The sequence below is a fragment of the Panulirus ornatus genome, chromosome 20 (assembly GCF_036320965.1).
Source record: "Panulirus ornatus isolate Po-2019 chromosome 20, ASM3632096v1, whole genome shotgun sequence".
NCBI lineage: Eukaryota > Metazoa > Arthropoda > Malacostraca > Decapoda > Palinuridae > Panulirus > Panulirus ornatus.
The window spans coordinates 72469305-72541393 of NC_092243.1; the positions used below are offsets into that span (position 1 = coordinate 72469305).

At 40.2% G+C, this 72089-nt stretch overlaps 3 protein-coding genes across 4 annotated transcripts in view; 2 read left to right on the forward strand and 1 right to left on the reverse strand.

The window, feature by feature from the left end:
• Window positions 1-1284: 1284 nt before the first annotated feature.
• Sgt1 (suppressor of G2 allele of skp1) lies at window positions 1285-52977 on the reverse strand. 2 transcript variants are annotated; one of them, XM_071675233.1, is made up of 10 exons: window positions 52841-52977; window positions 46854-46905; window positions 46365-46455; window positions 42941-43078; window positions 41979-42095; window positions 34660-34814; window positions 32250-32357; window positions 25913-26003; window positions 18659-18855; window positions 1285-3205 (listed from the first exon to the last, which is right to left on the reverse strand). In XM_071675233.1, the coding sequence occupies exons 1-10, from the start codon at window positions 52858-52860 to the stop codon at window positions 3098-3100; spliced, it is 1077 nt and encodes a 358-aa protein (XP_071531334.1). In that variant the 5' UTR covers window positions 52861-52977; the 3' UTR covers window positions 1285-3097. The 2 variants fall into 2 exon arrangements, with proteins under 2 accessions (XP_071531334.1, XP_071531333.1); XM_071675232.1 differs by lacking the exon at window positions 46854-46905 and having other exon boundaries at window positions 52841-52976.
• Window positions 52978-53151: 174 nt separating this feature from the next.
• LOC139756129 (N-terminal Xaa-Pro-Lys N-methyltransferase 1-A-like) lies at window positions 53152-55103 on the forward strand. The gene has a single exon (XM_071675234.1). The coding sequence runs from the start codon at window positions 53519-53521 to the stop codon at window positions 54296-54298; it is 780 nt and encodes a 259-aa protein (XP_071531335.1). The 5' UTR covers window positions 53152-53518; the 3' UTR covers window positions 54299-55103.
• Window positions 55104-62863: 7760 nt separating this feature from the next.
• The window catches only part of LOC139756132 (uncharacterized), a 40361-nt gene continuing 31135 nt past the window's right edge, over window positions 62864-72089 (forward strand). Inside the window, exon 1 of the mRNA XM_071675236.1 lies at window positions 62864-63072. The gene's annotated coding sequence lies outside the window, so the exon portion shown is untranslated. The remainder of the gene's footprint in view (window positions 63073-72089) is intronic.

Consider the following 72089-nt stretch of genomic DNA (forward strand, 5'->3'; position numbering starts at 1 on the left):
GTGTGGCCATGGACATATCAAGGGTGGATCACTTTGATAACTGCTTTTTTCTACATGTCGAAGCTTTGGAATTCTTTTCCTTCTCGTGTTTTTCCTAACAACTATGACCTGACATTTGAAAATAGAGGTTTTTCACTTCCTATAAAATATGTCTTCTCTTTTTCCCTTTCACTATTCTCTCTTATTTATAATTAAGGCCCAGCCTTTATGTGGAATTTTGTCTGTGACTGGAGCCTTGAAGAGAGAGAGAGGATGTGTGTTAGAAGTGGAGGAGACAAGATGGGGGAGACCACATTGGTGATAGTGAAAAAGTTTTCAAAGTGGGCAGGGCCTGAACACGTAAGGTGTGCATGGGACACGAGTGAACTGGAGCAATGTTGTACATGGGGCGACATGCTGTCATGTGTCACTATAACACATAAAGCATGGATTAAGAATATATATGAGTGATGTGGTAGAGGCTACAAGAACCTGATCTCTACAATGGTAATGAAATAAAATATACTGATTTTAAGGATTAGGTATTAATTTTTTCACACTTTATTGCTGTTTCCAAATTAAGCACCAGGAATAGATGAAGCACTAACTTGCTGACATGGGAAACAGCAATTAAGTATGAAAAGAGTATTCATATCTGGAAAACATTTAATCCAAATAAAAATGCATTCAAGCACCATAATCTCATTCTCATCATCAAGGTAAAGTATTCATATCTGGAATACATTTCATCCTTGCAAAAACTACATACAGGCACCATACCCTCGTTACCATTATCGAGAATTTTCATTTTGGAATACATTCAATCCTGACAAGAACTACATGTAGGCACTATACCCTCATTACCATTCAATGAAAGGTGTATAGACCCTCGTTAACCATTTTCGAGAATTTTCATTTTGGAATACATTCAATCCTGACAAGAACTACATGTAGGCACTATACCCTCATTACCATTCAATTAAAGGTGTATAGTTTTACTACATACAAATTGATGAATATAGTGTACCCTGTGAACACAATAAAACAAGGAACAATGTCTGCACGTCAGGTACCCAGCTGAAGAAAATGTCAGTCCAACAGGCATTACATTTCTCATTCCCAAATTCCTACTTCTAAGACTGAAGTTGCTCTACCATTAAACTCTATATATAACAAATACAAAAATACCATCTTTTATGAACTACTCATAAGTAGTTTACAAAAGGAAATGGCACATGAAAATGCTGTCTATGGTAATTATTCAAAATCAGCCTATCAGAAAATAAAGGATAAAAGACACACAAATAATTAATTAATTTTTTGTGAAAAGTGACATCATTGGAAGGCGTCATTTACAAAACCCAACATTTTCAACTAAAAACTAGATATCTGAAGTAGTGTGAACACTGTCAGCTTTAACCAATTGCAATCTACTGGATATTAAAGAGTTTATAAAAAACCGAATGGAATAAAATGTAATAATACATTTTCGCTCCATAATATAAAAGACTGATAAGAAACAATTTCAAGTTTTACTGGTGCAAAATATAAAAGTAACGAAAACATATATGCAAGCGTTCTGTAGTCTGAAAGGAAATACCAGTCATTAGTATATGTACTTTACCAAGTTAGAATAACTGGAATAACTTTGGAAATTATGGTCTTTTTCAGGATCATTCTCCCTAAACTATTGGTACATGGATAATATAAATCTGCTACCTTGCTAAGGCAAGAAAGGCAATTCGGTTTATATATTATTTATATATATAGTCACCATAATTCTCAGAATCATTTGCAGCAATGTTACAGCTCAATGCATAATTAATGTCAAATGTACAAATATACACCCTTATCCTACATAAACCTCAAGATTTGCACCACATACAAAAACATAATCTTGAACAAAGATTGGTTGCAAGGGCACCTACAGTTTTTAATGATTATCAACTTCACATCAATACTTGAACCAATACAATACAGATCACTGTATGACCACTTTTATTACCTGGGTGGTATGTCTGGGTATTCCTTCAATTCTTTTTTTAACTTCATTCAGATGTAAACTGCGTAAGTGAAAATCAAAAAAGGAAAAATCATGATAAAAAAATGCCTACGTAGAAAAACAAGTATGCAACATCAATTTCTTTTTTTAGGGACTAGTGACGAGGTAGAATGGTGGGACAACTGTACAACTTTCCTCATCAGATAAAATCTCTAGAATCAGCTGCTCACACTACTGCAAATAAATTTCATGACTATGCCTTGCAGTGTCTAGCTTTTATAATGGACCTTTAAAACTGACTTATAATTTTAGTTTTGTAGCTTAATCTCTTCTATTTGCTCTTCACACAAACCCAGGTATAACCTAGAATATAAGGGAAAACCAAATCTTTGCTTCCCATGAAGGTACAGAAGTTAAACCTTGGTGATAACAACATTGTAATGGTGCACTGCAGTTTTGTATATATTACTTGGATGTCAGCAATAACTGCAAGAACTGTGTGTAAATGAAAGCTGAGTGAGATTAAGATATGAAAAATTGATATATTATATATTGCCAAATGAAGCAATAGTAACGTTTCCTAGGCTAAGCGTATATACTCAAGTTTGCTTCTATTCTCTGAGCCTATTGCTGTTGGCCAAATTTACTTATTTCTATATATGTAGACGAAAGTATTATAATCCGAAATACAGTTTTCACCTGGATGTTAATATATGAATATTACACCTTGTACAAGCTGTCAAAACAGTGAAATGTCTTGCTGCTCAGCTATCACCTTATAAGCCACTCACTGAGATCCATCTCATCAATGTAATGAATGTACTCAAAACTGTTGACACTGCTATCTGTGAAGTAGAAAGAGTGGCATACCATGAGCATTAAAACAAGCACAAGTTAAATTATTATCTTGTAGTGCATGGCAAGTACATCACAGATTTGAAAGCATATAATGTGCTAGAAAATTGAAACAAAGTTTTCAACAGGACACCTTCCAACCCAACCTGAAAGCAAATGCCTTCAAAGAATTGAATGAAAAATCCTGGAGAGCTGTGTTCCATGAGCCAGAACAAGGATCTTACAAATTCATCATAAGATTTTTTAAAATTAATACAATCTTCACTGTTCCCATTTCTTGAATTCCATGCCATCTGGTGGTTTCACTTCTACCTTCTGATTAGCTACATCTTTCCAATTTGTGCTCAGTACTGTGCCACCTGATTCCATCTGTAAGAAATATAACCAGGATTAAAAAGAAAAAATATGAAAGATGACAAAACATATTAAACTGAAGAATATAAGAAAGGGAAACCAATGTAATAATAACAGATTCTTCAAGGTAATCAAGTAAGTTTATAAGTTGGGAGACATTGTGGTACTTAACCTTTTTGGGGTACAATAATTTTTTCAACCTCCTTCCAATTTATGAAAATGTAAACAAATTTTTTTTTCTTGAGAAATAAGACTTAACCATTCTTAGATTAGAAAAACATTATCTAACCATGCTGACCAATCCTATGAATGAGTTACATTCATTAGGACTCCCCAACTTTTTAATTTCCATGATACCGTGCAAAACTATCAAAACCATTGTTTTCTTCCTTATGAACTACAACTTATGCATCAGTAGTTCATGAAAAACACTTTAAGGTGACTGGGTAAATCTAAGGAAGGGTATCATGGGTATGGCAATGGGAGCTACGAGTGCCAGAGACATAGCAGGTCCCTAGAAAAAATCCACAACTGCCCACCCTGTTCACCAGTGGGTTACTAAGGTCTCCAACTCATGACCAGTGCTGCCAGAATACCAACAGTTGGATTACCGAGTGTGTATGCCTCCACCCTGTGATTGGCAAGGGATTCTTGATGCCATAAATGATTCATGACACCATAAATTCATTTTCTTTCTTGGACGACAACGTAAAACAGTAACTGCAGTAATTTCACCTCTCATTTTTGAAGGTGATACTAAAGGATAAAATTATATCACATGGTAAAGCAATACATTTATTAAAAAAATATATACTATCAAGTAACAGTTTACAATGTCATATGTGAAAATAAACACTATACAAATATATACACATACAGAGTGGCAGATAAAGGGTGTTTGGTCGAGGTGGTGTGCAAAGTGAGAGGGTTAGGGAAAATGATTTGGTAAACATAGAAGAGGTAGTAAAAGCTTTGCGGAAGATGAAAGCCGGCAAGGCAGCGGGTTTGGATGGTATTGCAGTGGAATTTATTAAAAAAGGGGGTGACTGTATTGTTGACTAGTTGGTAAGGTTATTTAATGTATGTATGATTCAAGGCGAGGTGCCTGAGGATTGGCAGAAAGCTTGCATAGTACCATTGTACAAAGGCAAAGGGGACAAAGGTGAGTGCTCAAATAACAGAGGTATAAGTTTGTTGAGTGTTCCTGGGATATTATATGGGAGGGTATTGATTGAGAGGGTGAAGGCATGTACAGAGCATCAGATTGGGGAAGAGCAGTGTGGTTTCGGAAGTGGTAGAGGATGTGTGGATCAGGTGTTTGCTTTGAAGAATGTATGCGAGAAATACTTAGAAAAGCAAATGGATTTGTATGTAGCATTTATGGATCTGGAGAAGGCATATGATAAGAGTTGATAGAGATGCTCTGTGGAAGGTACTAAGAATATATGGTGTGGGAAGCAAGTTGTTAGAAGCAGTGAAAAGTTTTTATCGAGGATGTAAGGCATGTGTACATGTGGGAAGAGAGGAAAGTGATTGGTTCTCAGTGAATGATGGTTTGCGGCAGGGGTGTGTGATGTCTCCATGGTTGTTCAATTTGTCTATGGATGGGGTTGTTAGGGAGGTGAATGCAAGAATTTTGGAAAGAGGGGCAAGTATGCAGTCTTTTGTGGATGAGAGAGCTTGGGAAGTGAGTCAGTTGTTGTTCGCTGATGATACAGCGCTGGTGGCTGATTCATGTGAGAAACTGCAGAAGCTGGTAACTGAGTTTGGTAAAGTGTGTGAAAGAAGAAAGTTGAGAGTAAATGTGAATAAGAGCAAGGTTATTAGGTACAGTAGGGTTGAGGGTCAAGTCAATTGGGAGGTAAGTTTGAATGGAGAAAAACTGGAGGAAGTGAAGTGTTTTAGATATCTGGGAGTGGATTTGGCAGCGGATGGAACCATGGAAGCGGAAGTGAATCATAGGATGGGGGAGGGGACGAAAATTCTGGGAGCGATGAAGAATGTGTGGAAGTCGAGAACATTATCTCGGAATGCAAAACTATGTATGCTTGAAGGAATAGTGGTTCCAACAATGTTGTATGGTTGCGAGGCGTGGGCTATGGATAGAGTTGTGCGCAGGAGGGTGGATGTGCTGGAAATGAGATGTTTGAGGACAATATGTGGTGTGAGGTGGTTTGATCAAGTAAGTAATAATAGGGTAAGAGTGATGTGTGGTAATAAAAAGTGTGTAGTTGAGAGAGCAGAAGAGGGTGTTTTGAAATGGTTTGGTCACATGGAGAGAATGAGTGAGGAAAGATTGACCAAAAGGATATATGTGTCAGAGGTGGAGGGAAGAGAAGTGGGAGACCAAATTGGAGGTGGAAAGACGGAATGAAAAAGATTTTGAGTGATCGAGGCCTGAACATGCTGGAGGGTGAAAGGCGTGCAAGGAATAGAGTGAATTGGAACAATGTGGTATACCAAGGTCGACGTGCTGTCAATGGATTGAACCAGGGCATGTGAAGTGTCTGGGGTAAACCATGGAAAGTTCCGTGGGGCCTGGATGTGGAAAGGGAGCTGTGGTTTCGGTGCATTATTACATGACAGCTAGAGACTGAGTGTGAACGAATGTGGCCTTTGTTGTCTTTTCCTAGCGCTACCTTGCACACATAAGGGGGGAAGGGGTTGTTATTTTATGTGTGACGAGGTGGCGATGGGAATGAATAAAGGCAGACAGTATGAATTATGTATATGTGTATATATGTATATGTCTGTGTGTGTATATATATGTATACGTTGAGATGTATAGGTATGTATATTTGCGTGCGTGGACGTGTATGTATATACATGTGTATGTGGGTGGGTTGGGCCATTTCTTTCGTCTGTTTCCTTGCGCTACATCGCTAACGCAGGAGACAGCGACAAAGCAAAATAAAGAAAAATAACAAAAGAAAAGGTAACTGTCTGCATTTGCAGAGAATTTTGAAGTTTTGTCTTCATTAAATTCAAACGTGAAAAAATCTTTCTGCATCTTCATTTGATTTGGGCAGTGCTAAAATTTCTAAAACAATGTTTGCAAGCATCTCAAACTTCTTATTGCCATGCTGGTCCTCTGCGTCTAATAACCTTTTATAAAAATCTGTGACCTCAAGTTTTTTCACATCTTGATGAAATCTTGCCATGGCAGTTCCTGCCACTCATCACCCAATTTACTGATATCCCTGAGGTAAATGTGAGGCACTTCTTTAACAAGGTCATATAGACTGCATAATTTCTCAACACTTACAGTCGAATCTAGTGCTTGTGGAACACTTAAATATGAATCACGCATTCATAAATTATTATTCAAAGAAAATCTCTCTCACTTCTAATCACAGTTATCAAAAATTCCTTACACCTTTCACGGACATGTTGTATCATGGATGATCTTTCTCTTATGTCTTCCTTTTGAAAATGTACATGCGATTGGTCACCTAAGAACACCTGACGAATGGGCTAAATGATTTCCTGAATCATATGGATCTATCTATATCTTGTAGATTTTGCCAGTGAATGACCTGATCACTACAGAACATTATTACAATACTTCTATACAAATGTGATGCTTTGATGAAGAAGGTGAATGGTGGGAGTCTGTGAAAAAGCAAGTTAAATCAAATCTATCTAAACTGAAATCCAAAAAGAGGTATTGTCTAATTGTTCACTGATGTTTTGCACAGTTAAAAGGCTCTCTTCAATGGCCTTGGTGCTAAAAACACACACAAGAGGCTATCATTACAATCATTCTTGCCACAGCTTGGTGAATGGACAGCCAACATGTCTGTTGGATGTGGAGGCATTTATGATGTTTCATACTGCAAAATTTTTGAAAACTCTAAATCCACTCTTCCTTTTTGCACTATGGGGGAAAAAAAGTACACATTCCTAATCAAAGCTTCACAGTGCATGGGATGGTAGAAATGAATGGAATGACAAATACACTTAAAAACAGTGATACCTGGCAGAGAAACCTTCAATCTAACAGTCAAGGGGTTGTGCTAACCCATAACATTTGATGCTCTGTCAGCCGCAATACCAATGAAATTATCTATGGGAATATCAAGTTCTGTTAGACATAATAATGAATACAAGTTTGCACCAGTCGAACCATCATTATTGATATAAATATCAACCAAGTCAAGCATTCCAGTACTAAAAGCTCTCGTTTCTTTGTCAAAAAAGCAAACAACTATAGCAAGGATTTTATGGTGCTAATGTCTGTCGTGTCATCAATGATTATGGAAAACCTATTCATTTAAAGTCTTCTGAGTAATTCCTCTTTTGCAGTCTTAACTAATACTTTGATGATACCAGTGCATTCTGTTCTACCTAGAGACATTGTCTAAGCAATGCGAGAGTCAGGAAACATCCTCTTGTTCAGGTCAATAAGGTGGTCAGCTAGCGCAAAGGGGAGGCTGTGCTCTGCAATAAAACAACATGAGATAATGGTTGCCAAAGCAACTCCCATTAAAAAAATGGTCCGGTGGCGCAGGAATAACAGCCATTTCCACTTGAGGCTTTATCTCCACCATAGCCCAGCTCTTGTTGACAGTTTGTGTCTAAGCCTTTTCATGCAACCATATGGTTGAAATCTAGGCACCCTATCCTCTCTCGCATGCCTTGCAGAAGGCATTGGTGAAATCCCCTTCAACACAGGATGGTCAGGGATGAAACTCCGGTTTTGCCAGCCAACCTTCTTGGAACCTGGCCTTCGAAACCATGTTGACCAAAAGTTTATTACGTCAATAAGAAGCAAGTTATACTGCAAATTACAAGCTGATTTATCAGTAGTTAATGACATGAAGCTAAAAATGAGGTTTAATGTCTTAAATTATATTGATTAAACATTTATGCATATATTTCCAAACTTTTGGATGAGTTATTTACAAATTCCTGAATATCATGTAGATTCTGTTCAAAGCATAAAACTCAACAGGGCACTATTCCTTATACTACATAGATAAAATCAGAATTGGAACACATGTCATATGTACAAATGAAACTTACCATTGGCAGGATATGGGTCACAGTGCTACCACAATACCAACAGTTGGATTATTAGGTGTGTATGCCTCTGCCCTGTGACTGGCTAAGGATTCTTGACGTCATAAACAATTCATTACACAAATTAATTTTCTTTCTTTGATGACAATGTAAAACAGTAACTACAGTAATTTTACCTTTCATTTTTGAAGATGATACTAAAGGATAGAATTATATCACATGGTAAAGCAATATATTTATTCAAAAATATATATACTATCAAGTAACAGTTTACAACGACATATGTGAAAATAAATAATATACAAGAATAACGTAACTTAAGGGTAAGAGAGATGTGTGGAAATAAAAAGAGCGTGGTTGAGAGAGCAGAAGAGGGTGTTTTGAAATGGTTTGGTCACATGGAGAGAATGAGTGAGGAAAGATTGACCAAGAGGATATATGTGTCGGAGGTGGAGGGAACGAGGAGAAGAGGGAGACCAAATTGGAGGTGGAAAGATGGAGTGAAAAAGATTTTGTGTGATCGGGGCCTGAACATGCAGGAGGGTGAAAGGAGGGCAAAGAATAGAGTGAATTGGAGCGATGTGGTATACCGGGGTTGACGTGCTGTCAGTGGATTGAATCAAGGCATGTGTATGGGGGTGGGTTGGGCCATTTCTTTCGTCTGTTTCCTTGTGCTACCTCGCAAACGCGGGAGACAAAAAAAAAAAAAAGAAAAAAAAAAAAAAAAAAAAGGCAACATAACAATTAACGTTGGATGAAGTCAAACATTGCTCAAGTAGGACGAAAGTAACGATAAGAGACAATTTCAAAGTTTCTTTTCATTAAATTCAAATGCAAAAAACGTCTTTCCACATCTGCATTTCATGTGGGCAGTGCTAAAACTTTTAAAACAACCTTGGCCAGCATTTCAAAGTTCTTATTGCCATGCTGGTCTTTTACCTATAATAACTTTCTATAAAAATCTGTGACCACAAATTTTTCACATCTTTAGTGGAATCATTCTTTGGCACTTGTCACTACTCATCACCCAATTTATTGATATCCCCAAGGTAAATGTGAGGCACTTCTTAAACAAGGTCATATAGACTGCATAATTTGTCAACCCTTACATTTGAATTTAGTTCTTGTGGGACCTTTAAATATGAAGCAAGCATCCATAACTTATCATCTTGAAAATTCCTTACACCTTTCACGGACATGTTGTATCATGGATGTTCTTTCTCTTATAACTTCCCTTTGAAAATGTATATGCAATTGGTCACCTAAGAACACACGATGAATGGCCAAATTATTTCCTCAATCTTGCAGATTTTGCCTGTGGACAACTCAGTCACTTCAGAACATCATTACTTCTATACAAATCTGTGATGCTTTGGTGAAAAGATGAAAGGTAAGTCTGTTCCTGAAAAAAGCAAGTTACATTGATTAAATTTAAGTAAAATCCAAAAATAGGCAATAGAGAAAGACAGGGATCACAGAGGGATCATTTAATTATTCACTGATGTTTTGCACTGTTAAAAGTCTCTCTTCCATGGCCTTGGTACTAAAATACATACAAAGAGGCCATCATTGTGCAATCATTCTTGCCACAGCTTGGTGTAAGGACAGCCAACATGTCTGTGTGACGTGCAAAATTCTTGAAAATCTTGAAATTAAATCTTCCTTTTTTGCACTATGGGGAAAAAGAAGTACACATTCCTAATCATAACTTCACAGTGCCTGGGGAGGGTTTTAGCAACTTCTGATGCACACAAATGAACAGAATGGCAAATGCATTTAAAAATAGCGATACCTGGCAGAGAAACCTTAAATCTACTAGTTGAGGAATTATGCTCACCTATAATATTTGATGCTCTGTCAGCTGCAATACCAATGAAATCATCTAAGGGAGTATCATGGTCTGTTCAATATCAAAAATAAATGAATACACATTTGCACCTCTTAAACATCATTATTAATATAAATATCAACCAAGAGAGAGGCAGGAGGTCAAGAGAAAGGTGCAAGAGGTGAAAAAGAGGGCAAATGTTAGTTGGGGTGAGAGAGCATCATTAAATTTTAGGGAGAATAAAAAGATGTTTTGGAAGGAGGTAAATAAAGTGCATAAGACAAGGGAACAAATGGGAACTTCAGTGTAGGGGGATAATGGGGAGGTGATAACAAGTAGTGGTGATGTGAGAAGGAGATGGAGTGAGTATTTTGAAGGTTTGTTGAATGTGTTTGATGATAGAGTGGCAGATATAGGGTGTTTTGGTCAAGATGGTGTGCAAAGTGAGAGGGTTAGGGAGAATGATTTGGTAACAGAGAAGAGGTAGTAAAAGCTTTGTGGAAGATGAAAGCCGGCAAGGCAGCGGGTTTGGATGGTATTGCAGTGGAATTTATTAAAAAAGGGGGTGACAGTATTGTTGACTGGTAGGTAAGGTTATTTAATGTATGTGTGACTCATGGTGAGGTGCCTGAGGATTGGAGGAATGCTTGCACAGTGCCATTGTACAAAGGCAAAGGGGATAAAAGTGAGTGCTCAAATTACAGAGGTATAAGTTTGTTGAGTATTCCTGGGAAATTATATGGGAGGGTAGTGATTGAGAGAGTGAAGGCATGTACAGAGCAACATATTGGGGAAGAGCAGTGTGGTTTCAGAAGTGGTAGAGGATGTGTGGATCAAGTGTTTGCTTTGAAGAATGTATGAGAAATACTTAGAAAAGCAAATGGATTTGTATGCAGCATTTATGGATCTGGAGAAGGCATATGATAGTTCATAGAGAGATGCTATGTGGAAGGTATTATGAATATATGGTGTGGGGGCAAGTTGTTAGAAGCAGTGAAAAGTTTTTATCGAAGATGTAAGGCATGTGTATGTGTAGGAAGAGAGGAAAGTGACTGGTTCTCAGTGAATGTTGGTTTGCGGCAGGGGTGTGTGATGTCTCCATGATTGTTCAATTTGTTTATGGATGCGGTTGTTAGGGAGGTGAATGCAAGAGTTTTGGAAAGAGGGGCAAGCATGCAGTCTGTTGTGGATGAGAGAGCTTAGGAAGCGAGTAAGTTGTTGTTCGCTGATGATACAGCGCTGGTGGCTGATTCGTGTGAGAAACTGCAGATGCTGGTGACTGAGTTTGGTAAAGTGTGTGAAAAAAGAAAGCTGAGAGTAAATGTGAATAAGAGCAAGGTTATTAGGTACAGTAGGGTTGAGGGAAAAGTCAATTGGGAGGTAAGTTTGAATGGAGAAAAACTGGAGGAAGTGTAGTGTTTTAGATATCTGGGAGTGGATTTGGCAGCGGATGAAACCATGGAAACAGAAGTGAATCATAGGGTGGGGGAGGGGGTGAAAGTTCTGGGAGCATTGAAGAATGTGTGGAAGTCTAAAACGTTATCTCGGAAAGCAAAAATAGGTATGTTTGAAGGAATAGTGGTTCCAACAATGTTGTATGGTTGCGAGGTGTGGGCTATGGATAGAGTTGTGTGGAGGAGGGTGGATGTGCTGGAAACGAGATGTTTGAGGACAATATGAGGTGTGAGGTGGTTTGATCGAGTAAGTAATAACAGGGTAAGAAGAGATGTGTGGTAATCAAAAGAGTGTGGTTGAGAGAGCAGAAGAGGGTGTTTTGAAATGGTTTGGTCACATGGAGAGAATGAGTGAGGAAAGATTGACCAAGAGGATACGTGTGTCAGAGGTGGAGGGAACGAGGATAAGTGGGAGACCAAATTGGAGGTGGAAAGATGGAATGAAAAAGATTTTGAGTGATCGGGGCCTGAACATGCAGGAGGGTGAAAGGCGTGCAAGGAATAGAGTGAATTGGAACGATGTGGTATACCGGGGTCGACGTGCTGTCAATGGATTGAACCAGGGCATGTGAAGCGTCTGGGGTAAACCATGGAAAGTTCTGTGGGGCCTGGATGTGGAAAGGGAGCTGTGGTTTCAGTGCATTATACATGTCAGCTAGAGACTGAGAGTGAACGAATGTGGCCTTTGTTGTCTTTTCCTAGCGCTACCACACACACATGCGGGGGGAGGGGGTTGTTATTTCATGTGTGGCGGGGTGGCGATGGGACTGAATAAAGGCAGACTATGAATTATGTAAACGTGTATATATGTATATGTCTGTGTGTGTATACACATGTATACGTTGAGATGTATAGGTATGTATATTTGCGTGTGTGGACGTGTATGGATATACATGTGTATGTGGGTGGGTTGGGCCATTCTTTCGTCTGTTTCCTTACGCTACCTCGCTAACGCAGGAGACAGTGACAGAGTGAAATAAATAAATAAATAATAAACTAAGCCAAGCATTCCAGAACTAATAACTCTTGTTTCTTTGTTAAAAAAGCAAACTACTATAGCACAGGATTTTGTAGTGCTAATGTGTGATGTTATTATTATCATTATGGAAAATGTGCTCACTTAAAGTTTCCTGATTAGTTCCTCTTTTGCAGTCATACCTAAAACTGACAATATCAGTGCATTCTGTTCTACCAAGGGACATCGACTGAGCAATGCGAGAGCCAGGAAACATCCTCTTGTTTAGGTCAATGAAACGGTCAGCTACTGCAAAGGGGAGGCTGTGCCAAAGCAACTCCATTAACAAAATGGTCTGGTGATGCAGGAATGACAGCCATTTCCACCTCAGGCCTGTATCTCCACCTTAGCCCTGTAGTCAGTGAATATATAAACTGCTGATCAATATACATTATGGTATCATATAATCATTGAGCAGCTGTTTGAACACTTAATGAATAAAAGGTTGATGATTCTAAAATATCACAGTCTGCCTTTATAAAAAAAAAATATTTGTTTTGCTCATGATGATGGATTACTAAAATAAGCATTAATCAACCATAGCTAGATATCTTGTTCACAAGATAACCAATGAAAAGTGATGGACTTACCGAGTGTAGGTGTATAATGGTGTGTAGAGGCTCTGGACAAAAGATCTGCTGTCAAAAACATCTGAAGACTACTGTACTCAACCATGGAAGAGGAGAGAATGCCAATCCATTGTGTTCAGCAGAACCTTCATCATAGTGCACCAAGTTGTTTAAAGTAATTGATGCTATAATAACCTATTCCATAATTAAGGAAATTTCATGAAATGCCTTCATAACATTTTTCTTATTTCAGACTCTTAATCACCCCCCAAATCAAAATCTATGAGATCCAGAAATTTCCAGAGACTCGGATAAGTGATGTCATGGTTTACTGCCTACATCATAGGTGGTTTTCCGGATAGCAGACAAATTTCGGTATTCTGGAAGCACTGATGGGTCAAGGAAACATCTACACACACGTAGAATATTATAAAAAAAGGTGGTTTAAAAACAGGGTCCTGTGAACCATGCTCCAACATAGCCCTACAAGCAGTCAATGAATAAATAAACCATTGCTCAAAATACATTATGGTATCATATAATCATAAGCTGCTTGAACACTAATAAATAAAAGGTCAACAGCTCTAAACTATCATAGTCTGCCTTCATAGATAGAATACAGACTGTTTTGCTCGTCACAATGGATTACTATGATAAATGTTAATCAACCACTGCTAAATATCTTGTTCACAAGATAACCAAAGAATAGTGAAGGACTCACCAAGTGCAGGTGTATAATGGTGTATAGAGAATTCAGACAAAAGATCTGCTGTCAAAAAATCTGAAGACTGCTGTACTCAACCATGGAATAGGAAAGAATGCTGCCCATCCTGTTCAGCAGAATTGTCATCATGTTGTGCCATGTCATTTAAAGTATTTGATGCTATAATACCTATTCCTGGGGATAGGGGAGAAAGAATACTTCCCACGTATTCCCTGCGCGTTGTAGAAGGCGACTAAAAGGGGAGACAGTGGGGGGCTGGAAATCCTGCCCTCTCGTTTTAAATTTTCCAAAAAAGAGGATATTCCCCCTAAGGCTCAGTCCTCTGTTCTTAACGCTACCTAACTAGTACAGGAAATGGTGAATATGTATTATAAAAAAAAAAAATCCATTTTTTAAATCTTTTTTTATACTCAAGTTGGCCTCCCGCATTAGCGAGGTAGTGCAAGGAAACAGATGAAAGAATGGCCCAACCCACCCACATACACATACATAAATGCCCACACATGAACATATACATACCTATACATTTAAATGTATATATACATATACATATACAGATATATACATATATACACATGCACATATTCGTACTTGCTGCCTTCATCCATTCCCATTGCCACCCCACTACACATGAAACAGCACACCCCTCTCCCAGCACGCGCGTGAAGTAGCACTATGAAAAGACAACTAAGGCCACATTCGGTCACACTCAGTCTCCAGCTGTCATGTGTAATGCACCGAAACCACAGCTCCCTTTCCACACCTATTCTATAATTAAGGAAATTACATGAAATGCCCTCTTGACATTTTTCTTATTTCAAAATTTTCATTACACCCAGAAAAAAAACCTGTTAAAATCAATGTTCCAGAAATTAACTGAGCCTCAGACAAGTGATGTCATGTTCTACCACCTATGTCACTGACTTCTGCCAGTTTTCCGGAGAGCATATGAATTTCGGTATTCTGGCAGCACTGGCAGTGACTCATTCTTTGTTTGGGTTGCCATCTATGACTAGAAAAATGGCCTAATAGTACACAAAATTTAACTTGTGGTGAGTAATATTGTATAGTGATGTTCATAGCATTATGCTATGTAACTGTAGATTAAATGTCAATAGCACTAAAAGGTTAGCAGCAAAGAAGAATCGCCAACTCTTATACTGTTCTGCATTACCACATACCCTCAGAGTAACTGGGGGTACTTGACATGCAAAATTCTCTATTAATCCTTAACCCTTACATGGCAAGCATCATCCAGAAATTCCACCGTAGAATGATTACTGCCACACCTCTCTATGACACTTGTCATTTTTCACATGATCCATCTTTCTCACATCATGTATTCCCAGACATTATATTTCCAACATAACCAACCCATATCTTTTCTTTTGCTTTCAAGGCCCAAGACACAGCTAGAAAATAGCGTTAGGACCATTATACCTTTAAACATACCCATCATTGCCCTTTACTAATTGCATCTCCCAATTAGTAAATGATACACAGATGCACAGTAGCAGGTAATGATACACAAAGAGAAAAGGAGAAAGATTTGGTAATACGTGTTATATGGGAAAAGGGAAATATAAAAATAATACCAAAAGAGGTACAACATAACTTTTCCACATAAATGGAAATGGTTGCAGAGCAAATTCAGATTGAAACTGGTAAAAAATCAATGAGAATATCAAAACATTACCTCCTAAATCTTTTATTTATTTATTTATTTGCTTTGTCACTGTCTCCCGCGTTAGCGAGGTAGCGCAAGGAAACAGACGAAAGAATGGCCCAACCCACCCACATACGCATGTATATACATACATGTCCACACACGCACAATATACATACCTATACATCTCAATGTACACATATATATACACACACAGACATATACATATATACACATGTACATAATTCATACTGTCTGCCTTTATTTGTTCCCATCGCCACCTCGCCACACATGGAATAACAACCCTCTCCCCCCTCATGTGTGCGAGGTAGCGCTAGGAAAAACACCAAAGGCCCCATTCGTTCACACTCAGTCTCTAGCTGTCATGTAATAATGCACCGAAACCACAGCTCCCTTTCCACATCCAGGCCCCACACACTTTGCATGGTTTACCCCCAGACGCTTCACATGCCCTGGTTCAATCCATTGACAGCACGTTGACCCCGGTATACCACATCGTTCCAATTCACTCTATTCCTTACACGCCTTTCATCCTCCTGCATGTTCAGGCCCCGATCACTCAAAATCTTTTTCACTCCATCTTTCCACCTCCAATTTGGTCTCCCACTTCTCCTCGTTCCCTCCACCTCTGACACATATATCCTCTTAGTCAATCTTTCCTCACTCATTCTCTCCATGTGACCAAACCATTTCAAAACACCCTCTTCTGCTCTCTCAACCACACTCTTTTTATTTTTTTTTATTTCTTTTTTTTTTTATACTATTCGCCATTTCCCGCAATAGCGAGGTAGCGTTAAGAACAGAGGACTAGGCCTTTGAGGGAATATCCTCACCTGGCCCCTTTCTCTGTTCCTTCTTTTGGAAAATTAAAAAAACGAGAGGGAGGATTTCTAGCCCCCTGCTCCCTATATATATATATATATATATATATATATATATATATATATATATACTATTATTTTTCATTATTTTATATATATATATATATATATATATATATATATATATATATATATATATACTATTATTTTTCATTATTTTATATATATATATATATATATATATATATATATATATATATATATATATATATATATATATATCTTTCTTTCTTTCAAACTATTCGCCATTTCCCGCATTAGCGAGGTAGCGTTAAGAACAGAGGACTGGGCCTTTGAGGGAATACCCTCACCTGGCCCAATTCTCTGTTCCTTCTTTTGGAAAAAAAAAAAAAGAAAAAAAAAAAAAATTTATTTATTTTGCTTTGTCGCTGTCTCCCGCGTTAGCGAGGTAGCGCAAGGAAACAGACGAAAGAATGGCCCAACCCGCCCACATACACATGTATATACATACATGTCCACACACACACAATATACAATATACAATATAAATCTTATGAAAGGTTTTTCCAAATCAGTATTGTAAGAAACTTGAAAGACATATGCTAAAACATAGCAACAGATATATAAATATAAAGAAGGTATACTGATTATTATCTAAATGACTGAATGAACACAATGTAAATTGGCAAAGGCCTGGTTAATCATGCAGTATACATGGAAAATAGGAAACAAATTTGTTTCTAAAATCCATAAACTCCCAAAATCTGTGGTGTGTTTTTCATTCTTACTTAGGTTCATTAATGCTCTTCCATTTTTCCTACTTTTCAGCTTTCTTACCTTTCTCCTGACCCCCTGCTGAGTTCTTTTGTTCACCTTCCAATCACTTGCAATTCTTCCCTGCATATACTATCCATACACCACTTTTTTTCTTCTTTCAACCTCCTCATCCCACCATACACTACCCTTTCTCATGTTCTCATCCCATTTTCTGCATGCCATACAATTTATTTGTATATGTAAGGAAGGCTGACCTAAAACCCTTCCACTCTGCTCCTACTTCCCTTGTTTCATTTACTATCATTCTATAACACTCTTCACTCAACTTCTCTTGACATCTCTCTACACAGGAGTCTCTTCCAAGTGCATGCACTTTCACCTCTTCTTTCACATAAATATTTCATCTTTTCGTGAGACTATATGCTTTAACCCTTGCCTTCAATAAGAAGTGATCAGCCAACCCAACTGCTGCCACTCTAAACATGCTCATATCCAACCTCTCCTTAGCACACCTATCTGTCTGTATCTCTGATGCCTGTTCCCTCCAAGAACTAATCCCATCAAGGGGGGTGGCTGTGGCAAGCGAGTCTCCACGCATCCCTGTCCTTACAAGCCTAAGTTCCACACACACTTGTCACTGAGGAAATCGACCCTACACCCCACTCACCCAAATATACTTATTTAAGCACATTTTTATAAACCAGGTAAACCCAATCACCAATTCTCTTTCAGGACACAACTTATGCTATTTCCCCCCCATTCTACCCAATTATACTTTCACTGCCACATTACCCACTCTTGCATTCAGATCCCCTAGCACCAAGATTCAAACCCTTGCATCTATATTACCAAGATACTTACTTGGCTCCTCTCCAAAAATGCTCCCTTCTTCTTGCTATCAGGTACGGAACAATTAGCAGTCACCTAACTCTGGTTATCTACTTTTATCATAACTAAAATGAAACCTGAATTAATTTTCTTACACTTCTTATAACAGTCCCAAATCTCCTTCAACATAAGTTCTAACCTTCCTTTAAATATGTAGGGCCAATTTTTTTTCATATATTTTTGGCATTTCCCACATAAGCAAGGCAGCATCAAGAACAGATGACCAAACCTTAGGGGGAAAATCCTCATTTGGTTTCCTTCTCTGTTCTTTCTTTTGGGAAATATAACAGGTGGAGAGGATTTCCAGCCCTTGCTCCAACCACTTTTAGTTGCCTTCTATGACATGCAGGGTATATAAGGACAGTATTCTTTCTCCCCTATCCCCAAGGATAACATGACTGAAATAGTTTTCTAAATGATAAGCACATTTTTCTAAAGTATTCAACAGTCAGTGGTCCATTCACAACCTTCTGATATGTTTCAGATACTGACCATCTAAGGCCTTAGACTGCAGAGGACAAAGTGGCAAACCTTAGAATGTGCTTAAATTGTAAGTGATAGTATTCTGAACTTTGCAGAAATAAGAAGGGAAAGGTTACAGTAATCCATTTCACTCATAATTCTAACTGCTCATGTTTAACTTTAACTTGTCAGTGACTTACAAAAGATTTGTTCATGGCTCGCCGTGTCTCATCTGAGCCTTGGCCATATATCTTCTGGAACAGCTGGTTTAGAGCAGCATCACCTTCCAACTTCTCATCCTCCTCTTCTTTCTTTACTTCTGCTTCAATTTTGCTCCAGTCATGCTTTTTGGATGCTGATGATGGATATGATGGGACTTTTTCTGTCATGGTCACCCCTATGGAGAAAAATATTATTTCAATTTACTTGCATGATTCCTTAACCCTAACACTGCTGTAACAGTCAACTGATAATGGAAAGGTTCACTGCTAATATTTCTAATTGACAAAATGATGAGGTTTCCACCCTCATCTGCATTCCTAGCTACAGTCTTACTCCAACACTTGTCCACAGATGTCACTAGAATTCTCCAGCATTGTTTGGAAAAAATGACACATCCTGCAATCCCACATATATCAAAAACAAAGTATATTATGTAAGCTCCCACTCTCCCAAAATAAAATAACACTTGATGGAAATTTTTCTAACTTCAAAATAATGAAACAGTATCAGTTGTATTTTTACTGATATTTCTGGTGATCAGAAAATTATCTGGATCAGTTTTTTTCTTTCATGCTCATTCACCTTTTCCTAAATTAGTGAGTTAGTGCCAGGAACATGCAAAGAAAAGGCTGTCTTGTGTAATGCACAAAAACCAAAGCCCTGCAGTCCTTTTCGTGGTTTACCCTGGCTGCTTCAAAAGTCCTGGTTCAGTCTTTTGACAATTTTGCTCCCTATATACCGCAATGTTCCAACCCACTCTATCCAGCACATGCCTTCCACTCTCTTGCATGTTCAAAATCTTTTTCACTCAATCCTTCCAACCCCAGTTTGGTCTCACTTCTTTTCTTCACAACTTCTGAAACATATATCCTCTCTGTTGACCTCATATCACTCATTTTCTTGATATGTCCAAACTATTTCAGCACACCCTCTTCAGTTTTCTGTCACATTCTTATTACTACACCTCTTACCCTTTTATTACGTATCTGATCACACCACCTGACACTGCACACTGTTCTCACATGTATCACTTCCAATACATTCACCCTTCTCACATTCTCATTTATAGCCCAAGCCTTGGATCCATACATCACTGGGACTACTATACTTTCAAACACCCATTTTTAACCTCACAGACAAAAACCTTTCTTTCCACACATTCCTCATTGCTCTCAGAATATACATCCCCCTCACCTACCCTGTGACTCACTCCACTTCCATGGTTCCATTCAATGCCATGTCCACTCTCAGGTATATAAAACACTCCATTTCTTCCAAATTTTCTCCATTCAAACTCACACTCCAATTAACCTGTCCCTCTACCCTGCTAAACCTAATAACCTTGCTTTTATTCACATCTACTCACAACTTCCTCCTTTCACACATTCTCCCAGACTCAGACACCAACCTCTGCAGCTTCAAACTCAAATCTGCCACCAGTGCCATGTCATAAGCAAACAACAAATGACTCATTAACAGGTTTCACTCATCCCCTACAGACTAAATACTAACCCCTCTCATCAAGACCCTTGCATTTACCTTCCACATCATCCCCATCCGTACACAAATTAAACAACCATTGTGATATGGCACACTCCAACAACATACCCACCTTCACCTGTTTATGTGGTTAGAAAACAATTTCTTAATTCATTCTTAAATTTTTTCTTCACTTATATTCGCCATTTCCCGCATTAGCAAGGTAGTGTTAAGAACAAAGGATTGAGCCTAAGAGGGAAAATCCTCACTTGGCCCTCTTCTCTGTTCCTTCTTTTGGAAAGTAAAAACTGGAGGGAAGTATTTCCAGCCCCCAGCTCCCTCCCCTATTAGTCGCCTTTTATGACATGCAGGGAATACGTGGGAAGTATTCTTTCTCCCATATTTAAGTAAAATAAAGTTGTGTACACATATGTGTAAGAATACATTTGTGTAGTTATCTCTAAACATTTGCACTCTTCAAAAAAAACTGACACTTGCTGTTTAAAATGAAAATTTCAGCAGCCAGGTCTTATCTGTGGAACAAATCATATTACTCGCTTATAATGGGGATACCATATGTTTGGTAGCAGGTAACTGTCCTAGAAGTCAAATAACATGATTTACAGTCTCAGTCATCCTGTGGTACTGAGAGTGGTGGAATGCAACTTCTGCTCATTGTCCTTGTGTTTACTGAAGTTTTTGTTAATTATAACATGGTGAATAGTTTCCCTCTACCAGTAACAAACCACAGGTCCTAAGTAAAAGGTGAGGCAAAGTTTAGGGTGGGCTAGATGAACTGTCTGTTGAAGGATACTAAATGATTTTTTGTTTTTACCAGACCTGGTACTAGTATGTGATCTGAGGGCATTTAGTTCGTCTGTTGCTTTTGTGTTGATGTTTGTATTATGAGAGGTGAGGCATGTGTGTGTAATACATGATGCCCAGAAAAGTTTGAGTTTTGTGGAAAGGGAGCAATTGTTCATTCAAGGTAACAAGAGACTGCAAGTTGCATTTGCGTCTGTCTAGGGTTAAAGGGTGACTGAAGACTTCTGTGGAGATGCATACATTCTGTTCCAGGGGAGCCACTGTTTCAACTGTGCAGTGTACAGCTGCATGTCAATTGTTGCTTATGTTGTTTCAGGGTGCTGGAGGGTACTGTACGATTATCTACATATAAGAGAATTTACAATCCGTGACAGTTTGAGGTATTAAATACATGATTATTTCTATATCAGTCCATACTCTCTTGGGCAGTAATTCTTTGATTTCTAAATGTTTTTCTCATGGGTACTTTCACAAGCATATCTTTTATCTAAAAAAAAGTATCTGAGAATTATTTTCAATTAAGCATATTTTATGTACTTGCTGTGCACTGGCTAAACTTTTTTCTTTCAAACTGTCGCACCTCACTGAGTCACTGCATTTGCTATCTGGTTTCATCCTGTGCAACTACACCTTTATGAAAAGGATTGTATTATTCATCATGCGAAATTTTTTTCTGGTTACTCTTCAGAGTTGTTATTTGTGTGTCTTGTTGCTGGTGCTGAGAGACACATCAAATCTAAGTTCATAATATCAGGTCCTCAATTACTTGGATAGTCTCAGTGTTTCCTCAATGAGACCTCTGACAAAAGGGACCTTGTATGCTTTGAACACCACAGGTAGCTCCACATGATGGCGATAAGCAACAGCGAAGAGAGGAGATATGAATGAAAGGCATCACTCAACAACCAATTCACGTTTGCTGCACCATCCTCAAGGTCAAGGAAGTTTAGCTCATTGTCTTAGTCCAGCTTTATTTCCCATATCAGCAATACTCAAATTACTGAAACCAAGGCACTCTTTACTTCCTTCAGCAACACATTTAGAGCAATGGAAGACCTCCAGACCTACCATAAAGCTCTTCACTAATGCACTCTGTACAGCATATGGAGGGACACCCTACCCATGCATACATGCCTGACAATCCCACAAGCACATACAATAACCTACAAACCACCCTTGTTGAAAAATTGCATGTTCTGTTTATATTTATTCATTTTGCTTTGTCGCTGTCTCCCGCGTTAGCGAGGTAGTGCAAGGAAACAGATGAAAGAATGGCAAAACCCACCCACATACATATGTATGTACATACACGTCCACACACGCAAATATACATACCTATACATCTCAATATTTTTTTTTTTTTTTTTGCTTTGTCGCTGTCTCCCACGTTTGCGAGGTAGCGCAAGGAAACAGACGAAAGAAATGGCCCAACCCACCCCCATACACATGTATATACATACACGTCCACACACGCAAATATACATACCTACACAGCTTTCCATGGTTTACCCCAGACGCTTCACATGCCCTGATTCAATCCACTGACAGCACGTCAACCCCGGTATACCACATCGATCCAATTCACTCTATTCCTTGCCCTCCTTTCACCCTCCTGCATGTTCAGGCCCAGATCACACAAAATCTTTTTCACTCCATCTTTCCACCTCCAATTTGGTCTCCCACTTCTCCTCGTTCCCTCCACCTCCGACACATATATCCTCTTGGTCAATCTTTCCTCACTCATTCTCTCCATGTGCCCAAACCATTTCAAAACACCCTCTTCTGCTCTCTCAACCACACTCTTTTTATTTCCATACATCTCTCTTACCCTTATGTTACTTACTCGATCAAACCACCTCACACCACACATTGTCCTCAAACATCTCATTTCCAGCACATCCACCCTCCTGCGCACAACTCTATCCATAGCCCATGCCTCGCAACCATACAACATTGTTGGAACCACTATTCCTTCAAACATACCCATTTTTGCTTTCCGAGATAATGTTCTCGACTTCCACACATTCTTCAAGGCTCCCAGGATTTTCGCCCCCTCCCCCATCCTATGATCCACTTCCGCTTCCATGGTTCCATCTGCTGCCAGATCCACTCCCAGATATCTAAAACACTTTACTTCCTCCAGTTTTTCTCCATTCAAACTTACCTCCCAATTGACTTGACCCTCAACCCTACTGTACCTAATAACCTTGCTCTTATTCACATTTACTCTTAACTTTCTTCTTTCACACACTTTACCAAACTCAGTCACCAGCTTCTGCAGTTTCTCACATGAATCAGCCACCAGCGCTGTATCATCAGCGAACAACAACTGACTCACTTCCCAAGCTCTGTCATCCACAACAGACTTCATACTTGCCCCTCTTTCCAAAACTCTTGCATTCACCTTCCTAACAACCCCATCCATAAACAAATTAAACAACCATGGAGACATCACACAACCCTGCTGCAAACCTACATTCACTGAGAACCAATCACTTTCCTCTCTTCCTACACGTACACATGCCTTACACCCTCGATAAAAACTTTTCACTGCTTCTAACAACTTGCCTCCCACACCATATATTCTTAATACCTTCCACAGAGCATCTCTATCAACTCTATCATATGCCTTCTCCAGATCCATAAATGCTACATACAAATCCATTTGCTTTTCTAAGTATTTCTCACATACATTCTTCAAAGCAAACACCTGATCCACACATCCTCTACCACTTCTGAAACCACACTGCTCTTCCCCAATCTGATGCTCTGTACATGCCGTCACCCTCTCAATCAATACCCTCCCATATAATTTACCAGGAATACTCAACAAACTTATACCTCTGAAATTTGAGCACTCACTCTTATCCCCTTTGCCTTTGTACAATGGCACTATGCACGCATTTCGCCAATCCTCAGGCACCTCACCATGAGTCATACATACATTAAATAACCTTACCAACCAGTCAATAATACAGTCACCCCCTTTTTTAATAAATTCCACTGCAATACCATCCAAACCTGCTGCCTTGCCGGCTTTCATCTTCCGCAAAGCTTTTACTACCTCTTCTCTGTTTACCAAATCATTTTCCCTAACCCTCTCAAATTGCACACCACCTCGACCAAAACACCCTATATCTGCCACTCTATCACCAAACACATTCAACAAACCTTCAAAATACTCACTCCATCTCCTTCTCACATCACCACTACTTGTTATCACCTCCCCATTTGCGCCCTTCACTGAAGTTCCCATTTGCTCCCTTATCTTACACACTTTATTTACCTCCTTCCAGAACATCTTTTTATTCTCCCTAAAATTTAATGATACTCTCTCACCCCAACTCTCATTTGCCCTCTTTTTCACCTCTTGCACCTTTCTCTTGACCTCCTGTCTCTTTCTTTTATACATCTCCCACTCAATTGCATTTTTTCCATGCAAAAATCGTCCAAATGCCTCTCTCTTCTCTTTCACTAATAATCTTACTTCTTCATCCCACCACTCACTACCCTTTCTAATCAACCCACCTCCCACTCTTCTCATGCCACAAGCATCTTTTGCGCAATCCATCACTGATTCCCTAAATACATCCCATTCCTCGCCCACTCCCCTTACTTCCATTGTTCTCACCTTTTTCCATTCTGTACTCAGTCTCTCCTGGTACTTCCTCACACAAGTCTCCTTCCCAAGCTCACCCCAACATTCACTCTTCTTTTCTGAAAACCCATACAAATCTTCACCTTAGCCTCCACAAGATAATGATCAGACATCCCTCCAGTTGCACCTCTCAGCACATTAACATCCAAAAGTCTCTCTTTCGCGCGCCTGTCAATTAACACGTAATCTCAATGTATACATATATATACACACACAGACATATACATATTTACACATGTACATAATTCATACTGTCTGCCTTTATTCATTCCCTTTGCCACCTCGCCCCACATGGAATAACAACCCCCTCCCCCCTCATGTGTGCGAGGTAGCGCTAGGAAAGACAACAAAGGCCACATTCGTTCACACTCAGTCTCTCGCTGTCATGTAATAATGCACCGAAACCACAGCTCCCTTTCCACTCCAGGCCCCACACAACTTTCCATGGTTTACCCCAGACGCTTCACATGCCCTGGTTCAATCCACTGACAGCACGTTGACCCCGGTATACCACATCGTTCCAATTCACTCTATTCCTTGCACGCCTTTCACCCTCCTGCATATTCAGGCCCAATCACTCAAAATCTTTTTCACTCCATCTTTCCACCTCCAATTTGGTCTCCCACTTCTCCTCGTTCCCTCCACCTCTGACACATATATCCTCTTGGTCAATCTTTCCTCACTCATTCTCTCCATGTGACCAAACCATTTCAAAACACCCTCTTCTGCTCTCTCAACCACACTCTTTTTGTTACCACACATCTCTCTTACCCTATTATTACTTAATCAAACCACCTCACACCACATAATGTCCTCAAACATCTCATTTCCAGCACATCCACCCTCCTGTGCACAACTCTATCCATAGCCCACGCCTCGCAACCATACAACATTGTTGGAACCACTATTCCTTCAAACATACTCATTTTTGCTTTCCGAGATAATGTTCTCGACTTCCACACATTCTTCAAGGCCCCCAGAATTTTCGCCCCCTCCCCCACCCTATGATTCACTTCCGCTTCCATGGTTCCATCCGCTGCCAAATCCACTCCCAGATATCTAAAACATTTCACTTCCTCCAGTTTTTCTCCATTCAAACTTACCTGAATTTCCTTTAAATTTTTCATACAATTCCATCTTGGAAAAAAAAGATCAGCTGACTGGAAATATCATACTCCTGGATCAGCCAGCATATGAATATATCTTGTTAGGAGAAGTATTAATGTCTCTTTCATTCTATAATAAAAAGAAACTATCAGACTATCTGCACCTGTTAGATTTGCTTTAACTGTTGGAGCAGCACCATCTCCCTGAAGTGTTGCCCATCGAATACCATCCACCTTCTTCATTTTCACCTCTATCTGGAAAAAAAATACATACTTACAAACAAAACACCTTTGTTCATGCATTATAAAATATCTTTGCTGGCAACATCAGCACTCGCAATAAAAAGAAAGCCCTCATATTATTGATCAAGGACGAATGTGCCTTTTTTCATACTGATAAATGAAATCTACTGAAATCTAGCTTATTAATCAATCTTTTAATTGTCAAAAGCCCAACATCATCACTAAAAAAAAATCTACAGAAATACCTTAAAATCTTTCTGTCCTTATATAATGGTAGCATTCTCAAAATGCTTGCGCTTTACAAAATAGGAGTGAATAATAGAAAATACCAGGTAACTCATTAAGTTACTGGACCAGTATAAATATGAGGAAAATGGCAGTCAACCAGTGTACACATTAGTCTTTGTAAAATCTAATGCATAGTGGAAATAATCTGGTCAATGCTGAGATACAGGAAATAATCCTTGATGGACAGTATGAAACTCATTCTGGAGGACAGACCACTTTATGGGGATGCAATGAAAAACAAAGTGACCATGTATGCAAAACTATTTCATTAATTGAGAAAAATAAGTCTACTTTTACCCCTAGAGAGCTTTATCACTGCTAGTTGTCACTCATATCCCTATCTCATCGCAGTGAAAATTGTGTTAAGTATAAGGGTGTACAAAAGCCAACATGCCACTATATCAACTGGTCCTTGGGTTCCTCTGGATGAGTCTCCAGGAAGATATACTTTTCATGGCCTCAAGTTAGATAGACATCCCATAGGTTCCCTTCACCCAGGATTTACTTTCTAAGAGACAATACCAGCTGGTGAAACTAATCTATGTAAGGCCATGAAACTGAGCTGCAAGACAACAGTGCTGCAGTAGGACTTCCTAAACCATAAAAGTAACAAGCCCCATGTGAGTCTCTGCAAACAATCAGTGGTTATTTATGACTCTGGTTAAGCAAATCCATAAGGCCATTAGCCACATCTACATATGTGTTATTTCAAGTTCTATGCTACAAATCACATGAAAATGCTTCTACAAGCTTACAGACTTCAGAGCATTATTTGAGTTCTCTCAAAATGTATGACTTTTCATCTTAATTTGTGCAAAAGCTTCAGCCCTTGGGCTGTGATGTGCCAATACACTGCTCTACTGGACAGCTTGCAACGTGCTAGTGAACTGGCAACGTTTCAAATTCCCAGCTGTTGTATGATTGCCATATCTTAATCCAAAGATGTCATTAGCAACAAAAATAGATGGAAAAAATACAATACATCACAATCACCTACAAATTGTTAGAGACAGTGTAATGGCAACAACAGGGTGGCAAGCCAGATTTACATGGCAACTACTTAATTCAATTTCATAATAAAAGAAACAATTTCTACTGTATCCGTGTTTATATTTTGAATGAAAATTGCTTTGTTTTCATTCATTCATATTACTAATGCTGTGTGTCTGTGTGATATGTATATAAATGAATAATACTTATTTATCTATCTGTATCTCTGACACCTGTTCCAACTGTAACTCCCTCAAGGGGGTGGCCATGGCAATAGTCTCCATAACTAGTAAACTCCAGAGCCGCTTCTTAGCCTTTGGTGCCTAAACCTTAACAGGCCATCAGCACAGGAAAACTCTAACACAGTGTTTGCAGAGGCTCCTACTAATGTCTACTGATTACATTTATCTAATCTTCCTACCTTCTACTTCTGTCTACTGCAACTACCATTTTGCCAAAATGCAGGGTTAGAGCATAGTGCTCACCACAGGAAAATCTAGAGTTACAAAGAATGAGCTGTATGAGTCAGGTGTAATGTATGAACAGGAGAGATCATATGTTTGTGGACAGAATGCCAGTAGGCCACCTGTGAGTAAGGCAAAAGAGAAAAGACAGCTACCAGGGTCAGGGGAGTGTAAAGAAAAATGTAAATGATACATACGAGATAATTTACACATGAGATGTGAAAACTCATGGATGGAACAGAAAATGTTTCATGTTTTTTTGGAATAACAACAAAATCACAACAATTAAAGATCATAATCACTGTACTCTAATAAAAATAAGGATCATCCCTGCCACCCGCCAGAGCCCTCCGCTGTCAACTCAATACCCTTCCATGCAAATATATAAGTATACAACTTATTTGGATATTTTCTGAATATTATATTATTTTGCTTTGTCGCTGTTTCCTGCGTTAGCGAGGTAGCGCAAGGAAACAGACGAAAGAATGGCCCACCCCACCCACTTACACATGTATATACATACACGTCCACACAAGCAAATATACATACCTATACAACTCAATGTATACATATACATACACACACAGACATATACATATATACACATGTACATAATTCATACAGTCTGCCTTTATTCATTCCCACTGCCACCTCACCACACATGGAATAACAACCCCCTCCCCCCTCATGTGAGCGAGGTAGCGCTAGGAAAAGACAACAAAGGCCCCATTCGTTCACACTCAGTCTCTAGCTGTCATGTAATAATGCACCGAAACCACAGCTCTCTTTCCACATCCAGGCCCCACAGAACTTTCTATGGTTTACCCCAGATGCTTCACATGCCCTGGTTCAATCCATTGACAGCACGTTGACCCCGGTATACCACATCGTTCCAATTCACTCTATACCTTGCATGCCTTTCACCCTCCTGCATGTTCAGGCCCTGATCACTTAAAATCTTTTTCACTCCATCCTTCCACCTCCCATTTGGTCTCCCACTTCTCCTCGGTCCCTCCACCTCTGACACATATATCCTCTTGGTCAATCTTTCCTCACTCATTCTCTCCATGTGACCAAACCATTTCAGAACACCCTCTTCTGCTCTCTCAACCACACTCTTTTCATTACCACACATCTCTCTTATGATAGAGTTGATAGAGATGCTCTGTGGAAGGTATTAAGAATATATGGTGTGGGAGGCAAGTTGTTGGAAGCAGTGAAAAGTTTTTATCGAGGATGTAAGGCATGCGTACGTGTAGGAAGAGAGGAAAGTGATTGGTTCTCAGTGAATGTAGGTTTGCGGCATGGGTGTGTGATGTCTCCATGGTTGTTTAATTTGTTTATGGATGGGGTTGTTAGGGAGGTGAATGCAAGAGTTTTGGAAAGAGGGGCAAGTATGAAGTCTGTTGGGGATGAGAGAGCTTGGGAAGTGAGTCAGTTGTTGTTCGCTGATGATACAGCGCTGGTGGCTGATTCATGTAAGAAACTGCAGAAGCTGGTGACTGAGTTTGGTAAAGTGTGTGAAAGAAGAAAGTTAAGAGTAAATGTGAATAAGAGCAAGGTTATTAGGTACAGTAGGGTTGAGGGTCAAGTCAATTGGGAGGTGAGTTTGAGTGGAGAAAAACTGGAGGAAGTGAAGTGTTTTAGATATCTGGGAGTGGATCTGGCAGCGGATGGAACCATGGAAGCGGAAGTGGATCATAGGGTGGGGGAGGGGGCGAAAATTCTGGGAGCCTTGAAGAATGTGTGGAAGTCGAGAAAATTATCTCGGAAAGCAAAAATGGGTATGTTTGAAGGAATAGTGGTTCCAACAATGTTGTATGGTTGCGAGGCGTGGACTATGGATAGAGTTGTGCGCAGGAGGATGGATGTGCTGGAAATGAGATGTTTGAGGACAATGTGTGGTGTGAGGTGGTTTGATCGAGTAAGTAACGTAAGAGTAAGAGAGATGTGTGGAAATAAAAAGAGCGTGGTTGAGAGAGCAGAAGAGGGTGTTTTGAAATGGTTTGGTCACATGGAGAGAATGAGTGAGGAAAGATTGACCAAGAGGATATATGTGTCGGAGGTGGAGGGAACGAGGAGAAGAGGGAGACCAAGTTGGAGGTGGAAAGATGGAGTGAAAAAGATTTTGTGTGATCGGGGCCTGAACATGCAGGAGGGTGAAAGGAGGGCAAGGAATAGAGTGAATTGGAGCAATGTGGTATACCGGGGTTGACGTGCTGTCAGTGGATTGAATCAAGGCATGTGAAGCGTCTGGGGTAAACCATGGAAAGCTGTGTAGGTATGTATATTTGCGTGTGTGGACGTATGCATATACATGTGTATGGGGGTGGGTTGGGCCAATTCTTTCGTCTGTTTCCTTGCACTACCTCGCAAACGCGGGAGACAGCGACAAAAAAAAAAAAATCTCTCTTACCCTTACATTACTCACTCGATCAAACCACCTCACACCATATATTGTCCTCAAACATCTCATTTCCAGCACATCCACCAATATCTTTTTCCTCTAAAGGTAAAACAGTACTTCCATACAGGAAAAAGAACCACAAGCAGCCACAGGATCACACTCTCCCCATCAACCTTCAGCAACTCACTATTCATTCCACATATCCTAAATGCTCTTCCATCTCTCTACTTTCACATTGACTCTCTTACCTCTTTGAGAAAAGAGCATCTCAGTGATCAACGAGAGTGCAGTAAGGATCCTGACATCAGCAGAGGCAGCTGCCATCAGATGGATTAGCCATTTACAACTAATCAATATACTCTACCAAACCAGTAGGTAGTAGCTGGATAGAAATTAACAAATCTATGGCCCCTGGTCCCTGGCATCATGGGGTGCTAAGATTCTCCAGGTTTCCACCTGACTCTACTGCCAATGAGAGGGATTGTTTTGACATTAGTAGTACCAACACCTCCCATGAGCTTTCCTTCCGTTAAACCTTCCTCTTTTTCTATTCACTATACCAACATTCGTGGTCTCTCTAGTAACCTCTCCTCTGTTGAACACCATCTGTCTAGTATCTATACTAACATCTTACTTCTCTCTGAGACATAGTTGTCCAATGGTGTTCTCACGTCTCTTTTTCACATCCAATAATAATCTCTTCTCACCATTCTGGTCTGAAGGTGGTGTTTGTGCTTATTCCAATATCAACACACCTGTTGCATGCCTCAAGGACCTTGACTCCCCAAAATAGGATGTTATGTGGCTAAAGATCTGTCTTCCAACTGCCACAATTTTCCTCTGTTTTGCCTATTGCTCTTCTAATTTGACAAATTTTATATCTTTCTTCGACTATCTAAACTCCTGCCATGAGAAAGTAGCATTCTCTCACCCGTACGCTGAGGTCCTCTACCTCGGTGATTTCAACATTCACCGTATGGAAGGGTAGAATTCCTCCAATACTGATGGTAGAGGGATTGAGGCCCTCATGTTCTCCATTCTCAACGATTTAGAACAAATTATCTACCACCCTATCCATATTCCTGACTCCTGTGACCACTCTCCTATTATTCTGGATCTGATTTTTGTCTCTCGTCCATCCTGTTGTGACCTCACAATCTTGCCCCAAATTGGTTCATCTGCTCAAACTCCCATAACTGTATCTATTTCAATGGCACCTTCCCCTCCAGCAGCTCCTTATAGGCGTAAACAATGGTGCTTCAACAAAGGTGACTGGAATAACTTATGTAACTTCTTTTCAGACTTTACTTGGGTAAATTACTGTCTCTTATGTGGTGATGCTTCTGGTGATGTGAGTGTGTGTGTGTGTGTGTGTGTGTGTGTGTGTGTGTGGATGAAGGCAGGAAGTATGAATATGTACATGTGTATATATGTATACGTCTGTATATGTATATGTTGAAATGTATAGGTATGGATATGTGCGTGTGTGGGCGTGTATTCTCATAATATGGGACTCCCAAGTCCTTCTCACACACAAATCTTAAAGCTATTTACAGCTAATAAATATATTGAGGCCATCTTTTGCTTTGTCCCATCCCTTGGAGTCTGTTTAGGTGCCCTTGTAAGCTCATGCATATCTTCTTGCTTTGCACTTCCCTTAAGACCTTTGCACAACCGACAAACATAGCCATATATGGTAAGGACTACCTCTGACAGTTCACTGTAAGTGGGGCTTTCAAAAACCCTAGGTGCAGTAAGTCAAAGAGCAATTACGAGTAATTCTGAATCTCAGATAACGTTTCCATATCCCTGCCTATATTTTCAATAACTCCGCAAGTCAGTGTCCATCAAAATGCTGAGTACTTCATAACATACGCTTGCTGTCATGGCTGTAGGACAAAAGAAAATCCTGACTATTGAGTATTTTCTAACTTCTATAAACTCTGAAAATTTGGATTACAAAAGAGATCATAGTTTTCATGGTAATGTTTACTTCCGAATGGAGTTACAAAAACTGTTAGTAAATATGACTAATGTTCTTCCCTGAGAACACCCATGTTCCCATATCAAATTCAATAACGAAGTTGGTTGCTGAACATCTGAACTTACTTTTGATGGCAAAACTCTGAATGATGACTCTGAGGGATTAATGGGATGACAAACATCCATGGCAAGGCTGTAATCTGATCCAGAAGGCAGAGGCGCTGTCACACTAACCTAAAAAATGAAACAGAGATTACAAAGAAGCATCATATCAGTCATGATGAGATCTATATCACTTGAGGTTCTCCCTATTCCTCAGTCCCTCACAAAAAAAAATCTAAACCCATATGGAGGCATATGCTATAATCTTCTAAAGACACCAGCATGCATTTTCATACAATCTGGTGTCAAAGACACACAAAGGAATACAAACAGCGAGAAACCACTGAGTCCTTTTGAGGTTGTTTGTAAGTGGAAGGTATCAGAAACTCTGATTAGCATGGTGAGAATAAAAAGGAATGCAGATAATTCAAATAGAAAAACCTGCCAACAGTAAAAAAAAAATCAATAAGATAGTTTCGTTACCATGGTTATCATAGGTGATCCTGCTGACAATATTTGCAACAGAAGTAGGATAAATTTAGGGCTTCAATAATGACTCTTAATTGTAAAGAATATCTCTATGTTGACTGAGATTCATAGTGCAAAAAACCTTGAAATTTCTCAAACTCTGAAAATTAGCATCCTTTACTAATAACTCGAACTTACCGATCATCAATTAGCATTATATTGTACTAGTTCAGTCAAAACCATGTCATAGTGAGTTCGGAGGTGGATTCACTAGAACAGCACTATTTGTAGTATCAGTTGGTAGGCAGCCAACAACCAGGGAGGTATACTATCCGTACAATCCACCTGGGTATTGGGAGAGTTAAGTCATGGCTGTGTAGTGAGCCAGCACTTCAGAAGTTGTCAAGTTGCACTCCTCTGACCTAGGTACCTATTTTTTTCTTCATGCCTCACCAACACATGGACTGTTACCATTCTGTCCACAAATCTATAGTCTCTCTGTCACATAATGCATGACAACACTTAAATCACACAGCTCATTCTTCGTAACTTCAGCGGTATAATGTATAATGTGCTAGTATAATGTGCTAGTCCTTACTTTTGGCAAAAAGTGAGGAGCAAGAGATAGACATAGTAGATACAAAGGCTTCCAGGCATTCAACTTAACTATAGCCCCTGTTAGTCACCTAATATCAAGCAAAGATGATTCATGGGTCTTCGTTTTACTCCCATCCCCAGCAGGTAATCAATAATCATCTACAAGTGCCCCAGGACCCCTCTCAAAGCATATGTCCTGGCATTACTCAGGGCTTCTTTTCCTAAGACCTCCGCATAACAAGGCTGCACTACTTCCATTAGCAAAGAATTCATGCTCTTTTTTGGCATGTGAAGTTCTTTGGTGAGATTGTACTCCCAATGATACAGCCTCCCAAAATATGACTTTACATTTTATGGTGTAACCTTATGCAGGCCGAGTCCAGTAACATCTATAAGGGCAATTACACCTATAAGAAAGAACACTAACAAACAACAGGTGTCCATCATTTCCTAGTCCCCTTTGCAAGCCTTGAGTGGAAAAAAAAAGCTGTACTAAAATCTAATCTGTGAGAGAAACATAAGAAACACCAAGGTTACATCACAAGTGAAAGGTTATCATTATCAACTAATGAAAAAGAGTACATATTAGTTGATGAAACAAGTGTCGTGAAAGAACTTCTTGCTTCAAAGGAACCCATTCTGTCCCTGCTTGTGAAAGATGTGTTAACTTGAAGCATCAAGAACCCCTAGGAACAGGGTCCTGAGTGACACCAGGTTCCTTTCAGAAAGAGGTCCTTGAGTAATTATAAATAAATATGGAGAAAGTGTACACTAAGGTTAATAGAGATGCTTTATGCTAGATCTTACAATTATACGGTGAAGTAGGAAAGTTACTTGAAGCAGCAAGGGACTTTACTCGAGAGAATATTGCAGATATGTAAGTAAAAAGAACGAAGAGTGAGTAGTTTCTGGTGAAGGTAGGTCTGCAGCAGGGGTGTGTAATGTCACAATGGCTATTTAATCTTTAAGAATAGAAGGGAAAGAGATGAACGTACGGGCTTTACAGAGAAGGGCAGGTCTGCAGTCTGCTAGGGGTAAGGACGCCTGGGAGGTGAGTCTGTTACCATATGCTGGAGACAGCTCTGGTGGCAGATTTGTGCAAGACACTGCAGATGATGGTTTTGAAAGTGGTAATGTGTAAGTGGTAGCTGAGAGTTAATATGAATGAAAGCATGGTTATAAAGTTTAGGAGGGGAAAGAGACAGGCTGGTTAGTGTGTGAGTTTATATGAAGAGAACTTTGAGAAAATGGATCAAACATGATAAGCAGAGTGGAAGCGACTGGATGATGCCATTTTCTGTCAGTTCCAGGGACTACCTCACTAACTCATAGAAAAAAAGATAAAGATAATAACTTTCATGGGACTTACAGCCTTTTCAGAAAAATACACTTTCACATCTTCTTTCTTTAAGTTTTTAATCAGAATAGTGATGACAACATGTGTTTCTGTCTGGTACCAGTCATGCTTTACTTTTGGTGCTGGTTTGGTATCTGCTGGAACTTCAGATTTCTCCATAATTCTTCCTGAAAAAGAGAGAGAAAATGAAGTGCTTAAATGTACATAGCCTGTCTTACATAATAATCTATTCAAAGATCTGAATATCTGTGAAAAAATGCAAATTCAGCACCCTTCACTTTGGTTCCCAGTTCCACAGGTGGATCAAAAACTTGAAGTCCCTCAAATCACTAATACGCAACCTCAACCCAGGTCTAGTGTATTAAAGGATAACGTGAACATGCTTATACACGTACAAAATTTGTTACTAAGCATATTAAACTGATTCATCACGCAAGACCAAAGACTCTTCGCCCGCCAACTCCTCAAACACAAAATGCATCATATAAATCCAGCCCCAAATAATTCCTCTGGCATCCTCAAATGAAATATCTAGAGCACTAAGTAATTCTCAAACTGAATTAATCCATTACCTCTGTGGTCTATCTTTCCTGCATGTTCATTCAACTGCATTAATACATACTTTCTTCACCTCCCCATTTTTTGCCTTCAGTTCTACTGGAAAATGCCATCCTAATGACTTTTATTCATTTTACTTCCTACTGATTTTCTTCATACCACATATGTATCTTTAACTATCCTCTTAATTCCAACTACATTTATGTAAATTATACATCTCTACTGGTCTTATTCTTAAGCTCTCCTAGCTCATACATGCTTGGATTTCACATCCATATACTACAAATATATACTCCAAGCAAACTTCTTTCCCACTCTATACCTAATTTTCACTGTCCCTAATATCTTCCATCTTGAAAGAGAATTCTCAACTTAGTTTTCCCATAACCATCCTTAACCCCTTCCCTTACTATCCTTAGCATAACTGAGCTCAGCTTTAGTTACATAATCATCATCCCAAGATAACCTGGGTCACTTATACAAGCACCTCTCAATTTAAAAGATGGTTATGTTATAGAAAATGGTTGTGTAAATGAAAAATGCGAAAAATCAAATAATGTAAATAATGGACATTGGGGGTTTGCTTATCAATAAGACAGTATTGAACATGATAACAGTGAAAAATAAAGCATACATATATTAGGAAGAGAGACGCATTTGGACGATTTTTGCAGGGAAGTAATGCAAATGACTGGGAGATGTATAAAAGAAAGTGGCAAGAGGTCAAGAGAAAGGTGCTAGACGTGAAAAAGAGGGCAAATGAGAGTGAGGTGAGAGAGTATCATTAAATTTTAGGGGGAATAAAAAGATTTTTGGAAGGAGGAAATAAAGTGCGTAAGACAAGAGAACAAATGGGAACATCCGTGAAGGGGGCAAATGGGGAGGCAATAACTAGTGATGAAGTGAGAAAGAGATGGAGTGAATATTTAGAAGGTTTGTTGAATGTGTTTGATGATAGAGTGGCAGATAGAGGGAGTTTTGGTTGGGGTGGTGAGCAAAGTGAGAGGGTCAAGGAGAATGGTTTGGTGAACAGAGAAGAGGTAGTGAAAGCTTTGCGGAAGATGAACGCTAGCAAGGCGGCGGGCTTGGATGGTAATGCAGTGGAATTTATATATAAAGGGGGTGACTGTTGTTGATCGGTTGATAAGGATATTCAATGTATGAATGGATCATGGTTAAGTGCCTGAGGATTGGTGGAATGCATGCATAGTGCCAGCGTACAAAGGCAAAGGGGATAAAGGTGAAAGTTCAAATTACAGAGGCATAAGTTTGTTGAGTATTCCTGGGGAATCATATGGGAAGGTATTGATTGAGAGGGTAAAGGGATGTAAAGAGCATCAGATTGGGGAGGAGCAGTGTGGTTTCAGAAGTGGTTGAGGATGTGTGGATCATATGTTTGCTTTGAAAAATGTATGTGAGAAATACTTAGAAAAACAGATGGATTTGTATGTAGCATTCATGGATCTGGAGAAGGCATATGATAGGGTGGATACAGATGCTTTGTGGAAGGTTTTAAGAGTATATGGTGTGGGAGGTAAGTTGTTAGAAGCAGTGAAAAGTTTTTACCAGGGATGTAAGGCATGTGTACAAGTAGGAAGAGAGGAAAGTGATTGGTTCTCAGTGAATGTTGGTTTGCGGAAGTGGTGCATGATGTCTCCATGGTTATTTCATATGTTTATGGATGGGGTGGTTAGGGAGGTGAATGCAAGAGTTTTGGAGAGAGGGGCAAGTATGCTGTCTGTTGTGAATGAGAGGGCTTAGGAAGTGAGTCAGTTGTTCGCTGATGATAAAGCGCTGGTGGCTAATTCTGGTAAGAAACTGCAGAGCTGGTGACTGAGTTTGGTAGTGTGTGAAAGAAGAAAGCTGAGAGTAAATGTGAATAAGAACAAGGTTATTAGGTTCAGTAGGGTTGAGGGACAAGTCTATTGGGAGGTAAGTTAGAATGGAGAAAAACAGGAGGAAGTGAAGTGTTTTAGATATCTGGAAGTGGACTTAGCAGTGGAGGGAAACATGGAAGCAGAAGTGAGTCACAGGGTGGGGGAGGGAGTGAAGGTTCTGGGAGCGTTGAAGAATGTGTGGAAGGCGAGAATGTTATCTCAGAGAGCAAAAATGGGAATGTTTGAAGGAATAGTGGTTCCAACAACGTTATATGGTTGCGAGGCATGGGCTATAGATAGGTTTGTGTGAAGGAGGGAGGATGTGTTGGAAATGAAATGTTTTAGGACAATAAGTGGTGTGAGGTGGTTTGATTGAGTAAGTATGGAAAGGGTAAGAGAGATGTGTGGTAATAAAAAGAGTGTGGTTGAGAGAGCAGAAGAGGGTGTGTTGAAGTGGTTAGGACACATGGAGAGAATGAATGAGGAAAAATTGACAGAGGATCTATGTGTCAGAGGTGGAGGGACGAAGGAGAAGCAGGACACCAAATTGGAGGAGGAGGGATGGAGTAAAAAAGATTTTGAGTGATTGGGGCCTGAACATACAGGAGGATGGAAGGCATGCAAGGAATCGAGTGAATTGGAACAATATGGTATACCAGGGTGGACGTGCTGTCAATGGATTGAACCAGGGCATGTGAAGCGTCTGGGGTAAACCATGGAAAGGTCTGTGTGGCCCGAGTGTGAATGAGTGGCCTTTTTTGGCTATTTCATGTGTGGTGGGGTGGCAACAGGAATGGATGAAGGCAGCAAGTATGGATATGTACATGTATATATACGTATATGTCTGTGTATGTATATGTCGACATGTATATGTATGAATATGTGCGTGTGTGGGCATATAAGTATATACATGTGTATGTGGGTGGGTTGGGCCATTCCCTATCTGTTTCCTTGTGCTACCTCGCTAATGCAGGAGACAGCGGTTAAGTCTAATAATGAAAAAAATGAAATATTCTAATATACTTATTGAGAAATGAATTCCATTTATAAAACAAAAATTAACAAACTTTGAACCCTGGTAGAGTCTTCTCTTCACAAGAAATGTACCTTCTCAAAGGCATCCCCCTACAAAATAATATGGTTTCTTCCACATCAAAAATCTGTTTAGAAGAATAACCACCTTCCTTGATTGTTGCCTTGAGAGTTCCTAGGAAATTTTTGGCAGCCATGACATCAGCACAAGCAGTCTCAACAGTCATGTTGTGGTAATTGTTGATTTCTTTAAAATTTGCAAACCAACCAGGACTTGCTTGAATGAAATGTCTTTGTAGCTACTTCTTCCACTCCCAAGTCATCATATATATGCCACACCTTTGCTTGTATTACAAGCATGCTGATGAGAACACTCTTTTGAGTTTGGTGTTCGATCCATATGTCCAACATTCATTCCATTCTCTCTATAAATGAACTTCCAGAGTGCAAGGTCTCAGATGCACTGATTAATATTCTGCTCTTGACATGTTCCTTGAGCTTGTCTGCATTTTCTTGAGTAGTCCATAAAGAAGATTCAGTAAGTTCAAGGGTATGCTTAATATCACCTGTTCGCTCACATCTCTCATAATGTTTAAGCACATCCATTTTTACCTCAGTGGCGATGGCCTTATGCTTCTAAGCACCATTGGTATCATAAACCTTAAAAGAAGCTTCAGTGGCATGATGCAAGGGGCAAAATACATGCAAAGCACAATATACAGCAGCACAAAATACTGGCACACTCTGTAGCTCTAGAATGTATCCATGCCATGTGTATGCTAGTTTTTCTCACAGCACTAGAAATGCTAAAACACCATGCTCTCAGCCTAATGATGACTGCATTATTCCAAACTTAAGCCTGCACAAATTACAAAGCATAAATGGATGGTGCAATAACCTCTTCTCATCATCCACTGACAGGTTGTTCTTTACTTTGGCTATGGGCATCTCTAACAATTTCTGTTGCTCTACCTTTCCTTCACTTTCCCATTCTGATGGTACTATAACTATCTCTCCCTAAGACAAAACAACTCTCTTTGGTTCCTGTTTTCCAACTTGGATAACTCTAACATTCCTTCATTCTTGATGCCCCTCTCACTAATCCTACGCCCCACCCCGTAATCTCTTTTTGGACTGTCCGAAAAGTGCTACTCTCACTGGACACAAGCAAGGCTTATGGTCCCGATGGCATCCATCTGTGTGTTCTGAAAGAACGTGCTTCTGAACTTGCAACTGTGCTTGTTTGTCTGTCCTGTTTCTGTTTAAAAACTAAGACTTTTCCTTCTTCTTGGAAGCAACTGTTGATACATCTAATCCCAAGAAGGGTGATCATTCTGACCCCTCTATTGTCCATTGCTTTGACAGCGACCATTTCCTAAATTTCTGAATCCTTCCTCAACTCCCATATCCAAAGACATCTTGAATCTCATAGTCTTCTCTCTAATCACCAGTATGGCTTCCACAAGGCAATATCCACTAGAGATATTCTTTTCGATCTTACTAATGTCTGGTCATCATCCCTAAAAAAAATTTGGGAAGTCTTATGTAGTCGCCCTCGACATATCCAAGCTTTAGACAGGGTGGGGCATCAGGGTCACATCTCTAAGTTCCCCTCTTTTGTCTTCCCTCTCACTTTACTCATTCATACCTAACTTTCTATCCACCCGATCTATCTCTCTGGTTGTTGAAGGATCAGCCTCTCCCCATTTCTCCATCAACAGTGGCATCCCTCAAGGTTCTCTTCCGTCCTCTACACTCTTTCTCCTTTTTATCAATGGTTGTTGATGGATCAGCCTCTCCCCATTTCTCCATCAACAGTGGCATCCCTCAAGGTTCTCTTCTGTCCTCTACACTCTTTCTCCTTTTTATCAACACCTTCTCTTCCAGAAATAATCACTCATATGCTGAAAAATCAACATTGCATTCATTCACATCCTTCAATTCTGCTCCTTCTCTCACCTGATCTGCATCTCATCTTGACAAAACTTCCTCAATAAACTCGGACAAGTTATCTCAGAGGCAGATGAAATCTAGATAAGTGTAATGCCTCCAAGACCCAGTTTCTATCTATCTCTCTATCGAAAACTCCTAAAAGCTCTTGTCTCTCTGTTGAAGGTTCTGTAATTCCATCTCTTGAATCAATGAACATACATAGAATTACTGAAACATCCACACTTTCTTAGACACCCCCACCACATTATGGAAATAGTTTAAGTCTACCTCTAAGAAACTGGAAGTCCTGTTCATATATAAAAACATCTGAATAGTTGCTCTAATTATACAAGAGACTGATTCATCCTTGTATGGAGTACTGCTCTTACATCTGGGGTGGTTTTAGCTCTGAAGCTTTACTTGAGGGAGTTGAATCAAAAGCAATCTGACTTATAAACTCTCCCAGGCTAACTTCATAACTTGGCCCTCTTGCCTTATGCCACAATGTTGGTTCACTTCCCTTCTTCTATAGGACTTACTCTAGATTATGCTCCTGAGAGCTGGCTGCTTGTGTGTCCCCACCACTAGTGAGACCATGCAATATTCGGCAAGCTGTTGCATCACGATTACGATGTGGCTGTTTGCAACTCATGGATGAGCCATTTTGATAGCAGCTTCTTTCCCTATGCCTCAAAGGTCTGGAACTCTCTTGCTTCTCATGTCTTTCCCAATGACCTGACACAGGTTTTTCACTTCCTCCAAAATTTGTATATATTTTCCCAGGTCCCCTCTTGGAGTGGCTGAGTGGGTAAAACATACTACTCTGAGGGGGTTTGGGCATGAGGAAAGAATGCAGGATGGGAGTTTACATTTAGAGTGTATGGTAGTATGATTAAAGGGGTTGGTTTAAGTGTAATAACACCTATGACATAAAGTGGGAGAGTAATGGGGAAGAGAAATGGTGGAAGAAAAATGGAGGAAGAATGCATGAAATGATGTAAGCAAAGGAGGCATTTATGGACTGGGATAAGTGGAGACTCTTATTGTGGCCAACTCCTTGATGGGAGTTCCCAGATGGAATGGGTATCATAAATATATAATCTTTTCTTATTTCATATCAAACATTGTTCTACTACTACATTTTAACACAAACCAGGCAATCTGGATAACAAACACTGTTTTGTTCTGTAAATTTCAGCTAATACCTGAATATTTCAGGAATTTGGTAAACCCATTTCCCTACACAAATTTCCAAAAAACCCTTTAAACATCTTATTTCTTTCTAAACATTTTTGTAATAACAGAATATAAACCTGTATAACATATCAACTGACACTGCAACAAATGTGGTAGAGTTTATAACAGTAAGAAATCGCAACGTCAGGAAAGTGATGCAATAAAGACATGCATCCAGGACAAACTGCTTGAATATATCTTTAATTTCTTTTCTGGTGCATATGTACTGACATAAAATATTAACCTGGAAAGAAAAGCCCTTGAGCTCTTATTTATTTTAACATTTACCTATGTTTTGTATGGATACATTTAGTAATTATATCCAATATTCACTTTATATAAGTTATGACAACCAAAACATACTAGCAAGGAATACAACCTCAATTTACAGCACTACACACATGGAAATGACAATGAACATATGCTTTTTCAGTTTACAATCAGGATCTCAGGTGTAAATAAAGCACAAGATGTAAGGAACACAGAACTTTAGATCATATTAACCATAGCTTTATAAAGAGACTGAAAATTTCACATATCATGAATATACTTTTTTTTCCAGAAAAATCACTTACTTTACTATAAAAAATGAAGCATCTCCCAAAACCTGGAACATGACACCCATATACTTGTAACCCTCAAATTCAATAACAGATCTAACTTACAAACATACGAATATAATTTTTGGGTTCTTACCTGTAGCTTTCTCAGTACTATTTGAAGGGGTGTTATCACCAAGCCCTAACTTCTTTATGCGCTCCTCACACCAAGCAGTCCACTGGCCAAACTGATCAAAGCTACCAAATTCTGATCCTGTATGGGGTACCAACCAAGTGAAAATGTTAAAGTCTTCCAAATAATTATTCCTGCAATGTTTTTTTTTCCCCTCAGATAGAGGTGTAGGGCAGGGCATTGGTAATTAGCTGTGGAACTGGTGTTGGAGTACGGGAATAAGATAATGCTGAATGTTTAATGATGATGATGGTGATGATGATAATAATGATGGAGGTGGCAGTGATATGAAGCAAGGTGGTAATGATTACAGGGTATGAAGGGGGTAATATGATAAGATAAAAGATTGGTAATAAAGGAAGCAAAATGGAAGCGAAACAAAATGGTAGTAACAAAAGTGAAGAGGAAAAGTGTAGGTGGTGGTAAAACAGTGGGGGGAAGGGGGGATGGTACAGAAAACATGTGGTAATAGTGAAAAGGGGCATGGTGAATGTGATGTAGCAATGAGGTCCTCTGTGAGAAATATTTCGTAATCCACTAAAGATATATATCTTCAGCACAAAATTCTCTACTTGGGCAAGTAGCTACCTCATCCTATTTTGACTGTGTGTGGTGGAATTGTACAATAATTGGCACCATGGCTCTCAGGTACACCAGACCTGTAAGTGTGCATATCATGACTGGGTGATACACTTTGCCGAAATTATTCCAATCCTTTTTTGCATCTAATGTAAATGTCATGATCAACAGCACATCTTACAAATTTCAAAGAAAACAAGATGAGTTTTGGTTAATCTACCGACTCAGGTATCATGCACAAGAAAAACCTGTACATCTGAAATTCATTTCTATAGAAAAGCTTGAAAATTGAACTGATGTTGAGCAACCTGCTGTTTAACCAAATCTGATAATACTTAACAACACACCTGCTTTGGTTTTGCCCTTGTTGAATGTGTCTAAAGACTCGACGTACTGTCCTAAATTGAAGAGGGCCTTGCCATGCACCAGATGAGCTTCAGCACTACCACCGAGTTCTATGGCCCGTGCAGCATCACTGCTAGCCTCTGTTCAGGTAACAGTAAAACTATTATATCTACTGACATTACACTATTTCCAAAAACTGGATCATCTAAAAAAGCTTTGGTTGAGAGGTGCAAAGTTTATGTTAAATATTAGTTCATGAGTCTGCAGCTGTTGTGGAGGAGGTTAAATGTTTCAAATATCCTTCAACCTGTTATTCTGGTAAATGGTACTAGTTACAATTAAACTTCCAAAAGAGGTTGAATCTATATTTAGTTCAAAGCAAAAATTCCATTTCAAGTGTTCAGTGAAGTTTAAAATACATATCTAGACTAATATAACAAATAATACAGAATAAACTGTGGTATCAGCATGATAATGCTGTCAAAATATGAGTTTATGTCTACATTTTTAAAAATTCTTATCTTTGATCCATCTGTATCTCTAATGCCGCTTCATTCTGGGAATTCCAATCAAGAGGCTGGTCATCACACAGGAGTCTCCATCTACTGCTGTCCTTACATGTCTCCCTCATGTACACTGTTCAATGAATTCTTCCACCACTTCTGTCCCTCCAGTATTCTTCCACTCTACTTCCCAATGTCAAAGACTTCCTCTCACACCAACTCCCTTAATCATACCATCATATGCTTTCCTTGTAAACTCCCCTCTTCAAAGTATTACCTTTCAGCCACTTTACCACTCCACAATTCCTTCCTTTTGCATCCCTGCCATATACCATATAGGAATAAAAATAATTTCTATAAAACACTCAGAGGTAATACAAGTTATATCAAAACAATGAAGAAAATGTATGTACTCCAGCTCTAAATTATAGAGATAAATAATTAATGAGTAATTGGTAATGTAAGGAGGCCTCTCTCTATCTCTCTTCCCCAGAATACACAAATATTTCCTTAAAAAAACATACTGAGGTAAATATGGAAATATAATTGATCACACAATAATATGACAAAGAAATGACAGAATAAGAATGATTTCTGTTCCAATGCTCATAGGTTAATACATCAAAAGACAAATGAACAAATTTCAGTCGTACTAAGGAGCTCTAAAGCCAAAACGAATTTCATTTTGAATTACATTTTGTATAACAATTTGACGAATAAAGTATCTTATCTTATCTTATCTTCTCCTCTCTCTCTGTTATCTCTCTCCCAGATAAATACATACACATTTCCTTCCAGAAGGCTGACAAGTAAGAGTATAAATTACGAAAAAAATCAATTGATATAGTAGTACTAGTACTGCGAGGCAAAGAATTATACGTACATCATACTCCTTAAAGCACGATACTATGTTCAAAGAAAAATGACATATTTCAAAAGTATCTTAGTTACTTGCCCCTCTGAGGTCAGAGCATGCTTGCTGGACAAACCAAACTAAGACTTCTATTCTAAAAGTTATCTAATAACTATCTTTTCTATTATACTTGATAGCCATTTCCCATGTCAGCGAGGTAGCACCACGAAATAGGCAAAGAATGACCCACCCACTCATATACACACATACATATATATATTTCTTTCTTTCTTTTATACTATTCGCCATTTCCCGCATTAGCGAGGTAGCGTTAAGAACAGAGGGCTGGGCCTTTGAGAGAATATCCTCACGTGGCCCCTTCTCTGTTCCTTCTTTTGGAAAATTAAAAAACACACACACATACATATCAACATATACATACACATACAATGACATATACACATGTACATATTCACATTTGCTTGCCTTCATCCATTCCTGTCGCTACCCTACCCCAAAGGAAACAACATCGCTACCCCCTGCTTCAGTGAGGTAGCACCAAGAAAACAAACACAACAACAACAACAGTCTTTAGTTGTCATGTGTAATGCACTGAAACCACAGCTCCCTATCCACATACAGGCCCCACAGACCTTTCCATGGTTTACCCCAGACATTTCACAAGCCTTGATTCAGTCCATTACCATTAACAGCACATCAACCCCAGTGTACCACATCATTCCAATTCACTCTATTCTTTGCATCCCTCTCACCCACCTGTATGTTCAGGCCCTGATCGCTCAAAATCTTTTTCACTCCATCCTTCTACCTCCAACCTGGTCTCCTGCTTCTCCTTGTTCCCTCCATCTCTGACACATATATCCTCTTTGTCAATCTTTCCTCACTCATTCTCTACATATGTCCAAACTATTTCAACACACCCTCTTCTGCTCTCTCAGCCACACTCTCTTTATTTCCATACTTCTCTCTTACCTTTTCATTACTTACTTATTCAAAATGGGGAGGGAGCAGGGGGATGGGAATCCTCTACTCCAGTTTTTACTTTTCCAAAAGAAGGAACAGAGAAGGGGGCCAAATGAGGATTTTCCCCCTCGGGCTCAGTCCTTTGTTCTTAACGCTACCTCACTAGAGCTGGAAATGGCGAATTTGTATTAAAAAATTATCTATTTATTTCTTTCTTTTTCTTTCATACTATTCACCACTTCCCACGCTAGTGAGGTAGCATTAAGAACAGAGGACTGGACCTTTGAGGGAATATCCTCACCTGGCCCCCTTCTCTGTTCCTTCTTTTTTTTTTGGGAAAAAAAAAAAAAAAAAAAAAAAAAACGAGGGGAAGATTTCCAGGCCCCCGCTCCCTTCCCTTTTAGTCACCTTTTACGACATGTAGGGAATACGTGGGAAGTATTCTTTCTCCCCTATTTATTTACTTATATCTAATCACTGTTCCCATGTCAGTGACGTAGTGCCAGGAAACATGAAGAATGGCCCATCAAAACAGGGTAGAAAACTTTCTTGATTATGTTAGACATTAGCTGAAGATGTATATAAGTATACTGTAATTATGTACGCACTGGAGCCACAACATTACGGTCAAGGGTAATCTATCTAAAACTTTGATGCCTGTTCTAAATGGAACTCCCTCAAGGGGGTGGCCACAACAATAGTCTCTCCATATTTAGTGGACTCCAGGGCTGCTTTTTAGCCTTTAGTGCCTCACCCTTAACATTCTTTAGCAGATGGCAACTCTAGTGCAGTTTGTGGAGGCTCCTACCTTTATAAGCTTTACAGTTTCAGAGACCTGTGACTATAAATGGTTAACATTCTTAACTTTTAATAAGTCCATGAGACATTTTGCATTGGATAAATCTTTGAGTTCTAAGTTTGTCTTTTTCAAGCAAGGTAGGGAACATGAAAAAAAAAGGGTACAAAGATAGAGTTCTAACCATCATTATAAGAAAAAAGTTAATACACAAGTAAAAATAAACCTACGTACCTTTTTGATGATAACTTGAGAATAATGGTAACCTGAACAAAGAATGAGTGCCTTACCTTTAAATTTCTCAAGTTTCAGTAGGTTCTGGGCTCTAAAGAGAAACAGTTCAGGGTTCTCTGGATTTCCCTTTATTTCACAGGTAATTAGCTGAGGAGAGAAGAGAGAATTTATGTTTTCAAAGACACGTCAAAGAACATGAAAATTTGAAATTATTGAAACACACTTCTCCAGCATAACTCAAACCCACTTTAAACATCAGATCACTTCTGTTCATGAGCACCTATATCATCTTAAATAATCATCTGGAGATAATTTGTGTTAATGCTTTAAAGCCTAACTTCTGTTTTAGTGATGTAGCATCAACAACAAATGATGAAGAACCTCATTTGTACACACCCTCTCTCTAGTACTCTTGTATAATTAAATGAATTTTGTAATCCATTCATTACATTGCACTTAAATTATACAAAAAAAAGAAAAAAAAATCCACATTGCTATTTTGAATAATCCTTTAAACAAGGTGATAACAGGTAATAGTACTGTACCTCCACAGCCTGGAGATACTGTCCATCAGCGTGCAACCTGCTCACTTCAGTTCTGTTAGGAATACATGATTTGAGCATAAATTCAGCTAAATCTCACTGATTACTCAAATACAGTAAAAAAGTCTGAGTTATGGTGACAGCAGTGCATTTTAATACTAAGAGTAATCAGATAATAGCCTACCAATACCAAACATTCCAAACATTATGATTATATAAGAGGATACCCTCCTATGGTGTCCCAAACTCTGTCTACAAGTCATAACATCATCAGCTTGAAATCACCGATAATAAAGTTACATCATCGGCAGAAAACAAAGAGTACAGCACTGTACAGAGCATTCTAAATGCTGCTGGAGCTCTACTGATGGGATCTTGGGGTTAGATAATGGACTTACTAACAATAACCCCCTTAGGAAATAAGTGCTATGTACTGATATTCACAAAATGTTTGAAATGAAAATATATGAACCTAGCCAATGGAAATCATATCTAGTTCTAGGACTGAATAAAAAGTTAATCACATTATGAAGTTGCATGGCAAACCCCTTGGACCAAGCAAGGCGGAGGTTCCTTATGCTGAGGGCATTCCAGAGGGAAAAAATGGCTCAGGGCATTTTTGCAATTTTAAGGAAATTCTCCAGTTTAAAACTAAAGTACCTGCAAACCTGCGAGAACCCATTTTGGTCACAAATATATCAGACTGGTAGGGCATTAATTCACAAAGATAAATGTAAAGCTAATCTCTGTCAAATCCTTAAAATAAAAGCTGACCAGTCAGTACTCCCATTACATTTTCTAAACTGGGCAATGCTACATTACTTTTTCTAAACAAAAAATAAATCTACATAATATACCTAAACCCAATAAATGGAATAGTGATTCATCATAAAAAAATCTTTGTTGAGGAGGAAATTATTAAAGAAATATACTTTCTATGTAAAAAATGCTGCTTAAGGTTGAAAAAAAAATAATTTGTTACATAATCCTAGTAGAAAATTTAACAAGGTGTATATAAGAAGCAATCATGCCAAAAAACAGAAGAAAAATGCATAAATTTGATCACTTAACACTTAACATGAAGAAAAAATTATGGCACATTCCAAAGTTATATACGCATATCGAAGGAACTGAAAACACAAGGATTATTCAAATACAACAAATGCTACAGGAAAAAAATTAAAACAAAGAAATTAAACAAAACCTTAAACAATTACATTAAAAAATCAAATACTAAATTGATAACAAAGACCTCAATATTAGCTGATACAACACATTCTAACTACTTAAACATATTACAAAACCGAAAAGAAGGTTGGATCATAATATAAAAAACCTTACAGTCAAGAATGTGTACTGTTGTAAACAAAGCAAATTGGACACAGCGGGCTACTGATATTCAACCTGTGCTCTTAGACCACATCCTGTAAAAGGTATGGGTCCAAGTTAGGTCTTTCACGGAGCTAACCTCCAGGTCCCAGAATGAAAGCCCTAACCCTCGGAAAGCACTCATGCTTTCTTGACACCATGCTCCTCGCCAGTTTAGGGTGGCAGACGTTACATGCACGGTGTCCTTCCCGGTTAACTCCATACGCCCCTAAGGACTTACGGGGTACCGTAGTAGCTGCACTTATGTTCATGTGCAGCCAAAAGCACGAAGCAGACTCCAGAGACCTGCGTATCTGTGACGCAGGCCTCTGACCCTCTGGAAGCCACGATGTCTGGCTTCTGGATGGACCCTGCAATAGGAATGCGAGGCTCGCAAACCACCTTGTAGCCCTTTTGTCTCAAGTTAGAACAGAAATAGTTTTGCAAACCTAGAACTCTTAAAATTCTTGAAGAGATAGATACCTGCAGTTCAATACCTCTTTACTTAAAATATTTTCAAAACCCTGGTGAGTTCAATACCTCTTTACTTAAAATAATTTCAAAACCCTGGTGAGTTCAATACCTCTTTACTTAAAATATTTTCAAAACCCTGGTAAGCTCAATACCTCTTTACTTACAATATTTTCAAAACCCTGATGAGTTCAATACCTCTTAAAATATTTTCAAAACCCTGGTGAGTTACTCCATACCTCTTTACTTCAAAATTTTTCAAAATCCTGGTGAGTTCCATACATCTTTACTTAAAATATTTTCAAAACCCTGGTAAGTTCAATACTCCTTTACTTAAAATATTTTCAAAACGCTGGTGAGTTCAATATCTCTTTACTTTGAATATTTTCAAAACCCTGGAGTTCAATATCTCTTTACTTAAAATATTTTCAAAACCCTGATGAAAATATAATAAAATGCACATTGAATTATTCTTGGTACCAGATCCTATGTTTTCTCTAAGAAATGATCACACTTACTTGATAACACTTTTTTCAGTGAGCCATTTTCTGCATTAACAAGGTATTGCCAGAAACAGACGAAGAATGGCCTCATTTGCTCATAACCACTCTCTAGTTGTTGTATAATGCAAGGAAACCAGATCCCTCTGTCCACAATCAAACCCCACACACTTTTCATGCTTTTCCCTAGCCATTTCACATGCACTAATACCAACAGAATCCCTTGTATAGAAAATCACTCCAATTTGCTTTATCCCTGGCTATATGGTATGTCAACTACTGTATTACGATAACTATTAATGACTAATTGTTCAGGCAAGTGCATAACATATAAACAATACTGTTTATACAGTAAATATTCCAGTTTATCTGCCACCTTGGCAATCTAAATGTACCTTACTCATGTGCTTATCCAAAGTTTGGAAATATCCAGGTCTCCGTGATCTTACGTTCTTTCATGATTAGTTAACCAGCAAGCATCATGACCTCCCAGTTCCGCAGTATGTAATACTTCAACTAGGTATTTTCTACCAAATGGCTGAAATACACCATTATCTATCTATCTATTAATTTAGTTTATCTATAATTCAAAGCCACATTCATTCCACCCAGTCCTCAAGTCTTTCCCTCCCTTTATTTCCCTCAAAATCTGACAATTTCATATTCTAAGTCAGTCTCTCCTAATTCATTTTCTCCCTTTGTCCACCCCATTTCAGCACAACCTCTTCAGCTCTTTAAGTCATACTCTTTGTACAAACACATCCCTACCTTACATTCTCATTTCTTACTTGATCAACTCTCCTCACACCACATACTGTCTTTAAGCATTTCATCTCTAACACATCCACCCACTTTCCTAATCTATGATTTCAAGGCCCATATCTCTCAACCATACAGCTCCAACAGGGATACTCACAACCACAAGGAAACCAGATCCCTCTGTCCATCAAACATACCCAACTTTGCCCTTGCAGTTGGTGAACTTACTTTCCACACACTCATCGATACACTCATGGTCTTTACCTCCCCACATCCATCCTATGGCTCAGTTCAACTCCCATTGTTTCATCCAGTTCCATGTCCATTCGCAGGTATCTGAAACATCCCACTTCCTACAGGTTCACTCCATTTAAACTCAAATACAAGCAGACATATTTCTCTTCCCACCTTGACTTCAATATCTAACTTTTATTCACATCAACTCTCAACGTCCTCCTTTCACACATGTACTGACTCACTTTCCAGGTTTTCCAACTCAGATCCACCCCTCCTCACTATCCCTATCCAAAAACAGGTCAAACAGCCATGATGACATCACATACCCTTGACAAAAACCCATCTTCACCTAGAACCACTCACCTTCCTCTTACTCTCTTTATAAAAACTCCTCTGCTTCTGGCAGGCTTCCTCCTCACCATATGTTCAAAACATCTTCCACAAAGCATCTCTGTTTATTCTTTCATACATTATCTAATGATCCAGAAATGCCATATGCATATCCTTCTCTTTAAGTATTTCTCACACAGTCTCTTGAAAGCAAACATCTGATCCACACATCCTGAATCTACAATGTTCCTCCGCAATCTGATGCTCTGTGTATGCCATCACCCTATCAATCACCACTCTCCTATAAAACTTATCAGGAATAATCACATAAACTTATAACTCTATAATTCGAACTTTCACTTCTGTCCCACCTTCCCTCCATGTACTAGCATTATACAGGCACTCTCTCTTCCATCCAGCACTGCAACTTGAGCCATAAATACACAGAAAATCCTGAAAACCACTCAACAATGCAGTCACCTCTTTTCCTACAAAATTCAACAGCAATCCCTTCCACTCCAGCCAACTGCCATACTTCATCTTATGCAGTACTTTCTCCATCTCCTCCCTTTTCTCCGAATCATATGTCATGACTCTTCCTCTCCATGTACCTCTAAATCACAAACATCCCACGTCTGCCACCCTATTATTCAAAAGTCCTTCAAAATGCTCACTTGATCTCTTCTTTTCCTGATAACACTTCCCTGTGTGTTCTCACTGATGCTCCACCCATCCTCTTTTCTCCTCACACGATTCACCTCCTTCCAAACAATAACCTTGTTTTCCCTGGGTTTACTGTACTATCTCACCCCATCCTTCATTTGCCCTCTTTTTCGGTCCCAACCACATCCTCTTGAATATCTCCAAATCACTCACAGTGCTTCCATGCTGGTAATGCTCATACACCTCTCATCTCTATTTCATTAGAAATTAAACTTTATCATCTCCTCTTCCATTACCCTTTCTTATATGCCAATATCCTGTCTTTCATGTGCTACACATTTCTCCCACCCATATACGAAATGCTTCTCTAAAAACCTTCCACTCCTCACATACTTCCCTGGTTTTATTTACCTGAACCTTTTGCTATTCTTTACCAACCTCCGCTGGATTCTCCTGGCAAAAGCCCTCTGTCATAACTCAATTTTAAGATTTCTTTCTCTTTTCTTAAGACACTTATATACTTCCAAATCTTATCCATATCTGATATATTATTATCTATTTCCTTGGCAATATTTTTCACGTTTATATATTACTTTTGTTACATGTTACTTTTTTGTTACACGTGTCATATCTTTAAACTTTCTTTTTTCCTCTTATTCTTCATATTCCTCAATCTATTTAATGCCATTCTAGGTTTTAAACCTTGAATCATGCTTTCATCCACAGCAGAGTTAAAGTGAAACATGAGTATAAATCAAACCTATGAATACCTCAACACTTCCCCATGTGTCTTTACCTCAAGACTACGATTTATCTTCATATCTAACAATTTTGTTAAATTGTACGAGAGATGGTGTTGGTATTGCTCTGCTGTACCGGCTGTATCTGGATGAAGTACACTCATCATACAAACCTCCCATTATCGATCAAATGCAAGGACTGTAAGTTAACGTTTGCTTATCAAATGACAATATCAATAAGGTAAACTTAAGATAAGAGGAAGTTAGCTTAGGGTTTTATGAGGTCTGTACATTTAAAGAAGTGCTATGAACCACTTTACCTAGATTCATCATAGCCCTCCACACTGTGATTACCTATTACCATATAGAGTAAAAATTGCCTCAATGAACATTCTTACCCAAATCTGAGTTACTTTTACAAATCATAAAATAAATTTACGAATATCCGTTTCTTCCAAGTTATTTCCGAATTGGACTTTTACCGTCACACGACTCCTACCTTTTTCTTGCTAATCCCAAAGTCAAATTATCGGCAAAATAGGCTATATATAGAATATATCAAGTAATTCATAATGTCTGCTTCATCATTGAGGTATGTCTGGCTCATTACTTTGGTCCACTGAAACTACAGGAAACTCTTGATAACTTTAGAACAATGTTCAAGTACCTAATAACACTACTTCATTTCCCCCTCACGGGCCGAACTGCTCTCAAAAGACATTAACGTGGACAGTGGCGGAATAAATAAATATAATCGAGAGAGTATATAACCTTACAAAGCAAATATAGGACAATGGATAAAGAACTTCCCATGTACGAAAACATTTAACACAATTTGAATCAATGTTACATTTCCCTGATAATATCATTACGGGGACAAAGGGATCTTAAACTCAGCGAGACTGCAGTTGGCGAGGCTTACTGTAACGGTGTGACTGACATCACTTAAATATGTGAGTTTGGCCGGGAATATATAACCCCTTGCAGAAGACACTTGTGTGTGGCCGATGTTTAGCTCCTTCATCAACCAGCCCAGAAGATTCTCCACCCTGACACCTTTCCAAAATAATTACCTCATCTTTCTTAACAGTTATGGAATAAATACATTTTATATAACGAGGAGAGTACAATATAGTCCTAATTTAAATCTTATAATTTATATTTAAATAATATTTATGACTATTTTATTTTATTTTTAGAAAGTGTCTAGCCTTCTCCTCCTGAGTGTTTATTTACATTGTGGCGAGCTGGCTGGTCGGCCACGAGGGCAGGTGGAAGAAGAAGGACTTTGCCTCGTAGTACCTGTCTCCACGGCCTTCACCAGCGGCCGTGTCCGGATACAGCAGCAGAAGACGAGGGTGGGAGTAATCTATAAGGAAGCTGACCCGGGGAAAAGACCGGAAGATGGTGCCGACAGTTACATGGCTTCCATCAGTGAGGACAGTAGAAGTGATGGATATCATCAGTTAAACTATGTGAAAGTATCTGGTTCATATATATGTTCAACGACCATGCTTAATTGAAGTTATGAACTAAGTTATCGCGACTATTGGTAGTGTAAAGAGCAACCAAGAAGTTCCTGTGAAAGAGTCGGGTCGTCATGGATGCCGACGGAATGGAGTTCGTGCTGAACCCTGCAGTGTCGGACTACCAAGTGGACAAGACGGACGAGGACGACCCAGAGGAGTCTCTTCGGAAAGCAATTGCTGCCCAAGAAGACCCGGCATTTTATTCCGACGCCGCGGCCTACTGGGAAGGCATACCTGCCACGGTCAACGGCATGTTAGGAGGATTTGCCCACATCAATGTTCCTGATATAAGCGGATCTGATCTCTATTTAAGAAGTATTTTTAAGATGAAGAATCCGCCTGGACACGGAAGAGCGGTGGACTGTGGCGCAGGCATAGGCAGAATAACCAAACATTTGCTTCAGAAACATTTTGGGAAAGTTGATCTTGTCGAACAGTGTCAGAACTTTCTCGACCGTGCCAAGGAAAGTTTTAAGGGCTCCAGGAAGATTGGTGACTACCTTTGTCTGGGCCTCCAACATTTCTCACCAAAACCAAACACGTACGATGTAATTTGGTGTCAGTGGGTTTTGGGTCATTTGACTGATGCGGACCTTGAAAATTTTTTCCAAAGAATGGCGCATGGACTTAAACCCAACGGTGTGATAGTGGTCAAGGAAAATGTCACATCATCAGGCACGGTGGAGCTTGACGAGCAAGACTCATCCGTAACCAGGCCAGAACAGTTACTCTTGGAAATCATTGAACGTGCTGAGCTCAGAATTCTGAAAAACACAAAACAAACAAATTTTCCAAAGGGTTTGTATGAAGTGAAAATGATGTGTCTCAAACCCAAAAAAATATTATGTTAACCTTTTTACTCTGAAAACTTTAAGGAAAGAATACACAAGGAAAATATTGGTTACACAAAGTATTTAGGAAAATAATGCAAGGAACATAAAATTAGCATAAGGAACATATTTGTTATACTGAAAGCATTAAGATACTCAAGAAGCGTATATGTTACACTGAAGGAATTATGGGAAATACCAAAAGGAACATATTTTTTATATTGAAAACATTATGATACACAAGGAACATCACTTGCTAAGTATGTACATTTTCACTCATGATATTTATTTGTCATATATGATGCCATATATTTATTTTGTAAAGTTTGCACATATCATTATCATGATATCTAGAATAGTCTTGGACTGTTTATTACGATACAGATGTAGTACAGTATTTGTATTTTAAGATTCCTCTCCATGTAGATTACATGGAAATATACTGAGAAAAAGAATCACACGTAGCATTCAGCGACTTATTTGTGTCACTGATCGTTAGGTATATAATAAAGTACCTGTTTAGATTTTAAGTGATTTTTAAATCTCACCTCCCAGGATGTATTTCAACATTTGTACTGTTGGTGCTTTGTAGTCTTTCAGCATTCAAGCAGTATTCCGTTGTTTCTGTTTTTTCTTTTTTCTTGTAAATTTGCAATGAAATGAATGATTTTCATTGTAACAGGCAAATTTGTTTTAGGAATAAGCCAAAAACATTGATGATTGACTATTGTAATAACTATTGCTTGAGTTGATGTATGATTATCCAAGATTAATGATTGACTTTTGTAATAACTATTGCTTGAGTTAATATATGATTATCCAAGGACTCTGGTCTTTTTTTTATGGTTTTCCTGTTTTTGAGTATATAAAACTATTTATAAAGTTGTGACGAGAGAAAAGATAATGGATTTATCATGAACATGGTTTGTGGTTAGAATTCTAGAATATGATACATTCACACAAATGTAGAAAGTCTTTGAAACATTTTGTAAATGCCAACAAAAGCACAAAATTATACTGTAATGAGAATGGTCAAGTGTGCAGATTAACCACCCAAGCACCTTTACCCCCTGCTGGAGCCTGATTTTAGTATCATCCAGTGAAGCTAGACGTGCATCCAGCATGAAATGTGATTTGTGCATAATTCACTTTAAATCAACTGAATTTTTTCACAGATTTCATGGGTCATTAACTGAAGTGTATGTGGTTTTACAAGCAGGTATCTTTGGTCATTGGTTATGCAGTTACTGGATTTATATACGTTTCTCATGTTGATAGATAACATACAGGTTTTCCTTGGCATTGGTTACCATGCAGCTTTTCCACTTAAGTGATTTCTGTGCAGTTTTCTAAGTCAGTGTCAATCAATTTATACATTAACATACTTTGTCAAATGATATTGATCTTGGGGTAAATGTGACCCTGATGTTAATTACACATATGTTTAGATGTTATCTGTTCCTCACATTGCCTTCATAGAATGCATTCAAACTCAGAAACCTTACATAGGCATACACACAATTAGAATGAAAATTAATTCATATTTGTCAGTCAGTGAAATGCATATCCATAGAGTATGATTGGTTCTATGTGATTAGATTAATGATAGACTATATTTTAACCTTTTGTCATTCGTGTCCATAACTACAACATTAGGTACCCACTGTCAGAATTACAAACTGCCACAGTGTCAAAAAATGATTTCCCGGTGGACCCATTACAGCACGTAATTTTTTTTTTTTTTTTTAGGGTGCCTGTATGTTCTATTAGTGGGAAAAAATCTGTCACTTGCCACTCACCATTAGGTACCTACCATCAAAATTACATGATGCCACAGTGTCAAAAGAATTATTTCCCATTGGAGCCCATTACAGCACATTGCAATGTTTTTTTTTTTATCTAGATAGGGTGCCTGAAGATTTTATTAGTCGGGAAAAATTTGTCACCAGCCACTCTCCCCTTCAACATTCCTGCTGCTTTCCTCTATTCCACTTAATGTTCTGATCCTTTTCTTTTACAAATACAATGTATGTAAGTGAATCTACATCCAGGATCTGGTCACAGGCTGTGGAGAGGGGGAGCAAAATACGAATTTGCCAAAGTAAGGATGAAAAGGGGAAAATGAAGAGTGGTATTGAAGTATTCATTGTACCAAAGAGTTTATTTCTTCTCATTGTAGTATCTAGATTTTAGAATAAATCACTAACAGTAGTCAAATTCTCGAAACTGAATGAAACTGTTGAAGAGAAGTAAGTGTATAATGAGACTGGTGACATTTCCTTCAATAAATTTAAGATAGAACGAGATTACAGCAAAAAATGTTGAATTTGATGAGATAGTTTGATTTTGGAGATTAAATATGTAAGTGCATTGAAACTGACAAACTTTCATTGGTCTCTAGTATAGATGATTGAGACATTTGAAAACACACACACACACATTGATGTATACAATAAACCTCTCAAACAAAGGAAAACCCAATCCAAAAATGTTCAGTTCTTAGAGATTAATGTTTCAAGTGTTTTAACCCTTCTCATGCAGGACATGGCTTTTGTAGGTCTTCCAGTTAAACAGGGAACATGACTTTCATACTCTGAAACTAGGTGCTTTCAAATCTGTGGCAATCAGGTTGCTACAGTAACCTTAAGTTGTCTTTGGCCACGGTATATTTACCCATAGAAAAGAAACCTTCAGTCATAATCTTTAAGCCACAGTGACTTGCATCTCAGGCTGTTTCACTGAAGTCTTATGATTCATTTACACTCATGATGTAAATATTGTATTTGAGATGCACAAAACTGCTAGAGCATTGTTAAAACAGGTGAGAGTAATATGGATGATGGCAAACAAGTATATATATATATATATATATATATATATATATATATATATATATATATATATATATTTTTTTTTTTTTTTGCCGCTGTCTCCCACGTTTGCGAGGTAGCGCAAGGAAACAGACGAAACAAAATGGCCCAACCCACCCCCATACACATGTATATACATACGTCCACACACACAAATATACATACCTACACAGCTTTCCATGATTTACCTCAGACGCTTCACATGCCCCGATCCAATCCACTGACAGCACGTCAACCCCGGTATACCACATCGCTCCAATTCACTCTATTCCTTGCCCTCCTTTCACCCTCCTGCATGTTCAGGCCCCGATCACTCAAAATCTTTTTCACTCCATCTTTCCACCTCCAATTTGGTCTCCCTCTTCTCCTCGTTCCCTCCACCTCCGACACATATATCCTCTTGGTCAATCTTTCCTCACTCATTCTCTCCATGTGCCCAAACCATTTCAAAACACCCTCTTCTGCTCTCTCAACCACGCTCTTTTTATTTCCACACATCTCTCTTACCCTTACGTTACTTACTCGATCAAACCACCTCACACCACACATTGTCCTCAAACATCTCATTTCCAGCACATCCATCCTCCTGCGCACAACTCTATCCATAGCCCACGCCTCACAACCATACAACATTGTTGGAACCACTATTCCTTCAAACATACCCATTTTTGCTTTCCGAGATAATGTTCTCGACTTCCACACATTCTTCAAGGCTCCCAGAATTTTCACCCCCTCCCCCACCCTATGATCCACTTCCGCTTCCATGGTTCCATCCGCTGCCAGATCCACTCCCAGATATCTAAAACACTTCACTTCCTCCAGTTTTTCTCCATTCAAACTCACCTCCCAATTGACTTGACCCTCAACCCTACTGTACCTAATAACCTTGCTCTTATTCACAGTTACTCTTAACTTTCTTCTTTCACACACTTTACCAAACTCAGTCACCAGCTTCTGCAGTTTCTCACATGAATCAGCCACCAGCGCTGTATCATCAGCGAACAACAACTGACTCACTTCCCAAGCTCTCTCATCCCCAACAGACTTCATACTTGCCCCTCTTTCCAAAACTCTTGCATTCACCTCCCTAACCACCCCATCCATAAACAAATTAAACAACCATGGAGACATTACACACCCCTGCCGCAAACCTACATTCACTGAGAACCAATCACTTTCCTCTCTTCCTACACGTACACATGCCGTACATCCTCGATAAAAACTTTTCACTGCTTCTAACAACTTGCCTCCCACACCATATATTCTTAATACCTTCCACAGAGCATCTCTATCAACTCTATCATATATATATATATATATATATATATATATATATATATATATATATATATGGGTGGATAGGCCATTTTTCGTATGTTTCCTGGCGCTACCTCGCTGACGCAGGAAACGACAATTAAGTATTATAATGATAACAATGATAATATATATTATATATATATATATATATATATATTATAATATAAATATATATAAATATATATATATATATATATATATATTTTTTTTTTTTTATACTATTCGCCATTTCCCGCGATAGCGAGGTAGCGTTAAGAACAGATGACTGGACCTTTGAGGGAATATCCTCACCTGGCCCCCTTCTCTGTTCCTTCTTTTGGAAATTAAAAAAAAAAAACGAGGGGAGGATTTCCAGGCCCCCGCTATATATATATATATATATATATATATATATATATATATATATATATATATATATATATATATATATATATATGAGGATAGTATGTTGTGTGAAGTGGTTTCATCGGGTAAGTAATGAAAGGGTAAGGAAGATATGTGGTAATAGAAAGAGTGGTTGAGAGCGCAGATGTGTTGAAATGGTTTGGACATTGGTATGAATGAGTGAAGAAAGGTTGACAAAGAGGATATATGTTCTAGAGTTGGAGGGTACAAGGAGAAGCGGGAGACCAAATTGGAGGTGGAAGTATAGAGAGAAAATGATTTTGAGTGATCAGGGCCTTGAACATGCTGGAGGGTGAGAGGCATGCAAGGAATAAGAGTGAATTGGAACAATGTGGTTTACTGGGGTCAATGTTCTGTCAACAGACTGAACCAGAGAGCATGTGGAACTTTATAAGTTAGAATGTTTTTTAAAAAAGTGTATTCATCCTTATCATTGTCAATTGTGTCCTGTATAGTCAAAAGGGGTGGGGATATTCCCCTACATCTCCCACAATTCCAAAGATGCCTTTCTGTTTTTCAGCTCATAACGCATAACATTTAGAATATTGGGAAGCAATTAATAAACAAAACTATTGCAGTAGAGTTTACGCTTGCAAAGTGTTTCCCGTTTTCCTTCCTGCTCATGGGGAAACTGAGGAACAATATGAAAGACGACGACATTGGTTCCTTGGGGGATTAAAGAGATATTGGGCCTTAGGCTGAAACTCTTCTGTGTCCTTCACCCGTATATTGTATATCAAGGACTTTAAACAATTGTATGAATGGTAGACAGTAAGACATATATTTCATAAGAGATATACCCAATTTGAGACATTTTCTTGCTGCTGATTCGACTATCAAATGATTAAAAATAGCTTTCATAAATTCTAAGACTATGGCTTATCACTTAAAGTTATCTATTTTTTTTACGGTAAATATTGAACGTATTATAAAGACCAAAATGGAGGTATTGATATATACTGCATATACTATACTCGGTAAGATATGCAAACAAATTCGGTGTTCAAGTATTCAAATACACGAGGAATTAAGTGCTACACTGAATTACAAAATATATTTTTTTTTCCGCCTTGATTCATTCTCTGTAATGATCAATTTCGTGAAAGCATGATGGTCCTCAGTGGCCAGGGCAGACTTGAACAAGGTTCCCCCACGCAACACACAAGGTTGGAGTTATGTATTTTGATGTCTTGAACAATTCTGATCTTTAATTCTATAACAGATAACTACATTATCTTTTTTTAAATTTCCCGTGCACAGAACTCCGGTTACCATGTGGTTTTATTTTCATTCTACTTAAATTGTGGTTGTTATGATCCATTCAAAGGTAAAAAAAAATAAAAAGGATGCAATAAGAAAATACAAAATGTAGTTCATGTAGTTACAAAGTGGTATGAATTCATAATTAGTAAGAGATAATGTTAAACAGCTAAGAACTGTCAGCAGCTCAGTGTAAATGAATGAGAAATTAGTTACAAACACATCAAGATCATTAGATTCTAATTTAACCTACAAAAAATGATTTCTACTTCTTCAAACTCATCTTAAGTTTGACTAATTGTGGGAAAAAACTTTATATAAAGCTATACCGATATATATAAACGAACTTACCCAAACTTGTTTACTTTAGGTACAATACATGATAAAGCTCTTGAGGGTATATCTTATATATATTGGGTTACTGTCATTTATGATGTCATACACATTTCCATTATTTCAATTGTTCTACGTTGTTGTATTCCACTGGGATAACACCATCCATGATTAATCAAAATCGATATGAATTCTGTTATATGTTATTTTGCATAATTTGCATCTTACACTTCAGATTCTTTGAGACAATTATACTATTTTGAAAAAAAAAAAGCATAGTCGAAATGACAGAATATCAAAGCTGAAATTGCGGGTATTTCTCTATATAATTTCAATTTGAATTTTACAGTAGATGATTTAGAAGCGATACTGTCATCCAATAATGACTGGTGTAAGAATTGCATCTAAATTGTTTACATGTAACTTTCCTTCAGTTTCATTCCTTTTGGACAATATCTTGGTGGAATTAACATCATTCAGTCGTTGTTTTGAAGCAAAGAAAAAATGGACTCTCTTTTCCCTTAGTGCAATGTTTACGTCCTCATTTAACCCTCCACTAGCTATCATCTCCACACTCAAGGTCTCTATCATGTGCATATTAATTAAACAATATAATTTACTTTACCAAAAGCTTTTTTTTTGTGACCTAAGATAATTATGCCCGTATGATTATTTTTATCAAGGGTAATGTAATCTGAGAGATTGATTAAACATCTATATTCCAAAGTAGATTCAGACTGAAACTCATATAATAAAATGTTCAACAAGATATTTATTTAGGAGGTTATACACAATACGTTTGTTAACATTACTTAGAGACAAATTTAAGATTTGAGTAAGTGGAGAGGAAATGACCTGTACATATCTGGCTTGATGGTTGTGTAAGGCAGTAACCTTACATACACTCAGATATGAATTCTACACACCTGATCATCTGTAGCAGGAGATATAAGGAACATATCATCTGCATTATCATCCTTGTAAACCGTGTTTGATCTAAGATCAAAGTGGCCACCACATGCAAGCAATCTATCTAAACATTCAACTACATTTGTTCTCTAAAAATATATTACAAGGTTTTTTCAAGATTTTTTTTCCGTGATATTTTTGGATGGGTCATCCTGGTGTTTACCTCATGTACACAGTGTTGGGATTTTCCTTTATCTTGTATTATATCTGACCTGGCTTCTATGAAACATGTATTATTCGTGATCTGGGTTAACTATGGATTGCTTGGAATTGTGTCAGGCATCTATCTGTTCCTTTGACCTCTGTGGTCTACTATAACTGGTATAATCTAAGGCTCAAGTCTTGAGTTATATAACCCTTACTTGCTTAAATGGCAACCCAAAAAAATACAGACTGGTATGACATTTTGGTCTTGAGAAGTTATTTCATGCCTCACAAGTGTTGTTTACAGCCTACATCAGATCCCTGCTGCTCAGTAAATGACTGTACAAGCATCTACCTCCTGTATTGTTACATTAGACAGTAGGGGAACACTGTTGTGTCTGTTGATCTGAAATTTCATGGCTATACGAGCGTAGGAAATTAACATATGGTCGCTGAGTCCAGCACTGATTAACATATGAGTGACAGCCCTTCTCATGGTGACATACAGTAGTTATACCACTGCTTAATTCTTATCGTCTGTCATCGGGAGACTCTGAAAAGCACCAATGAATAAGTTATAGCATCAGAGAAACGTGGAAAAAAGAGAGATAGTTTGGAATTAAAAATGTATACAAGAGATTGTCGTAATTACCAATAGTGTTGATTAAAATGAATGCATGATTTGCGGGTATAAAGGTGATTGCTGTTACTGCAAATTATCATTTATGAGACGAGAATGTCCTTAATCAATATTAATTTGCTTCAACTGTAAATATCGTCTTGAATCTAATCAGTTTCTTTTTTAATGTTACATCTGCTGTGGCGAGGTCAGGTGTGGGTTACATGAAGAAAAATAAGTTAGCTCTCCTTTATGAATATATTGATCAGACCTAAAATGTCCAAATCATGGCGAAGTAAGAATAGGTCCGGTTGGAAGAGAAGAAATGAAATTTAGTGCCAATTAGAATAGTTCCTCATAGATCTCATAGAAGAAAATGGATTTCCTAAGAAGAAAACGTTCCCAGCCATTCATGATCCGAGTGATGCTGCTGGAAGAGCCCTGACCCGGTAGGTGTTCCAGCAATATAATATCAATACCCCAATTTTCCCGAAAAATCTTTACTATTTCGACTCATAATCTTCTTCTCACACGAGAGAAATTAATCCCCCATAAAAATCACAAACTACCGCATGAATTAAGAGATATGAGAAGTGTGATCTGCATTTTTTAAAACACCATTAAGTCTCCAGATTGAGCTTTGGCTATCAACATCGTCTGCTAGTTCAAGACGGGTGTATAGATCGTCTCCCCTGGTGTGTGTGTCTCTCCCCCACCCTTCAATGTTATATACGCCTTAAATGTGGAACCGTGGCTTCAGAGGAAAGACCTATTACACGTTGGCCACCAGTGATGATCTCGTCGTTGAGATGACTTACAGCAAAGCCCCGTTATAGCCCGACCAGTGCGCCAGTTGCCTAATTACAGGCCCAGCGAAGGTGAGTTTTTTTTTTCGGGGGGATGAGGAAGAGGAGGAGGGGGAAGAGGAAGAGGAGGAAGAGGAAGAGGAGGAAGAGGGAGATGATGATGAGGTGGTGGTGGTGTGTGGCCTGGCCTGGCCTGCTTGGCTCATCATCATCTCATGAGTTGTGCACATGAGACCCAGAGCTGTGTGGGTCTTACCCACTTACCTCAAAAGTGACATTCATTATTAATTACAGAACACTTGTTGCTCAATGAGCGTCACTTGCAAGGGCAACACGAATATATATATATATATATATATATATATATATATATATATATATATATATATATATATATATATATATATATATATATATATATTCTTATATGACAACCAATATATAGCAATACTTGAGGGATTATATGTGTAATGAGGTGTTTATCTTTACAAAGATACAAACAATGGAGGTTAATCAATTAGTCTTCTGATTGCTAATGATGCTCATGGTGGTTAGGATGAAGCTGTTCGTATAGCAGTCTGTAAGTGTGCCAGTTTGGATGGACTTGATGTGGTTGTGTGTGTGTGTGTCTGGTGTCGAATTGCATGCAACTCTGGGACGAGGGATCTCTGATGGGAGGAGGTGATGGTGGAGAGGGGGAGAGGATGCTGTGGTGGTGGTGGTTGGAGACAGATGGGGGTGGAGTGGTGGAGGACGACCAGGGTGTGTGTTGAGCGCTTATTCACAGGTGGTGTCTTAAGAGGGACCCAGGGTGATCTTGCGGGCCCCGGGGGAGGAGGCCTCTGTTGTGTGGTGGATAGGGAGGATGACCAGGCTGGGCCCCGGGGGAGGGCCCTCTTGTGTGGTGGATAGGGAGGATGACCAGGTGGGCCCCCGGGGAGGGCCCCTTGTGTGTGGTGGATAGGGAGGATGACCAGGTGGGCCCCGGGGGAGGCCCCTGTTGTGTGGTGGATAGGGAGGATGACCAGGTGAGCCCCGGGGGAGGAGGCGCCCTGTTGTGTGGTGGATAGGGAGGATGACCAGGCTGGCCCCGGGGGAGGCCCCTGGTGTGTGGCCCCGGGGGAGGCCCCTGTTGTGTGGTGGATAGGGAGGATGACCAGGTGAGCCCCGGGGGAGGAGGCCCCCTGTTGTGTGGTGGATAGGGAGGATGACCAGGCGGGCCCCGGGGGAGGCCTCTGTTGTGTAGTGGATAGGGAGGATAACCAGGTGGGCCCCGGGGGAGGCCCCTGGTGTGTGGCCCCGGGGGAGGCCCCTGTTGTGTGGTGGATAGGGAGGATGACCAGGTGGGCCCCGGGGAGGGCCTTGTTGTGTGGTGGATAGGGAGGATGACCAGGTGAGCCCCGGGGGAGGAGGCGCCCTGTTGTGTGGTGGATAGGGAGGATGACTAGGTGAGCCCCGGGGGAGGAGGCGCCCTGTTGTGTGGTGGATAGGGAGGATGACTAGGTGAGCCCCGGGGGAGGAGGCGCCCTGTTGTGTGGTGGATAGGGAGGAAGACTAGGTGGACCCCGGGGGAGGAGGCCTCTGTTGTGTGGTGGATAGGAAGGAAGACCAGACGGGCTCCGGGGGAGGAGGCGTAGGTCAGTTTAGGGTAGAGCGGAAGTTGTGTAGATGGACTTGGGTCCAGGTGGAGGGAGTCCAGGTGGAGGGAGTCCAGGTGGAGGGAGTCCAGGTGGAGGGAGTCAGGTGGAGGGAGTCCATGGGTAATGTACAGACGACAGCTGCAGGTTTTGATGACGATGTTAGATAAATGATAACTTAATTATCATTATATTTACCACGATACATGGTATGTTGTGGCCAAGACATAACATGGGACACTCGACCAGTTCCTACCAGTGTCGACCAGTTCCTCCCAGTGTCGACCAGTTCCTCCCAGTGTCGACCAGTTCCTCCCAGTGTCGACCAGTTCCTCCCAGTACCGACCAGTTCCTCCCAGTACCGACCAGTTCCTACCAGTGCCGACCAGTTCCTCCCAGTGCCGACCAGTTCCTCTCAGTGTCGACCAGTTCCTCCCAGTGCCGACCAGTTCCTCTCAGTGTCGACCAGTTCCTCCCAGTGTCGACCAGTTCCTCTCAGTGTCGACCAGTTCCTCACAGTGTCGACCAGTTCCTCCCAGTGCCGACCAGTTCCTCTCAGTGTCGACCAGTTCCTCCCAGTACCGACCAGTTCCTACCAGTGCCGACCAGTTCCTCCCAGTGCCGACCAGTTCCTCTCAGTGTCGACCAGTTCCTACCAGTGTCGACCAGTTCCTCTTAGTCTCGACCAGTTCCTCTCAGTGTCGACCAGTTCCTCCCAGTGCCGACCAGTTCCTCCCAGTACCGACCAGTTCCTACCAGTGCCGACCAGTTCCTCCCAGTGCCGACCAGTTCCTCTCAGTGTCGACCAGTTCCTCCCAGTGCCGACCAGTTCCTCTTAGTGTCGACCAGTTCCTCCCAGTGTCGACCAGTTCCTCTTAGTGTCGACCAGTTCCTCTCAGTGTCGACCAGTTCCTCCCAGTGCCGACCAGTTCCTCTCAGTGTCGACCAGTTCCTCCCAGTGCCGACCAGTTCCTCCCAGTGTCGACCAGTTCCTCTCAGTGTCGACCAGTTCCTCTCAGTGTCGACCAGTTCCTCCCAGTGTCGACCAGTTCCTCTCAGTGTCGACCAGTTCCTCTCAGTGTCGACCAGTTCCTCCCAGTGCCGACCAGTTCCTCTTAGTGTCGACCAGTTCCTCTCAGTGTCGACCAGTTCCTCTCAGTGCCGATCAGTTCCTCCCAGTGTCGACCAGTTCCTCCCAGTGTCGACCAGTTCCTCTCAGTGTCGACCAGTTCCTCCCAGTGTCGACCAGTTCCTCTCAGTGCCGATCAGTTCCTCCCAGTGCCGACCAGTTCCTCCCAGTACCGACCAGTTCCTCCCAGTACCGACCAGTTCCTCCCAGTGCCGATCAGTTCCTCCCAGTGCCGACCAGTTCCTACCAGTGCCGATCAGTTCCTCCCAGTACCGACCAGTTCCTCCCAGTGCCGATCAGTTCCTCCCAGTACCGACCAGTTCCTCCCAGTGCCGACCAGTTCCTCCCAGTACCGACCAGTTCCTCCCAGTACCGACCAGTTCCTCCCAGTGCCGATCAGTTCCTACCAGTGTCGACCAGTTCCTCTCAGTGTCGACCAGTTCCTCTCAGTGTCGACCAGTTCCTCCCAGTGTCGACCAGTTCCTCCCAGTGTCGACCAGTTCCTCCCAGTGTCGACCAGTTCCTCCCAGTGCCGACCAGTTCCTCTCAGTGTCGACCAGTTCCTCCCAGTGCCGACCAGTTCCTCCCAGTGTCGACCAGTTCCTCCCAGTGTCGACCAGTTCCTCTCAGTGTCGACCAGTTCCTCTCAGTGCCGATCAGTTCCTCTTAGTGTCGTCCAGTTCCTCTCAGTGTCGACCAGTTCCTCCCAGTGTCGACCAGTTCCTCCCAGTGCCGACCAGTTCCTCCCAGTGCCGATCAGTTCCTCTTAGTGTCGTCCAGTTCCTCTCAGTGTCGACCAGTTCCTCCCAGTGTCGACCAGTTCCTCCCAGTGCCGATCAGTTCCTCTCAGTGCCGACCAGTTCCTCTCAGTGTCGACCAGTTCCTCTCAGTGTCGACCAGTTCCTCCCAGTGTCGACCAGTTCCTCTCAGTGTCGACCAGTTCCTCTCAGTGTCGACCAGTTCCTCTCAGTGTCGACCAGTTCCTCCCAGTGTCGACCAGATCCTCCCAGTGCCGACCAGTTCCTCCCAGTGTCGACCAGTTCCTCCCAGTGTCGACCAGTTCCTCTCAGTGTCGACCAGTTCCTCTCAGTGTCGACCAGTTCCTCCCAGTGTCGACCAGTTCCTCCCAGTGCCGACCAGTTCCTCCCAGTGTCGACCAGTTCCTCCCAGTGTCGACCAGTTCCTCCCAGCCTGGTTTGTCGTCCAGTGTGACAACAGAAACCCTTAACTTATAGTCAAATAACTGATCCTTAATTCATGAAACATCATCAACGAAATGTTATTCATTCAAACGTTGTAAGTTAATATGAATAACTTATCAGAATAGTATTCCCAACATATTAAAAGAAAACAATTTTTTTATCATTTTTTTTCAAGGGGTGACTAAACCAAGATGGGAAATTGTTTATCGTGTCCGTATCGTGTGTGTGTGTGTGTGTGTGTGTGTGTGTGTGTGTGTGTGTGTGTGTGTGTGTGTGTGTGTGTGTACTTCCTTTCACAGTTTGCAGGGCAGGGAGGCAGCGCCAGGAACAGACGCTCACATCCTGACTTGAGCTGTCATGTGTAATGCACCGAAACCACAGCTCCCTGTCCACATCCAGGCCCCAGAGAGACCTTTCCTGACCGCTTCACATGCCCTGGCTTATCCCACTGGCAGCACGTCGTCCCCTGTATACTACATCGGTCCAATTAGCTCTATCCCATGCACTCCTCACTCTCCCAACTATTCAGACCCCCCGACCGCTCAAAGAATGTTTCCTCACTCATCCTCTATATGTCCAAACCATTTCAGCACACACCCTCTTCACCTCTCTCAACCACACTCTTGATATGACCACACGTCTCTCTTACCCTGTCATTACTTACACGATCGAGCCACCTCACACCACATCTTGTCCTCAAACATCTCATTTCCACCACGACCTCAGACTTTCGTACTTTTGATCTTGTATATCTAGGATGCCCCTCGTCATCACTTTAGATTTAAGGTTGCTGTACCATCAAAACATACCATATCCAGGACCATAGTCCTCCCTCACCCACCCTATGTCTTACTTCAGATTCCGTGTTCCCATTCGCTGCCATGTCCACTTCCAGGTGTCTAAAACATTCCACATGCTCTATCTTTTCAACCTTCAAACTCACGCTCAAACCTACCTGTCTCTCTTCCCTGATGAACTTGATAACTTTACTTTTATCAAAAACATTAAGTCTCAAGTTTCTCCTCTTAAGTATTATCCCAGACTTTTTAACACCAGCCTCCGCAATGTCTCACTCCAGTCTACCGCCTCTCTCTCTCTCTCTCTCTCTCTCTCTCTCTCTCTCTCTCTCTCTCTCTCTCTCTCTCTCTCTCTCTCTCTCTCCATCTATAAGCAGATTAAACAGCCTTGGTGACATCACGTACCCTTACCGCAGATTCACCTTCACCTGGAACCACTCGCCCTTCTCTCTTCCCACTCGCATGGGCCACATACAAAGTGACATTGTATACAGTCTTAGAATGATTTCTAGCTCCTGAAAAGGTTGTAAATACTTTCCTGATGGTGGATTTAGCTTAACGCTGACGGTCTTAATTACTCTAGTAGTTGTTTGGACCTGTAGCCCAAACAATCAGCCATCCAACTCGCACTAACTTGTTTCCCCAGCTGTGATGTAGGATGGTTTTGTGCATTTTCTCTTGTTCTTAACTCTATATCCTGGAAAATGACTTGAAATACAGTCGATAAACATCACATACAGTCCATAAACATCACATACAATCCCTTTTGTTTCTTCAAAGCAAACACCTGACCCACACATCCTTTACCACACCTGAAACTACATTGTTCCTCCCCAGTCTGATGCTCTGTACATGCCACCACCATGTCAGCCACCACTCTCCCATACTACGTAGCAGGTACACTCAACAAACGTATACCTCTGTGAGTTAAACATTCACTTTTGTCCCCTTTGCCTTTACACAGTTGCACTGTACATTCATTCCGCCAATCTTCATGCACCTCACGATGATCCATACAGACACTGAAAATCGTAAATAATCAAAGATTCAACTGAAATTCCATCCACTCCAGCCACTTTGCCGCACTTCATCTCCCTCAGGGCTTTCACCACCTCTTCTCTTTTCACCAAACTGTTTGCTGTGACTCTCTTACTTCGTATACCTCTACATGCAAGTCATCCTCCGTCTCCTCTTGACCTCATTTCTGACCGTTACCACTTCCCCATTCCCCCCTCCCCCCCTTTACCAATGTTACCATTCATTGCTTTTTATTTTTTCCTGTTAACCTTCAAAAACATTTTCTTATTTTCCCTAAAGTTTGCTGATACTCGCTCACCCCAACTCTCTCACTAGTCTTGTTTTCCAGCCGTACACCTTCCTGTTCACCTCCTGACTTCTTCTTTTGTCAGTCTCCCGATCACATGCACTCATTCCCTGCAAATAACGACCATACACACTTCCTTTTACTTTCTAGCAACTTAGCTTCTTCATCCCTCCACTCACTACCCATTCTCATCTGCCCATCTCCCCACCTTCTACATGCCACATGTATCTCTCACAAACGTATGCACTGCTTTCCTAAATCGTTCCCATTCCTCGTCCACTCTAGTACCTTCATCTGTTCTCATCTTTAGCTATTCTATATTTGGACTCTTCTTGTTTCCCTTCTCACAAGCCTCTTTTCCAAGCTCGCTCGCTTTCATCACCCTCCTCCCACTTGCATGATGCCCTCCTTTCCTAAAGCCTCTCTACAAATCTTCACCCTCGCCTCTACGAAGTAATGATCAGACATATCATCAGCTGCATCTCTCAGCACATTCACATCCAAGAGTCTCTCCTTTGCACGCCTATCACTTAGTAAATAATCCGATTATATCAGCTTTCCATCGCCTATATTTACCCATGTATACTTATGTGTACGGGTATTGTGTATGCCAGGTATTCCCAGTTACCAGTTCTTTTTCAGTTCCACAACTCCACAAGCTGTTCATCATTCCCATTCACATCACTGGGTATTCCCCATCATGCACCCCCAATTACACCCTCAACTGCCTCATTACCCACTTTGGCATTCGAATCACCCAACGTTAATGATTGATCCCTTGCGTCTAAACTAACGACACACTCACTCATCTTCCCCAACACACTTGCCTCTCTTCCATACTCCTCTCGTCTCTGGGTGCATAAACACATCATTCCTATGGACAAGGGAGATGGAATACGGTCCACTCATCTCCTGTATGTCGTAGAAAGTGTCTACGAATGGGGGGGGGGGGGGGGGGAAAGGGGGGGTGTTTAAAAGATCCTCTCATTCCTGTATTGTTACCTCCCAGAAGCAAAGAACAGGGGAAGGAGCCAAACGAAGATTATTCCTTCGAGGTTCAGTCATCTGTTCCTAACGTGAAAAGATACGTTTGTTTGTTTGTTTGTTTGTTTGTTTGTGTTTGTGTGTGTGTGTATGTGTGTGTGTGTGTGTGTGTGTGTGTGTGTGTGTGTGTATGATTACCATTTGTGTGTTACGGGGATGTACGTACCATGCCTCGTGGGGACGACGAGCACCCGGGGTTGGCTGTGGGCTGCCAACCGCGTCCAGGAATCGAACCCACGTGGACTTGACCTGACACCCCACACCCCCATCTAACGGGGCCCCCTTTGCTCCCTCAGGGTCAGTGTGTTCCCATTTTCTCCCTTGGTCGTTTTCATCAATCCCTTCCCAAAGAAAATGGGTCATAAAATCCATAGGTGCTGGCGGGGGTCCAGTGTCGACCAGTGTGTCTCTCTCCCTGGTCGTTCGGGGTCCGTGTGACGTCACGGCTTCACGCCAGGGGCACACACACCCCCCACCTTCCCCTTCCGTCTACCCCCCCACCATCCTCGTTGACCCCGCAGTCCATAAGGTACTCTGGTTACGGCGTCTGATGGGGATGATCGACCTTATCTTATCATGTAACAGGGAGAGCATGGCACCCGTCTTCACCCTGATGTACCTTGAACTTTACTTGAGACTTGTACACAGACGACGACCTGTCGTGTACACAGACGACCTGTCGTGTACAAAGACGACCTGTCGTGTACACAGACGACGACCTGTCGTGTACACAGACGACCTGTTGTGTACACAGGCGACCTGTCGTGTACACAGACGACCTGTTGTGTACACAGACGACGACCTGTCGTGTACACAGATGACCTGTCGTGTACACAGACGACCTGTTGTGTACACAGGCGACCTCTTGTGTACACAAACGACCTGTTGTGTACACAGATGGCGACCTGTCGTGTACACAGACGACCTGTTGTGTACACAGACGACCTGTTGTGTACACAGACAGACGACCAGTCGTGTACACAGACGACCAGTTGTGTACACAGACGACCTGTCGTGTACACAGGCGACCTGTTGTGTACATAGACGACCTGTCGTGTACACAGACGACCTGTTGTGTACACAGACGACCTGTTATGTACACAGACGACCTGTCGTGTACACAGACGACCTATTGTGTACACAGACGACCTGTTGTGTACACAGATGGCGACCTGTCGTGTACACAGGCGATCAGTCGTGTACACAGGCGATCAGTCGTGTACACAGGCGACCAGTCGTTGTACACAGGCGACCTGTCGTGTACACAGGCGACCAGTCGTGTACACAGACAACCTGTCGTGTACACAGGCGACCTGTTGTGTACACAGGCGACCTGCTGTGTACACAGATGGCGACATGTCGTGTACACAGACGACCTGTTGTGTACACAGACAACCTGTCGTGTACACAGACGACCTGTTGTGTACACAGACGACCTGTCGTGTACACAGGCGACCTGTCGTGTACACAGACGACCTGTCGTATACACAGACGACCAGTTGTGTACACAGACGACCTGTTGTGTACATAGGCGACCAGTCGTGTACACAGGCGACCAGTCGTGTACACAGACGACCAGTCGTGTACACAGACGACCTGTCGTGTACACAGACAACCTGTTGTATACACAGAAACCTGTCGTGTACACAGGCGACCTGTCGTGTACACAGACGGAGGTGAAATTTGTCGTTCCGTTTCCGTGTGTGTGTGTGTGTGTGTGTGTGTGTGTGTGTGTGTGTATTAAGCCTATTCTCCTGTGAGGCGAAAAGTTTGTTAATGACTTAATGACTTCGTCATCAAGGAACGACCAATTAGCTATTTTTTCTTTGCAAACTCTGCTCAAAAGTCCAGCAAAGAAAGTAGGAACAAAACAGAAAAAAAAAAGCCTTCACTTTTTTTTCTTCAAAATAACGCCGAATTGACATCCAGAAACTTCGATCCTGAAAGCGTTTAATG

Excerpts from the sequence above, each read along its gene's own strand:
- Sgt1 (XM_071675232.1), bottom strand. The coding sequence starts at position 52,942 with ATGAAGGAGCTAAACATCGGCCACACACAAGTGTCTTCTGCAAGGGGT. Across the intron at positions 46,456-52,840 it reads ATGTCAGTCACACCGTTACA|CTAATTACCTGTGAAATAAA; the intron begins GTAAGCCTCGCC and ends TTCTCTCCTCAG. Across the intron at positions 26,004-32,249 it reads TCAGAGTTTTGCCATCAAAA|ATAGAGGTGAAAATGAAGAA; the intron begins GTAAGTTCAGAT and ends TTTTTTTTCCAG.
- LOC139756129 (XM_071675234.1), top strand. The coding sequence starts at position 53,519 with ATGGATGCCGACGGAATGGAGTTCGTGCTGAACCCTGCAGTGTCGGAC.